Source organism: Phalacrocorax carbo, chromosome 2 (genome assembly GCF_963921805.1).
Source record: "Phalacrocorax carbo chromosome 2, bPhaCar2.1, whole genome shotgun sequence".
NCBI lineage: Eukaryota > Metazoa > Chordata > Aves > Suliformes > Phalacrocoracidae > Phalacrocorax > Phalacrocorax carbo.
Window position 1 is genome coordinate 63,081,609 of NC_087514.1, and position 72,089 is coordinate 63,153,697.

At 36.9% G+C, this 72,089-nt stretch overlaps 1 long non-coding RNA gene across 1 annotated transcript; it reads right to left on the minus strand.

The window, feature by feature from the left end:
* Nucleotides 1-22,534: 22,534 nt before the first annotated feature.
* On the minus strand, nucleotides 22,535-24,031 carry LOC135311713 (uncharacterized). The gene is made up of 3 exons (XR_010371298.1): nucleotides 23,684-24,031; nucleotides 23,440-23,555; nucleotides 22,535-22,622 (listed from the first exon to the last, which is right to left on the minus strand). It is a non-coding gene; the product is annotated as an uncharacterized LOC135311713 (long non-coding RNA).
* Between the last annotated feature and the right edge of the window lie 48,058 nt (nucleotides 24,032-72,089).

The window sequence follows — 72,089 nt, forward strand, 5'->3', positions numbered from 1 at the left end:
AAATGACCGTCAGCTTTCATTAGCCTACCTGATATCAAAAATACCTTACACAGAATTCAAAGATCGTTATTACATTTAATGCTGGTGATTGTGAGTGTAGAGTTACAAGTTCATGTTATCTTACTGAACAGAAAAAACCCAGTGTTTTCCATGAGTTACCAAGAATAAACCTGAATGATAACTGGCAGTCATAAGGATTTTACAGACAATGGTATGCCCTGTTGTCTTTTGTGAATTGTTTGGACACATTGCCAATCATTCCTCTCTGCCAATTTTAATTTATCTGTTGACACTTACTGGGTGCTGAAACCTAGAAGCTCAGTTACCCTGTAAGCTGAGATCTTTATTCTATATCTCTGTACTCCTGTTTATTACAAAGAAGTTCCCTCCAGTGTTGGAAGGAAAAAAACAGAAAAAGAAAGCATCCTCTATTATTTTATATTTTTATATTAACAACAAGAAACTAACACCTTAAAATAAAAGGCAAAAAGAAAAACAATTCAATACTTCGTACATTTACCTTTAAACAACATCTAAGAGTATTCCTGTTGTTTCTAACAAAAGAGCTGAAATGGGTAAAGAAAAGGCAAAATAATGTGCCAATACCACCCTATACCCAGTGGAAACCTTGATTAGCTTTGTCCTGAGCAAGAAACAAGTCTGACAAGTGGGGAGTGGGTAGCTGGAGCTGGAAAGCAGAGACATTGAGGTGGTCATTACTGCAGTGGAAGCTCACAAAATCAGCCTTGTTTCAACTAGACTAGTGACAGTGTAGTGCATTTCTAGAGGATTTGTTCAGTTCAGATTTTCACACTTTATAGGCTTCTGAGTGTTTCCTACAATCTCTTACTTATCCCCTGCAGTCTGGACTGAAGTGAGAGGAAGGTGAGAGTAGCACTGTTGCACTTGTTCGTGCTCTCTTAACCTGCCTAACTGTGACTTCATTCAGTGAAGAGAGCTCCTTGACATTTCACCAGTCACCAGGAACATATCTCTCTCTCTCTCTCTCTCTGTGTGTGTGTGTGCATATATATGTATTACACACATACTATCTGAGTAGTTTTTTCTAACAAATTGATTTAGTTCCACATTATGATCATACATCTAATCTGAACTGGAATATAATGAATCCATTTATAATTTCAAGTAAATGGTGACATGCAGTATTTCAAGAAACCTGATCTTTTAATGGTACTAAGCCAAAATAATATAGGAAGTTGATATGGTTTATAGCTAAAATAGATAATGAGACAATAAATCTAATAATAAATATCCATAAATATTAATAAACAAGAGTGAATCAGAAGAAGACAAATTTTTTTTAGTGTTCTAAATATACAATAATTCTATCACACACTATAAATTAAAATAATATGTTACATTATTGCAATATATAGCATATATAGTCTACCAATCCTGTACTATTCATTGATTAGAGACTGTAGTATCATATTCATATTATAATCTTTCAGGATACTTAAGTTGAAAATGTTCTACTACTTTAGTGTTTCCTTCTGAATATCCATAAATGGTTTGGAAATCCAGTCACATTTTCATATACATTGAAACTGTTTCTCTACACACATTTAAAAAGAATACTTGAAATACAATCCACCAGCTATTCAATATCACTGCTGTAGCTGTTCGTGCTTGGTTACCATCTCTTTACCTCATTGTAAAAGATAGATGCTGCTCTGAATCACCATCATTATAGCACATAATGGTCCTGACCCGAAACCTCCATCAGCTGGAGTCATACCCAGGTCATACTCACACAACATACCTAAATGAAACTGTAGGCAAAGAGAATCCAAGTTAATCTTCTTTATTTTCTCTGTCAACATGCAAATTTTTATTTTAAAAATGTTCCATTTCTCATTTTGGTACACTTCGTTTTTAAAAATTTGGGGGGCTTGGTAAGGGGCTGAGAAATGTTATGTTCAGTAAATGATCTCTTCAAGATGCTGAATTTTATTCATAACCACATTGGCCATTTACTATAATTTTATAGTAATGTTCTTAGTTTAATGACAATTTTACTAGTAATTTTTCAATTTGGACTCTGCTAGATATGCTTATCCCTTTAGATTAACTACTAATTATTTCACTGATAGAATTCCAGTTGTACTGTCTATGGACACACCATATAAATTAAACTACTCATCGCTTTTGAAAGAAAAATAAAACACCTTAAGTTGTTAATGTGTTCATTTCTGAGTCTTTGTTTATTTCACTTCATTATAAATGATTTATGTGATTCATTAGATTGTGGTAATTATCATTTTAGACTCATAACTTTGTTATTTATGCAAGCTTTGCTGGTGTTGATGAAAAACACTGCTGTTTACAAGTCAGGTTTGATAAGTAGTAAATGCAGGATAATGAAGCCAGTCAAATTATTTTTAAAGGACAGTAAAATGTATTGTACTTTATTCCTAGATACACCTTAGCTTGATAGTACAAAACGATTGCATTGTCTCTTAAGAGGAAAGAAAAGCTCTTGAATCCATTAATGTATGATTTCTAGATGCAAAATAGCCCTAAAAAAAAGTGAACAGCTGTACCAACACCACATTATCATTAGTATAAAGAAGAGATTGCCCAGTTAAGCATATCAGTATGGAAATATATTGCATGGTGCAATACTGAACTAACCAGTGATCCAATCAGCTCTCCACTTTTACCCCAACTCACCCAGCCCCTTTTCCCTCTCCTGCTTTCTGCTTGGTTCTGTAGTTCTAGCCAAGGCTACCAGCCCACCTCTGAGCCTGTGGTCCAAACTGTTTAGCCCACTTCTTTTAGCTGACCTCCCTCCTCAATTTCCAAAGATTTCAGCATGCCAATCAAACAGTCGTTTCTGTACATCTGTGCCTCTACCACCTATTTTGAATGACTAAGTTGAATAATTTTTTCCTCATCACACCATCTACCTCTGCCCAGTATTCCGTTATCAGGGGTTATGGTTTGAATTTTCTCCACTGTCCTGCCTCTGTTTGTTCCAGCTATTCAAAGCACTGATTATTAGTTTTACACAAAGATGCACACAAAACATTATTCCATTGCCTGTTTGAATTTGCTAATGACTAATTTCAAACATCAGATGGAAGAAATGACCAGCCAAGAGACAAGGTTTTTTTATTCTCCTATGGTCAGAAAGGGTACCAATATAGTCTTAAAATGAAATAGAAAATGTAGTTCAGATTTGGAATCACTGAAGTGGAACATTTGCTTCCTTTGTAAGCACGTTTTGTAGCTAAAACAGGTTTAGGGGAGGAAAAAAATCTTCCTCTTAAAAACTACCTTAAGATCGCAGAGGGAGATTTTGATGAGAAGATTATCAAGTAGAAACATTATTTCTGTTGGGATTTCAGAATTATTTATTTATTTGTTTTTAAAAGCTTTAGACTAAAATAAAATAACAACCACAATGGCTTCATGCTAGGAAAAGGGATATTTTTATAGCCTAGTAAGTTGTAGTGAAGATATTTTTTAAATTAATGTGAGTCAAACTAATCAGTAGGGAAGTTAAATTCTTATAAAGGCAATTTGGCAAAGAGTTTACAGCTCTGGCAGCAGGGGAAAGAAAAAGCAATTTTTTGTCTTCCAGTTAATTGTCTTGAGTTACAGTCTGAGTGCAGCTGACATTTATTGTTTTGCAGACTGGAAATGTGCAATATTTATTATTATTGTTTGGATTTAAACCTACAGCTGACACCGAGTACACTACCTGAGACTCCACGGAAGCAGATAGCATCATAAAACATTCAAAGAATGTATTAATGTTAGAACATGTTAGACATAATTATGAAAAGATTTTTTAAGATGTCAGTATAGGACAATCTCAAATGTAGCAGATTTAGGGCTTTGTACTGTGCAGATATTCTCTTGTGTCTTACTTCTTAAGTTGCTCCCTAATTTTGCCTTGTCTTTATAGAGGGCCTGAGATATTAGAGGTAAGATGTGCACGGCAGCTCCCACAGTTTCACAAGTCATGCTGTGTCAGGCAAACAACAGCATTTCAGCCTCATTCACAGGGGATGAGACCTAAGCAAAATCAAACCACCTTGCATCCTTGGTGCATCAGTGAAGTTGGTTGCAATCTGCTTATATATATATATGTCTTAATACATGTATCAGCATTACTTTGGCTCACGGGGTACATGGGTACAGCAAAATCTGGGGTATGAAGAAAGGCAGTGACGCCTCTGAGGCTATGTGGAGTCCCACACACAGAAAGACAAGCCTTGTCCAGAATGGACAAATGGCTGTGAGCTGCTCATCTGTAGGCCTGTTATTCGGCACAATATTCCTGTGCTTTTCGTTACCAGTGCCCTGGCTGTGTACAGGGCAGGTGAACACATGGCTCTCAGTTTACAGCACAGATATTAGTAGTGATTAACAAATGGTTCAGAAAACTTCAGCAGATACCATCCCCACCTATGGGTGGTGGGGTCTAAACAGCGAGAAGAGACACCATTCCGTTTGAGGTCGGGCGTGCATGGATTGCTTTTATTTTATACTGAACAAGGGACACGAAGCTGCAGTAGGAGAATGATAACACGCTTTGATTATTGGATCAATATACTCTGGAAATTAAACAGTTACATTTCCCATTCTAGTTTCAGTACCTTTTGAACAGTAGAGAGGTAAATAACAGTTGCAGCAGGGGACATTTCACAGACTGGTATAGCTGGATTTTATTTCCGTTCTCAAGAAGAGTCTGTATATATTCCCCCAAATCTCTGTATAAGTAACAACATGAATTTATGCTTCAAAGCACAGGCAACAGGTTTCATTTTCCACAGCTGTGTAATCAGAGTGCAGAACCATTTTGTACTGGTACAGAGTTAATTTTCTTCTTCATAGCAGTCTGCACAGTGCTTTCTTTTAGACTGGTGACAAAAACACTGTTGATAACACACCAGTGTTTTAGCTACTGCTGAGCAGTGCTTGCTCAGCATCACAGCCTTTTCTGTTACTCACTCTGCCCCACCAGTGAGGAGGCTGGGAGCAGGCAAGAGGCTGGGAGGGGGCACAGCTGGAACAGCAGACCCCAACTGACCAAGGGGATATTCCATACCATATGACCTCATGCTCAGTAATAAAAGCTAGGAAAAGAAGGAAGAAGGGAGATGTTTGTAGCTATGGCATGTCTCTCCCCAAGTAACTGTTAGGATGATGAAGCCCTGCTTTTCTGGAAATGGCTAAACATTTGCCAGACGATGGAAAGTTGTGAATAACCTCCTTATTTTAACCCACGCTACCTATGAATATTAGTGTAAGCATAACTAAATGTATATTGATTAATTGAATATTAATCATTTTGATGGTGGCCCATGGATCACTTCTTAAGTGTCCTTTGGTGACATGTGGGGGGAAAGGAACAACAACAGCAAGACTTGTAAAATATGATTTGCATAATACAGATCTTTGCTTTTTAAGCCTGAAACTAATCTTCCTGAGGTGAATAAGCAACAGATTGCTTGACTTAAAAGAGCAAAAGTTGAGAGGTCAAAATTCCTTTTTATGTTTTATCAGTAATTGTATAAGGTAAGGCTACATGACAGGGATGTTTTAATCTGATTAACTGGGTTGTATTTGTCTATTATGAACTTTATTTTTAATAAAACATACTACAACCCTTTTGAGAAAGTTGAGTGGTAATCACATATGAAAGTCACTGGAATAAAGTTCAGGCTTTCACTCTTCATGAGGTAATACCAAAGTTTTCTTGTATTTGCATATTTTTGCCATTGACCTCCTTGCAAATTACAGCAGAAACACAAGGAAAATCTATTCAGAATGATGCAAATAAGAGAAGTTAAACAATTTCTACTTAAGGAAGACGTTTTAAATTCAACAGGAGTTGTGTTAAAAACTTTGGCATTCTCTGTTGCTCTTATCCAAGGAGATTTTGGGATTCTTGTTAGAAATTAACAAGGATGAACAAGCTTTGTAAATGAGATCATATTTTGGGAGAGAGCAGGCTGAAAGGTAATACATCTACAATGTACTTTCTTCATTTATTTGTCAAATGAAATTTTACTTTAATTTTAAGGTTAGTTCAAAGTTTAGGATGGTACGTGTTACAAAAGGCGTAAAGTCTTAATAACGAGATCTGTTTAAATCACGCTGCTTCATAGTTTTATAAGAGAAGTTAGGATATAATCTTTTTTCTCTGTGAACGTGATGTTTGTGCATCTGCATGTGCACCAAATGTAAATTTATTATTCTTCCATAACTGTAGTAGAGTTTTGCTTATAGCAAAGAGATTATTTGAACAAATAAAATGAGGAAGATGTGGCCCATGTTAACAGCAAAAGAAATGCCCTTTATTGCATATTTCTATATTAAAAGGTTTTGTTCAGTTTTTCACAATGTTTAACCTTTCTAAATGTTAATCATTTGAAACCATGTGAACGATTTATACTTCAGGAAAATTCCATGTATTTCAACAGAAATAATTCAGACATATTAAGAGCAAAGCAAGACTGAAGGAAAATATATGCCTGACATATTTATGAAATATTAATACAGCACGTTTTAAACAGGTTTAGTATGCTTATGCCATGAAACAGAGACTAAAAGAGAAAAGTCTGTTTTGTTAAATTAAAAAACCCACTTGAATTTACAGACCTGTGAATAGCGTCACTTACCACAAATACAACAGAGATTTACTAGGTTTTGGAAATAGTACCTTCAAGGATTTCTGAAATCAGAATACATTTTACACTCCACACTTCTTAACTAGGGACTGGGAAAAATCAGGCACAGATGAAGACTTTAAGTCTTACTAAAATAACACAGAGCTGGAGAAGATGTAACTCAGAGAAGATAGACCTCTGCCTGCATCGGTCATTCTTCAATTAAAGTACAGATATAATGAAAGACAAATTGATAGTGGTAAGGAGTTGGAACAGTGACCAGAAGTATGCTGAGACTGGAAAAGAGTTAGAGAATGACAGTAGGGTTTATACTGGAACAGGGGCAGGAAGCCTGAAGAGCAGGGAATGGGCATGAGAGGACAGCAGTGGTATGTACAGGTAGGCACATATTTTTGCAGACAGGTGCAGCTGAGTCCTGCTCACGCTCTGGGAAGATGTGAAATCCATCTGCCTATACTTTGAAGCACCTGGAAGCCATTTATCTGTACAGCAACATGCCTGACTCAGCAGTAGTGCTGAGGGGAAGGAAGCCCAAGCTCAGATTTACCAGTGTGCACTCTTTCACTTCTATACTTCTGCATGGCTGACCATTGTCCTGGAGCACAGGCAAAATTAACCCGACCCTGGAAAAAGCTTTGTAAACACAGTCCACAAAAATCATTCCAAAAGATACCTCGTCTTTGCCTCTCATTCACAAAATTAGGACATACATTTGTGATAGCTTTGAAAGTGCTACAGAAAGTATTACTGTCCCATGGTCTTTTGTCACTTCCCCATGACCGAACCCTACATACGTCTGTTCTGTGTGGATAAAAGCTACTGCAATTGGCTTCATAGTGTTATGAGTTCATATCACATCATAGAAATGGTACATACAACTCAGCTGCAGACATCCAAACCCTGGTAGATAGAAGGAACCAGCCTGTGGGGCCAGCAGCTTCTTCAATTTCTACAGTTTTATCCACAAAAATGCAGTTATTTATACCATCAGATCAAGTACCTGAGGCCTTAAATGTATCAACACTACCTAAAAATCACATGATCCTAAGTTTGTGGGTTTTTTTTCTAAAATCTGCAACAGAAAGAATGATTTCTGACAAACTACTTTATTCATATTGTAAGGTCAGGAGCTTGAGTGAAAAAAAAATCTTCATATACTGCATAGTCTTTAAACACAGTCACAGGCGAAAGAGGATGAAGGGGCTGCAGTTATAAAACAGTCTTAAAGATGGTATCTAGAGTTGTGAAGAGAAGTGCTAGCAAGTTCTAGCAAGTTCAAGCAAGTTCAAGCAATACTATTTTTTCCTAGAGGAACCGAGACTCATTAAGTGCTCAAAGCAGGAGGATTATTGTATAGCAAGCGTTATTCCTCCCTGCAGAATCTCCAGTTATTTTTTTTTCAAAGGCTGGAAGATAATGCACCTAAGAAAAAATGAGGAATTTTCATAGTTAAAGCCACTGAATTCTGTTCTTGTAAACTGGCCTCTATATATATTGTAGAATTTGTAGATGATGCTGTATATTTTTAATGAGTTTTTCCTTCTTTGAGTGATGGACTAGATAAAGGGGGACAATCTATACACCTTATTTCCCGACAGAAAACTTACTGAAAAATGAAGACTGCTATCCTATTACTCTCCATTCTTGCACTTTCATATCTATAAAAAGGGGAAATTCTCATCCTGTATAAACAACCTCTGAATAAAAGTTATTAACTACAATACACTATTACAGTAACAATATGCTGTGGTAAAACCAAATCAAACCAAACCAAACCAGTTCGGTAAAGATAAAGACTAGGATTTGCTCTTGATCAAGGAAAGAAAAAGGTGATAATGAATATTCTATGATTATGCGAGCATGTTCCCCATTAACTGATACATCAAATAAAGAAGGGCTCAGAAATTAAGTATGACACTACAACCAGAGGCTATACAAGAATACTTTTGTATCTTTTTTTTATGAGAACTCCTACAGATAAGCTATTTTGAAATACTCATGGGGACTAGCAAGAAAAAAAGATGCAAAATGCAGATAATTCATAGCGCATCTATGAACATATAATAGTAGACACATTTCAGGCATACTAATACAGCTCTGAAATACTGCTAATCAGCAGAAATTAAGCATGGAATATTTCACACCTGCTGAGAAATACTGGTAAAGTGGATATCAAAGAATGATCAAGTAACAAGTTACTTTTCCTGGAGCACTGAGGCCTTAACTCTGACCTTAAATGCAATAGATTATGTGTGCCTCCTTGGAAATTCCAGTTGTTTAGACAAACTGAGATGCTGATGGCTAATTTTTTATCATGCTTGATTTTGTGAAGCTTGAAGGATTTCACCCTGTGTATGACATCTAACAGAGAGTTTTGCTCTTTCTTTGTGCTTAATCTTCATTCTTACAAACTCCATATTGTAAGTAGCCTGGAACTAATCCTCAGGCTCCATTCTGAAATTTTAGCCTTCCCATTTAATATGTATCTCACATGACCTATAACTTAAAAGTTTTTCACCTTGATGATGAAGTTCTTAGGAAAATCAGGAACTTCTCTTTGACATGGGAGGCTGAGTAGGCTGCTCTCTTGTTTCTTGATTGCATGGATCCATTCTGTGGGATTTCCTTTCCTTTACCAGAACGAGCTATTTGCACACTTCCCATTCTGAATGTTTAAATAATCATGATAAGCCAGCAAAGTTTATTTTGAGTGAAGTGGTTCTTAGGCATCTATACAACAACCCCACTTGTATGTATTATATTGCTTTTACTTTTTTGCTCACTTTAGCAGTCTCCTGACTCATTTTATGACCCGCAGTCATACAATATAATATTGGTGAGCTGAATTTAGTCTTCGACCTTGTGCTCTATCTTTCTGTACATTGTAGAACTGTTAACTGCATGAAAACCAAGACAGTTTGTTTGTTTCTTTGTTTAATAACTTCAGTTATAAAAACATTGAGAAAATATTTTCTAGGTCAGTTTTTCTCAGGCAAATTTTTCACTTGGTTCTACTCAAGAAAGAAAGAAACAAACAAACAGACCAAACTAAAACCCCCAAAGCCCAAAGAAAAGAGATCTGGATTTCTTGCGTCCTATGTCTGCCAATAAGGCTGATCAATGTTTCAAATTCTAGCATGGAAGTATGAAAAGGCCCTGAATGGGGCTTCAATTCACATCAATAAATCACAAGAATAAGAAAAACTGGAAGCATCAAATTAGACATCAGATTTAGAAAACCAGTCTCATGCTCTGTTGTTCATTAAACCCCTTTGAAAAGTACTCAAGGGAGTGAGATGTTTCAGGAATACATTCTGATATTAGAGACTAGTATTGATAAACTAATCTTAAATTAACGTCCATCATTCAGTGAGAGTTCATAACCCCTACATGGATAAAATAAATGACTCCTAAAAATAATATATTTTTATTAAAAAAAAATTCATGTCAAGAGCGAAGCTTTTCACAGCTCCTCTATCTCATAGTAGTGACTATGATAATTCTGGGGATCTAAACAGTTCCGGATGGAAACAAGCTTGTTGGCAAATATCTGTGGTGTTTATATTGTGTTCAATTATATATGGGTTCTTCTTTTTGAAATACTGCTGGTTTTCAGTATCACTCTTTTCCCCCCTCACTAAAGCAACTGAATTTTAAAAATACCCACCTTCAAAAACACACACAGAGGGAACAACTAGATGTTAGTTTCTCCCATACTACAGCCAGCTTAGTATACTTTAATTCATCCCTATTGAACCTGCCTGTTTAGCAAATGAGATTTTAAGAAAACTCTAACTGTAAGAAATTACTATTTTGTATAAATCTACAGGCACAGACACGCACATGTCTACGTCCGTGCTTCAGAAGACCAGTTCCTTATGATCCTTTTTGGCAACCACATGAAATTACTTTATGTTTTTTCCTGAGCTTTGCTTCACACTCAGATGAACTCTCCATTTTTTCCTTCTTAATCAGGTGCATGACTTTTACCTTGTTGTAAAAATAAAAGACCCTAGGTAAAACCACTTGACAAGCTGTAGCCCTTTTTTGATAACCCAGTATGAAGCCAGAAACACAGATGTTTATTAAATTGGTTTTTTTCCAGTTTTTGCACTGAGTATCTGACTCGAATAGAAGTTCAAAGATAATTTTATAAACTTGAGGAGCAAACCAGACTGCCTAACTCTCACTGAGAGGGGTAAGGTTTAGAAGTGAACTGTCCTGAAGATCATTCTAAAAGTGTATATCCTGATGTTCTGTATCTGAAAGACTTAGGTAATAGCAACAAGCCTGCATCCAAAAGCCAACACACCTCTAGAACATAAGCATCTGCATTAGGCAAAAAAAGCAAACATGCCAACAAATAAACCTTAAGAAGTGTGTCCCCTAAATAGATTGACAAGTGTATTTAAGAAACAGACAACAACAAAACAACACTTGATACTATTTTTTCTCAAAAAGGAAGAAACCTGAATATCAGGCCCCAGCACAGTAAAGCTTTGATCCCATAAAATTTGGCATTTCTGAACCATCAAGCCCCACTTTCCCCTTGTACTTTTAAAACTTTGACATCACATTTCCTGTGGACATGAAATGCTGAAGCTCAAACAGCTGGGCCTCTCCAGAAGTAGTGAGCTCTCTATCAGGATGAATATCCCAGTTAGCGGACACTTCAGCTGTTTCAATGGTTATAGAATAATTCAATGGTTAGAAAGACAACCTTTGGAATATATGTTACCTGAATCCAGATCTTAGGTGAAAGTTGGATATCTTGAGAGACAGCAACGTTTGTAAGCATGGATTGACTATCATGTAACAGGTTTGCAAAATCTATGATTTCTTAATTGATGCTAATAAGCAACTATGTCATTGAAAAAAAAACATAAATAATTTTTCAACTAATGTTTCTTTTTAGGAAAAAAAGTTCATGTAGAAGTGAACATCCCAAACGCTGCAATTCAGGGAATTATTTTTCAACCAGTTCTTAAAGAGTGAAGAAAACAATTAAAGACAATGTCAGAATTGTGGCTTCTACATGATGTATAACTATATAATGTGTGTTATTTGATTAAATCTCAAAGGGATTAGACTTTCAGTAATATTCTTTATTAAAGTGTATTTCTGGTAAAATCATGATCATTTTAAACTTTGCTTTATGCATGACATTAAAGAAATCAAAGGTCTAACTCTTTATAAATATGCTTACTGAAACATGGCTCAAAAAGCAGAGATTTATACCATCCCTCCCAAAAACTTTAAATTAAAACGTCACATGATCTGCATGAATTTGGTACTGACTATGGCAAATATGCTGCACAAATGGTCAAAAAAGTCACTACTTAATAGTGAAGAGAAAACACAAATTATCCTAGTGCTAATGATACTTTTTCTCTCGCCTAAACAGCCTATAAACAAGAATCATGTATTGCCTACCAGTACTAAACATGCAAAGGTGTCTGCTATTATGGACTGTTACAGGTGTAATGTTCATGTCCTTCTGGATATCCAGTAGCAGGAATAGATAATAGATTTAACAACATCAAAATATATAATCAGTTCTTAATGTAACCTAGCAAGAAAAATCTTCACACAGAGAGTATTTCTCATTATTAATAGTTCTGTCAAGTGCTGGTGCTACATATACTGGATGGTAGATACGGATGCTCTACCAGTAGAGTCTCTAGGAAACACTGAAAAATTTCATTCACAAAAGAGCAGAACTAACAGAGAAGAAGGTATTCTGAGCAAATATACCTGTATATACAAAGGAAGCACTGAATCAAATAGACATGTCACTTTTCTTTTTAAGTATGTATTAAATTTATCTGCATATCTTTGAGACCAAGATTATGTGGAAAATATCTGCATAAAGGGTCTTGTAGAGTGCAGGGCACTAGACAACAGGAAGCAGCCTAGAAAACTTGAGTCCTCTGCTTCAGGGCAGCTTGGTAACTGATGCACAAAGTCCTGATTAGTACAACAGAAACTCCTCTCATTCGTGCAGTTGTAAGATAAAAGAGTGACCAGGGAGACTATAACACAGGGAATTACTGTCTACTTTTACTTTAAAAAAAAGTATTTATAAAATTTGGATTAGGATATCACATTATCTTAGATGTAAAGTAAAACATTTCATAAAAAAAGGACATGTAAGAACAATCATATGTGTTTTCAAAAGGTATGGTGTACCTAGGTTTTATACAAAATGTGATACATGATAAAGAAGTGTACTTTCTGCAGTCTTAAAAAAACTGCCATGATTTGAACTGATCTTCATATTGTGTAAGGTAGATGATAAGAAAGATAGAAAGGTGTGACTTGAAAAGGCACTTAGGAGTAACAATATGATTGCTGGAGTGCATTAAAGTAATACTTTGGAACCAGAGAAGGATTGTGTGAGTGTGAAGTAAATACGTTGTCTCTTATCTCATATCGAAGTGACAGTGATTAATAGTTACCATAAAGAAACACAATGATGCACTGCATCTTTCCCATGTAACTTCGTACAGCAAATGTACATGTGTTAATGAGTTTTCTTAAAGAGTAAGATCCAGCCTGCCCAAACCTTGCCTGTACTAATGTGCCTGACACTCTCTATATCCCAGATGGTTAATCCAGACTGCTCATTTCCCAGGTTTTCCAAGCTGTGTACTCAGATTTAGTACAAGAAGTGATGCAAGACAGAAATACAATACATTTCATGACCGTATCAAAGTGTGTGCCATGAATTGAATTGATCTTACAATTGTATTGGGCAGATGAAAGGGTGGAGGGGAGAGGATACAGAAAAAGAGAGAGATGTGAAAAAGAACTTAGCAGCTACTGCATGATTTCTACAGTGCATTCCTGAAATGGTTTAGAAAAAGTTGTTTTATATTCCTCCCTATACAGCACTCATCCTAGAGAAGGAGGGGTGAGAAGTGGCAACATGGCCAGAGAATTCTTCTGAAATGTGTTTAAAATTGTAGCGCAGCTGGAAACAGAGGAGCTAACATTTCTTGCATCCTTAATGGAAAAGAAAGACACTCATTTTAAGATAGGTTGAAATAACTCCCTACCAGTCTTCTGTGGCTCTTGCTTGTCTCTGTGGAGAAGAAAGAGAATGCAAGTAGCCAGGTGACTAAATTTCAGTAAGACAAAACCAGTATTATATATCAGTGTTAGGCAATCAGGATTCCATCAGTAACTTATTACAGCATAAAGCTTAGATGGATTTATTTTCATGATAAGGTGGTGGGGTTTTTTTACCTTAACAAAGTATTCAATTGACATTACTGCAGTGCACATAGGGAAGTAATATATACTCATGTAATATGAATTATTCAAAAATTTAGAAGGACCATAGCTGTTCAGTTTAACCAGTTCAGAATAAGCCCTAGGAAATATCTTGGTGAGAAGTCACTGTAACAGAAACTGGCCTTCCTAAATCTAAAAGCTGGACTCCAACACTATAGTCAGGCCATGGCTCAAGTCTTTAAAAATCAATGAGTAATCTGTGTTACTCTCTTACAAAGATAATTGCCGATTACTCTAGTCAGAATAGATCCTGGATTAGAACAATAATATAATGCCTAAGTTTTCACAGGCAGAGACCCCAGTGAGCAGAACAGGCATGGCAGAAGGAAATAATATTATTGATTAATTTTGTTAGTCAGTATTGGTAGTTTTGTTGGGAATAAAGCTCATGGAAAATATGTTTTCATTGAGAGTGATTTGCAAAATGCAATTAGCCAATTAGAAGAAATCTGTAATTGAAGAAGAATGATGTATAAAAAAAGAGAAAGGAAAAGACTAAAAATCCATTCCGCATTTTTATTTACAAGTAGTTAAAATATATTCAGAGATATGCTAACAGTATCAGGGTTTTTTTTAACTATACAAGTTTCAGTAGCACTAAAAGGCATGATTATTAGGGTTAATGAGCTGCATGAAATAGCAACATGTTGCAAAATGAATTATTTTTACAAGCCAGATTTACCTGCCTGAATAATTAATCACAAATAATAATGCTGTAAGCTCATACTAGTTTTTAATGAAATAACTACTTACGAAAAAAGTTATCACTGTGATGAATGTAGTGATTACTATAATTTCAAGAACTTCTTTTTTCTGAAGATCCTCAATATTATTTTTTCAGCTATTTTTAAAATATTTCTCATCTTCTGTATGTCAGGAAAATTGCAGGTAAAAAACTAAGTATCTTATTGCAAGCAATGTTAAGTTTTGGAAAAAAACTATTTTCAAAGATACAATTATGACTTACCAAATGATACCTGGGGAAGGTGTAAATTGACAGCTGACGTAATTTCATTACAGTGTTAATGGTAACACCTTTGTACTCTAGCCTTTCTATTCCCATCTCCAAAAAGGAGGTCATTGTTTGGAGGAAAATATTAATTAATTACAAACATATATTTCAATTTATAAATTTAAATATTTTATTAACATATTCTGTCTCTCTTTTGGCATTTTGGCTGGAGGGCACAGCTTAGTAGTCTCCATATAGCATTTGGAATAGCTAGGCTCCCAAATATTGGTACACTGAGGTTCTAGCAATACTGAATCAACACTGCTTATCAGAGCAGATAGATAACATTGAAAAATGAACCACTTACAAACCATATGATATCGATGTTCTTCTTGACACAGATTTTAGATGTATTCCCTTGCAAGTCATTTTTTGAAAAAGAGTGCAATATGGTCTTCAGCAATTGTTATAACATGGGCTGAAGAAGGATTACACTATATAACACTCAAATTTCAACTCCCCTTCCACCTTGCTTGTAAAAAGATTTCAGGGTATTATACGTTGAAGTCCAGTCTTTCTACTTGTATTGACCTAATAGGAGCACAGGACTGAAAGTATCTCGTGTCACTGTGTCTAAGGGAAGCATGACAACTTACTTGCCTCTGCCTTTACATACACACACACAAAAAAAATAAAAACAAACAAAAAACAAACAAAACTTGCCATCAAGTTGAGGCCATCACCCATCTTTGTGTTATCGCTGTAAGAACTGTTGGAACTAATCACTCTATTAATTTCTTACAGGGATGCCCGAAGTTCCTTTAGTTTAGCTTGGCTTTGTTTATTATTGTCTCTCATTCTTATCTGAGCTTATGGATAATGAATTTATTAGTGATACATTCATTTTAAATTATCTTTCTAAAGAGATGAGCATGACAGTGAATTCAATTTGATAGTGAACAGCTAACCAATCCATAAAACAGACAAGTCTATTTTATAGATTGTGAGGACAGGCCAGAAATACTGATAAGCCCTTTTGTACACTTGTAATTGACTCTTTCTGAAATGTGCCATCTGTTCTTTTTTAGGTGAATGATTGATTAACTGAGCAATATATGATTAGTGGCTTGCCTTGCTACTGTACTGTACAAGTTGTTCTGGAGTGTGCTCTCGACAGCCACCATCTGTGTGCCTAACAAATCAAGCAGGGCGACATTCTGCTCCGTGACATCCATGTAACCCTTAGGGCTTCAGTCAGGTTACTGACCTTTTTGGTCTGTGGGACTGTGGTTGAACAAATCTGAGTGAAAGGGTTTTTTGTTTTGTCTGATTTCATACTATTATTGTGTCCTTCCTCACTCCTTCCCTCCTTCTCTCCCTCCTTCTCTTCCTTCCTCCCTTCCTCCTTTTTGGCCTCACTCCCTCTCTCCTTCTCTCTCTCCTTGCAAACCAATACATTTTCCTTTATCCTTGTTCACTAAGACTCTGAGCTCTGTCCTTTTTTTTAATTATAATTTATTTTTTATTTTAATCATAATGTAATTACTGAGAGTAAGATACCCCAACAGGGATTTCACTTGATGCTTGAAATAAAATTTAAATTATAATGACAGATATTAGCAAACTTCAGAAATTCAAAATCACAGAATAGTTGAAGAAGGACCTCCAGAGGAAGGGAATTCTGCAGTTCATCTTGTCCAACACCCCTGCTAAGAGTCATCTAGATCCAGGTGCCCAGGAGCTTGTCCAGACAGCTTTTGAATATCTCCAAGGATGAAGACTCCACAACTTCCCTGGGTAACCTGTGCCAGTCCTCAGTCACTGTCACAGTAAGGCAGTGTTTCCTGATGTTCAGAGGGAACTTCCTGTATTTCGGTTTATGCCCATTGTCTCTTGTCTTGTCACTGGACACCACTGAAAAGAGCCTGGATCAGTCCTCTTCACATCCTCCCTTTCAGGTATTTGCAAACATTCATGAGATCCAGCACCCCTCCAACCCACCCCCCCTTCAGCCTTCTCTTCTCCAGACTCAACAGTCCCAGCAATCTCAGCCTTTTCTCATGGGGGAGATGCCCTTTATCATCTTTGTGGCCCTTTGCTGGACTCCCTCCATTAGATCCATGCCTCTCTTGCACCGAGGAGCCCAGAACTGGACACAGCACTCCTGGTGTAGCCTCACCTATGCTGAATAAAGAATCTGAGAACACAGCACATCCACATAAACAATCCTAGAGCTATGATGCAAAAATGTGCAACACTTCTCTCACTGTTGCGTTCCTTGTCTTCAATAAATCAGGGTTATAGACATGTTCATAAAATATGGATTCTCATGTTGGCTAAACAAAGTATGATTAAATGTTTAACAGATATAAATAATAAAGTGAAATTTTTAGGAGATTAGATTTGTTAATGATTCACAAAAGAGCCTCTCATTAAAGCTTTGCTATTTAGTTATTAAATATGTGAAAACTAATACCATCACCATTCATTCTTAAAATTTGCTATTTCCAGTGATGAAAACTTCAGGATATTACCCCAGTCAGTATTTTTGTTAGAAGTGTAGAAAGCTGCAGTTGCTAACTTATAAGAGAAAAATATATCTGTTCAGGAGGTTGGTTTTTTTTTTTCACTTCTATAACTACACTGCTTTTTAAAATATAATTTGAGAAAAAATGAAAAGTTTCAAATTCATTAAAATGTAAGCTTCTCCACTTCTCATTCTCTCATTAGGTGTTTTGCTGTACAATTAGAAGCCTGTGCTTAATGTAAGGCCTACGGACTGGTCAAAGCTGAAACGTGTCTTTTATTGGGAGAAGACTGGAGTATATTTAATTAGGTGTACTTGTATTGAGACAGAAGGGAAGTTATATTATTGGGTCAGATAGTTCCCAAATGTTGTTTGATTACAGCTATAAAACATTATATTTTTTTATGTTGGCAATGGACCAATTAAAATATGGCCAGTAAAAAGCTATGAGCTAGAAAAGAAACTCTAAAAATAACATCTTGTTAGTGCATATATCTGTTTTCTGTCTAGGTTCTGCTTCAGGGTTTTACTGCTGTCAATACTGCTGACAAAAAGCTGTAAAACCACAAGCTGTGCTCCATTCTGCCTTGTGCATCATCAACAAAATTGACAGTTAATACTGATTTTAAAATCTGCATTGCTGATGGGTAAAAATGTATATCAATGGACATTCAACTGCAAGACAGCCTGCAGTCCTGTGATGAAAGCAAAAGGGATGGGAAGAAATAAAAAAAAGACAATCAGAGAATGGAAACCACTGTTGCATAATGTTTTGAAAATAGAATTAAGCTTTTGCCACTATAACTTTCTTAAACCTCTTCTCTGTCTGATAGCTTTCAGTTCTGTCTTCCTTTAAGCCAGACTGATTAATATAATGAGTTGGGAAAACAATGACCCTGCTTTTCCCTTAGCCATGTTTTTTTTCTTAGTACGCTGATACACTACATACCACTGATACTGCTAAAAGGAGAGCTCAAAGACAAGCAGTATGGCATTAAGTTTACATATTAATTCCCCCCAAAGACAGCTGCTAGTTCATGTACTTTCTTTTGCAACTATTTCAAAATGTCTGTCAGAGATAGGCAGCTTGTATTCTCTCACAGGCAATTTCATGGATAAATGTCAGAAGGTGGGAGCCAAACTGAGTTCATGTAAGACAAATGTTTATGTCCGTTGTTCATTGTCCTTCAGCTTTCCTTCTCAATCAGACTCTGTTGAGGCCACACCTGAAGTGTTGTGTCCACGTCTGGACTCTCCAGTACAAGAAAAGACATGGACATACTGGACTAAGTCCAGTGAAGGGCTATAAAGATGATGAGGGTGCTGGAGCATCTCTCCATTGAGGAAAGGCTGAGAGAGCTGGAACTGATCATCCTGGAGCAGAGAAGACTCATGGATATGAAATCTGTGCATATAAATACCTGATGGGGACATTAAAGACAAGGGAGCCGGACTCTTCTCAGGAATATCCAGCACAAATCATATATGTCCATCTGAATGTATGAAAACACTTTTCCCATTGGTTCACCACTGGACCATGTTACCCAGAGAGGTTGTGAAGTCTCTGGCCTTGGAGATATTAAAAACCTGACTGAACATGACACTTCAACCTGCTGTAGCTGACCCTCCTTGAACACAAGGGGTTGGACAAGATGATCTCCAGGTACGCCTTCAAACTTCAGCTGTTCTGTGATTGTTGCTTAGCAGTTTGAATTTTTTTTTTTTAAAAAGGGGAGGGGATAAGTATGTAGAACACTGTATCACAGAATCATAGAATATCGTGAGTTGGAATGGACCCACGATGGTCATCAAGTCCAACGCCTGACTCCACACAGGACAACTTGAAAGGTAAACCATATATCTAAGACAGTTGTCCAAACAATTCTTGAACACTGGCAGGCCTGGGGCCATGACCCTGGAGAGCTTGTTCCAGTTACTGACCACTCTCTCAGTGAAGAAGTCTTTCTTAATATACAATCTGAACTTCCCCGATGCAGCTTTAGGCAATTCCCTTGAATCCTACCACTGGAATCCAGAAAGAAGAGATCAGCACCTCCCTCTCCATTCCCTGTCATAAGGAAATTGTAGACAGCAATGAGGTTACCCCTCAGTGTCCTCTCCTCTAATCTGAACAAACCTAGTTATCTTCAGCTGCTTCTCATAACTCATTCTTTCCAGTCCATTCACCATCTCTGTTGCCCTCCTTTGGACACATTTTAATATTTTTGCATCCTTTTTGGAGCCCAACACTGCACCTAGAACTTGAGGTGAGACAGCAGCAATGCTGAGGTATAGTGCGACAATCACTTTTTTCAAATGGTCAGCTATATTGAGCTTAATGCACCCCTGGATAGGGTTGGCCCTTTTGGCTGGCAGGGAGCATCTTTGGCTCATATCAAGCTTACTATCAACAAGAACCTCCAGATCCCTTTCTGCATGGCTGCTTTCCAGCCTTTTGTCCCTGAGCCTATACATATATCCAGGCATCCAGGATTACACTGTCCCAGGTGCAGAATCCAGAATTGTTAAATGTCTTATGATTGGTGATTACCCAGAACTCTAATCTATCAAGATCCTTCTGTAAGGCCTCTCTACTCTCAAGGGAATCAATGGTCTCTGCTAATTTACTATCTTTGGTAAACTTACTTAGTGTGACCTAACTCTTGTATCCAAGTCATTAACAAAAACATTGAAGAGAACTGACTCTCAAATGGAGCTCTAGAGACCACCACTAGTAACTGGCCCCCAGCCACGTGTTACCCCAATTACTACAACCTTTTGAGCCCAACCCTTCAGCCAATTGTTTACCTATTATATTGTGTGCATGTTTAACTATTTGCTGGACATTAATTCCAGAAGGGTACTGTGAGACACAGTGTCAAAGACTTTGCTAAAATCCAAAAAACACATGGCCACTGCCTTCCCTTTGTTCACTAGGCAGGTAACCATGCCATAAAAAGATATCAGTTTAGTAGGGCTTGACTTTCTCTTCATGAACCCATGTTGGCTTTGACCAATCACTCCGTTGTCTTTCAAGTGTCTTTCAATAACTCCCAGAATAATCTGCTCCATAATTTTACCAAGCACCAAAGTGAGATTGTCAGACCTATAATTAAAATTGACTTCTTTCCTGTCCTTCTTAAAAATTGGAATAACATTTGCCAGCTTCCAGCTGACTCTCTAGATTCCCAAGACCGTTGATAAATAACTAAGGTAGGTCTTGCAATAACATCCCTGAACTCTTTCACTACCCTAGGATGTATCCCATCAGGCCCTATAGACTTATGTGCATTCAGTGGCAGCAGCAAATACTGTACCAATTCAAAGTCACCTAGGAACTTCTCACTCTCCCAGTCATGGTCTTCAAACCCAGGGCTCTAGGAGTCTGAGGGCTCATCACTAGTGTTAAAGACAGAAGTGAGGAAGGCATTAGATGTTCCTGCTTTAACTTCATCCATATTTGTGAGGTGATCAACCTCATTAAACAACACACCAATGTTTCTTTAGTTCTCCTTTTGCTGTCCACATACTTAAACCCTCCCTTTTTTGTTATCCTCCAACATGCTGGCCAGTTTCAACACCAGCTGAGCTTTGGCTGTGTGAATTCTCTCCCTACAGAGAACAGCAACTCTGTAGTCCTCCTGTGTAGCCTGACCTTGCTTCCACAGTCCATAGGCTTTCTTTTTCCAAGTTCCAGAGGAGATCCCTGTTGAGCCAAGCCAGCTTTCTGCCCCGTTTCCTTGACATCTGAACACATTGGAATTGCCTACTCCTGTGCTCTTAAAATATGGCTTTTAAAAAGTGACCAGCATTTGTGAACCCCATTACACTCAAAAAGTAGATTCCTAGGAAACCTTATTAACTAGTTCCTTGGGCAGCCTTAAGTCTGCTTTCCCAAAATCCAGGGTGGTAGATCTTTAGGTATAATTTTTTTTTTTTTAGTCTTGCTAAGACAGTACCTACCAAAGCCTAAAGGGATGCAACCCATTGATTCTAAAAATACTGCAACAAGTTCAGGATGAACAACCTTTGACAATGTAATATGGATATATTATCCCATCCTTGGATGGTGAATATATGAGTATAAAGACATCAGCATGCTTTTTCTTTAATGTTTTCACAAACACTACCTTGCTTTTCTGTAGCACAGGTGTTCACACATTAAGCCAACTGGGGATTGATGTAGTATTTCATAAATACATCTGCGAAATTAGTTTATGGTGTTTCTCATCCTAGTCAGTTGTTGACTTCACAGCATGTCTTGCATAGCTCCCAAAAGCAGACCTGTGTTTTATTAATTTTCCAGTTGTGATTAGAAGTGTACATTTTCTAAAGCTAGGAATGAACTATTTTCTCAATTCTACATAGTCATAGGGAAAGTACAGATAATTGTATTTTCTCCTACTGTTTACATTGCACATTAGAAAAGATCTATCTGTAGACTAACTTGACTGCAGAAATAGTAAGGACACAGCAAAGCTAGGGGTATGCTTCAGAAACTGTCTGGATTTCCACTTAAGATCTTCTCATTTGAAAAAGAGAGATAACAATAATATAAATTTATAACATTTCTGTAGTTCAAAGCCAAGTTTTAGACCCTAAAAGAGTGACTAAAAGAAAGATAATAGTTGTGGAAAATTAAGAGGAATACCACGTTAAAAAAGAAAGATTTTCTGTTGCATATACATCAACCTGGCTGATAAGCAGCATTTTTAATCACTGCAGGAATCAACAGTGAATGTCCATGACAGTTGGTGAGAGGAAATTAAACAGTGATTGATCCTTTATTTTGTTAATATGTTAAACACTGCTACTGAACGAAGTATATTGTCTTCCCAAGAAGAAAGGAAATTATTCAGCAGGGATATAGAGGATATAAGTTCATCACTATTAAAAACATCCATGTGATACCTTTTTAAATACTTCTGGCTAATCATGCCCCAGAAAAGGGGTGGGGAGAGGGGACAACCTAAATTATTTGCTTAGTAGTAAGTGGCTTTTTAAAACTGTGAAAAGAACTCTAAACCCTGACCAAATTTAGCTATCATAGGTCAAAAAGGCTGTCAAATAATTATTTTTTAAAAAATTTTAATGGTACAGTAAGTCATTAAAAGTTTGTCACTGTCATAGTCATTACTTATTCAGCTGTAGCTTCCAATCTACCATCAACACAGCATAAAACCTTGAAATGGAAAAAAGAGATAGAAATTATTCAGTTACTATGAACAAGGACCCTTTCTGAAGTAACTATTTCAATTTCTTATGTAAATTCAAGAACTAAGTTAATTTTAAGTTAATTTTGAAGTAACAGAATAAATAAAGATCATGTAAACTAAACTTGAGCAGTTAGCTAAAATTAAAGACTGACTTAAGTTTGTTCTGTCTACATATTTTATGATTCAGGTCTTGCCAACATTTGCATAATCCACATTTTAATTGTATATTGCTGTATGGAGGCATGATCAAAGGCACAAGTGTATATTTCACTTACAGCAGAAGTTGCAATGCAGAAGTAATATGGTTACCACATAGTACAAAACCCTAGAAGGTAATTGGAGAATAATATGTTCTGATATAGGAAACTGATGCCACAAGAAACTTACAGATGTTCCATGTTACAGTAATTATTTACACAGGTTTTTATGCAATAAAGTGAGACTAACTGTGAAAGCCACAATCTAACTGTTACCACTGATTGTGAAAAAGCCACTTGGTGTCAAGCTAAGAGGAAAATAACCTTTTAAAGGTATTCAGCAATACATTATGCCATTAAGGACCTAACTCTTCCTACTTATAGATAATTTACAGATAAATAATTATAGATTACAGATAATGTAGATACTTCAATAAAGACTTTAGACAAGTGTTTGTTTTATCTGGAAATAGGTTTTTAAAACTTCAGTCATTCTTAGATTATCCTTGAAGAGATTATTCCCAACAGTTTACAATTATAAGATATTTTTAAACTCAGTAATTAGAATTTTAAAAGTTAAGCCTACCATATAGTAAGATCAGTTTCTTGGTAGCCCTCATATTGGGTACTTTGCTCTAAAGCAGACATATCCAGTTCAGAACTGCCACAGATAAGAAATTCAAACTCTTCTGGATGAAGTAGCTGCCAGAAATTAAGGATAAAATGTTTATTATTTTAAAGATGGGAAATGATGCTACTAGATTTGGATTCAATTTTTCTTTTAGTATTCTAGAAAAATTAAGAGAATATAATTCAATATAAACTTATACCTTAGATACATACTGTTTCATAGAGAGACTAATTCCTCAGTACTTTGAAGAATCTCTTGCTACTCTGTATAGTAAAAAGCAAATTACTGGATAATTTCACATTTTAGAGTATTTCTTTTGTTCCTCACTTCTTTTGCATTCTTACGTTTATTGCACTGAGTTGCTTATCATCTGATTAGATTATAAATGGGTCAGGAAGGAAAATTAAGTTTGTATGTATGATATGTATGGAATTCAGAGGGAGAGTCTTGATGTCCATTTTGGTTACACCTGTTGGAGCCAGTCCAGAGGAGGGCCATGAAGATGATCAGGGGGCTGGAGCACCTCTCCTATGAAAACAGTCTGGGAGAGTTGGGTTTGTTCAGCCTGGAGAAGAGAAGGCTCTGAGGACACCTTTTAGCAGCCTTCCAATACCTGAAGGGGGCCTACAAGAACACTGGAGAGGGACTTTTTGCAAGGACATGTAGTGATAGGACAAAGGGTAATGGCTTTGAACGGAAAGACGGTAGATTTAGATTAGATATTAGGGAGAAATTCTTCACCATGAGGGTGGTGAGGCACTGGAATGAATTGCCCAGAGAAGTTGTGGATGCTCCATCCCCAACAGTGGTCAAGGCTAGGTTGGATGGGGCTTTGAGCCACCTGCTCTAGTGGAAGGTGCCCCTGCCTGTGGCAGAGGGGTTGGAACTACATGGTCTTTAAGGTCCCTTCCAGCCCAAACCATTCTATGATTCTGATTCTTTCTTCAATGGACTGTGGATGAAAGCCTAATCAAGTCAGGTACACCCCTGTCAGCTATATTATTCATAGATGATACAGATGGTAAAAACTGTTATTTTCCTGTATTTGTCAGAGCACACACAAAGGGTCAGTAAACAAGAAGAGATCAATTTCCTATAATGTGCTTAGCAGATCTCTCTATTCTTATGAACCTGAAGTCTGAGCCTTCGATTTTCTGCGTTTAGGTCGCTGTGTCTAAAATTTGAGAAATATTTGAACTATCGAAAATTGTTGAGCATTAATTGTGAAAAATATCACTAGTTTACTTGACAACAAAAGACTTCCTTATCTTCAATCAAGAAAAAATAGGCATCTTTCTTAGTAGGTATGGATTGCACAAGATATCATCATTACAATGAATGTAAAAGTCTCTTCCTACCTTATTTCACTTACAGGATTATTTCACTGTTTCTTATTACATATGGTGTAATGCTGCAAAGACTACAGAAATCACCACTAAAGTCAGCAGGGCTTCAGAAGATATGTAGAGGGTTTTGTGGTACTAATAAGTGCAACATAAGCCATTATTTCTGAATCCCACTTCCTTTTCCTCTTATCCTTGGGTTTGGACACTCCTTTTAAGTTTTACTTCTCAGAATTAATAATGAAAAATATCCACAGAGCTAAACATGAAGAAAAATGATAAGTTTTTTAATCTTTAAAAAACATCGTAGATATTGTCACTATACTTTTTGAAGGAAACCAATCTCCTGCCATGCTTTCCCCTAATTGTTCCTATTTCTATAGGTTTCTGCACATTTATTTCTATAGATCTACTGTGTTTTGCAAATTGAGACTTGCACAGCACCTGCAACATTGGATCCCCAAACACAACAATGCTTTGACTCTGTTGATTTGAGTAAGTTTCTAGTTTTAACAGAATAATAGAATTCAGACTATGAAGGCTTTAAATTCTTGCACTGTTGCTGGTCTGCTGTCATCTTTGACAAACCATTGCACAGTCTATGCCTTAATTTTCCCATTTGAAGAAGGGAAATAATGTTGCTTGCATCACAAGTGTGTCACAGAATGCTTTTTCCATGTGAATAAAACCAATAAGCTCCCTAGATGGTATTAATTTTAACACAGTCTAAGAGGAGTTCATTAACATGTTCTGGCAGGCACTAGTTGAATTAATTATTGGGTAATTCTTAGGAGAGATTTATTTAGATAGAAAGGGGTTTAATAATGGGTAAATGTTTATGTCTTTGTATGATGCAAAGCTGTGTGAATATTTCATTTTCCATGGTAAAGTGAAAGAAAATTCTTTCAACTCATCTGTAAGTGCTTTAGGTCAAATACTCCAAATAGGATATTTGAGGAAGATAACAATATCTAATGAACAAATATCAACTCTGACAGCATCTTTTAAGCAAAGTGATTGTATCTGTGGAGATAACAAAATGGCAGAGAAAATAATCTCTGTAGCATAACATGGGTTATAGTATCAGTCACTAAGAACCAGGAAAGGAGCAGATACAGCATGGCTATATTTCAAAAGATGGGAGGGGCAGAGAATGACAAGGAATTGTCAAGCAGTTACTGTTATTCTGTGATGAGACTGAGAATGGGAACCAAACATCAAATATTAATTTCAAAGTACAGAGGGAATAATAAGGAAAACTTAAAAACAAAATGCAGAAAAAAAAAACAGTCCAAAACCCCTAGCAAAATCCAATTTACTCCTTTCATAGTGTAGATAGAGTAGAGTTATAATACAACAGGGAGCAGCGGTGAAAATGCTATATAAAGCTTCTGATACTCCATCCTTCCACAGAAACATTAAAACAATCCCCTATTCACATTCAGTCACTAAAACATAGATGTATAATAGGTTAAAACATTTCTACAGAAGTAGCTGCTATAATTTATATTCCAAGAGGGCCTTCAGCTCAATCCTTTGAAACATTTTTGTTAGCAACCTGAATGATGAACTAAAGGCAGCACTTAGACCATTCACAGGTAGAGTTGCAAACACTCTTCAGAACAGGATGAAAATCATTTTGATAGAGTGGAGAAAGGTCTGAGATCAATAAGATAATATCCAATAAAAACAAGTGTAAAGTACTACACTTTAGAAGTGAACAAATACAAAAATTAAGAATATCCAGCAGACTCCAAAGGAAATGGATGTCATGGCCTAAAGTAGACTGCAGGCTTGCTAAGAGTCAACAACCTGATGTTCTACAAATGAGACAAATATTCTGGGCTGTGCTAGTAAGACTGCCAGATGGAACACAAAGGATATAGTAGTCCTACTAACTGTGATTATAGCTCAAGAAAGATTTAATAAACTTGGGTTCCAGGAGAAGGGACAGCAGTTTTAAAACATGTCAAAAGTAATATTATTTGGGCAAGACGGTTTATCTAGAACAGAAGAGAGTGGGATAGAAAAGTAACTGTATGATATGTCAAAAGGATTGTTATAAAAGTACCAGTGATACATTATTTTCCTGAGTCCACCAAGTTCAAGACAAATAGTAATCAGTAGTCTTCATTAAAGCAAAAGTTATGCTCAAGACTGAGAAAAGCTTTCTAACAATGAGAATGGGAAACATTGCAGGAGCATGCCTGAGGAGAGGTAATCTTTACTAGATTTCAAAGGCTAGGGATAGCCAAGGTGTATATATAGCCTCAACCTTTAGCAAAAAGTTAGAGTAGCTGAGGTGTATTTCAAGTTCTGTTTTATTAAATATTTCTCTATTACTATAGACAACATTAAAAGAAAGTATAAATATTACTTTACTTGTATGATTTCCTAGAATCAAAATATATACCTTTATGTTAAATATGCAGAAGACTGAATTAATAGTATATTATTTGGGCTTACACTGAGTTATACAACCCCCACACATGCAGAAACAGATGTTTAAGCAAAAGGTTACAAAGGAACTGATGTATTTTTTTGCAAGTTATTGTTTTATACAGTTTTACATGGTACCCAGTTGGAACAGTATTGTAATAATTAAACAGAGATTGTAATGATTTGCACATAGATTTAAATTTACACTTCCTTTTCCCCAATTTTAAAATACTGAATTATTTACTCAACACGTTTTCTTAAGGAACCAGTATTAAATAGATGATTAATACTTTGAAACTCATTTAATGTTCACTGTCATTTACTTTTATGTGTAGTAAGACACAGAGATGAAAAATTCATGATAACATATCATACTAGAAAACTGAATTTTAAATTGAGACAAATGGTATGCAAATAAGCTATCAAAATTCAAACAAAAAGAGCAATTATGAATTTAGTAAGATTAAGAAAAAGAGAAAGAGAAGGGGGGGAAGAGATAATAAACAGAACAACTGTACTTTGATGGATGGTAAAAATTGATTAGTCCTTAAAGTGCCAAGCCTCTTGCACAAACAACATTATTAGTTCTACCTTTTAATATTAATAAGTCAGGCTATAATATCTACAGCTATGATTTTTAGAAACAAGTTAATTTGCAATCAACACTGACTGCAATTAGAACTAATAACTGCTATAACATACCAAAGGCATAATTTGATACTAAGAATGTCACAGAATCACAGAATGGTAAGGGCTGCTAGGGAACTCTGGACATCACCTTGTCCAACCCCCCTGCATGAGCAGGGGCACCTAGAGCAGGGGGGGCACAGGACTGTGTCCAGGAAAGTTTTGAATGTCTCCAGGGAAGGAGACTCCACAGCCTCCCTGGGCAGCCTGTTCCACTGCTCTGTCACCCTCACAGGAAAGAAATTTTTCCTCATATTCAGGTGGAACTTCTTGTGTTCCAACTTGTGCCCATTGCCCCTTGTCCTGTCATTGGGCACCCCCCAAAAAAGTCTAGTCTCATCATCCTGACACCTACACTTTATATATTTATAGGTATTGATGAAATCCCCCCTCAGTCTTCTCTTCTCTAGGGTGAACAAACCTAGGTCTCTCAGCCTTTCTTTCTAAGGGAGATGCTCCATTCCACTGATCAACTTGGTAGCTCTCCACTGGACTTGCTTGAGCAGTTCCCCATCCTTTTTAAACTGGGGGACCCAGAACTGGACATAGTACTCCAGATGTGGCCTCACAGCAGACCTTTCTCAGTCTGCTGACCACACTCTTTTTAATACACCCCAGGTTATTGTTGTTCTTCTTGGCCACAAGGGCACATTTCTGGCTCATGGTCAACTTGTTGTCCACCAGCACTCCCCAGTCCTTCTCAGCAGAGCTGCTTTCCAGTAGGTCTACCCCCAGCCTGTACTGGTGCATGGGGTTGTTCCTCCCCATGTGCAGGACCTCGCACTTGCTCTTGTTGAATTTCATCAGGTTCCCCTCGGCCCAGCTCTCCAGCCTGTCCAGGACTTGCTGGATGGCAGCACAGCCTTCTGGTGTATCAGACACTCATCCCAGCTTGGTAGCATCAGTGAACTTGCTGAGGTTACACTCTATCCCTTCATCCAGGTCATTGATGAATATGTTGAACAGGACTGGACCCAGCACGGACCCCTGGGGAACACCACTAGTTACGGGCCTCCAACCAGACTCTGCCCCATTGATCAGGACCCTCTGAGCTCTGCTGTTCAGCCAGATCTCAATCCACCTCACTGTCCACTCATCCAACCCACACTTCCTAAGCTTGTCTGTAAGGATGTTAGACTGTCAAAAGCCTTGCTGAAGTCAAAGTAAACAACATCCACTGCTCTCCCTTTGTCTACCCAGCCAGTCACACCTTCATGGAAGGCTATCAGGTTGGTCAGGCATGATCTCCCCTTGGTGAATCCATGCTGACTACTTCTGATAACCTTCTTTTCCTCTGCATGCCTGGAGATGACCTCCAGGATGAATTGCTCCATTAGCTTTCTGGGGATGGTTGTGAGGCTGACTGGCCTATAGTTTCCCAGGAACCCTTTCTTCCCCTTTCTGAATGTTGGAGTGACATTTGCTTTCCCCCAGTCCTCAGGCACTGCTCCTGTCCTCCACGACCTTTCAAAGATGATGGACAGTGGCTTGGCAAGAACATCTGCCATCTCACTCAACACTTGTGGGTGCATTGCATCGGGGCCCACGGATTTGAGAGGAACCAGTTTGCCTAGGTCTAATTGTCTAATCCAATCCTCTTCAACCAAGAGGAAGTCCTTCTTACTCCAGATTTTCTCTCACCTCTGGGGACTGGGATCCCGGAGTGCCAGTCTTACAGTAATGACTGAGGCAAAGAAGGCATTTATTAACTCCGCCTTCTCTTCATCCTGAGTCACCAGGACACCCACCTCGTTCAACAGAGGCCCACAGTTTCCCCAATCTTCCTTTTACTGGTGATGTATTTGAAGAAGGCCTTCTTGTTATCTTTGACATCCCTTGCCACATTTAGTTCCAAGCGGGTCTTGGCCTTCCTTTTTGCATCTCTGCATACCCTAACAATATTCCTATATTCCTCCGAAGTGACCAGTCCCTTTTTCCACATAATGTATACCTCCCTCTTCCTCCTCCTCCTTGCCTTTTTTGAAGACTGGAGTGACACTGGCTACCCTCCAGTCCTCAGGCACCTCTCCTGTCCTCCAGGACCTTTGAAAGATGATGGAGAGTGGCTCAGCAAGAACATCCACCAGTTCCCTCAACGCTCATGGGTGCATCCCATCAGGGCCGATGGATTTGTGAGGATCCAGTTTGCATAGGTGATCTCTGACCCGATCCTTCTCAACCAATCATAAGTGTTCCTTTTTTTCCAGACTTTTTCACTCTCTTCTGGGGACTGAGATGCCTGAGGGTCAGCCTTAGCAGTGAAGACTGAGGCAAAGAAGGCATTTATTAACTCTGCCTTCTCTGCATCCTGTGTCACCAGGGCCCTTTCCTTGTTCAACAGTGGGCCCACTGTGTCCCCAGTCTTTCTTTTACTGCTGATGTATTTGAAGAAGGCTTTCTTGTTATCTTTGACATCCCTCACCAGGTTTAATTCAAAGTGGGCCTTGGCCTTCCCCGTTGCATCTCTGCATACCCTGAAAACATTTCTATATTCCTCCCAAGTGGCCAGTCCCTTTTTCCACATACTGTGAACTTCAGTCACATGTCAATCATTGCTAGTACTGTGAGGAGGATGGGGAAACCCTAAGAGTACACGTAATTAAATAACAAACACACAAATTAATGTGGAGTGTGTCAGGTAAAACAAGTTCTCTAAGTTCCACAGAATAGCTGTGTACCTGCCTTTTCTTCTTTAGTATTTCTTTTTTATAGTAGGAATTATTAGAATTTTAAAAAAGGAAATGCTTTAAGAGTCACCAGTAAATTTCCCCATTCATAGACTTTTCAGAAAGCCAATGGCTGATCTTTAGTATCCACACATCCCTAGAAGTAGTAACAGAAGCATATCCCAGGTCTACAGAAAATATAAGTATGAAGCCTGTCCTGTATATATTCTTTCATGCATACTTTGTTATTGGGTAGAACCTGTACAAAACAAAACATTCCAGTGGAAGAAAAGGTCGGTACCAAAGCATTTTTTAGAACAGAACTTCCATGAGTTCCCAGAAGTGGGACTATGGAAAGGAACATTGGATCACCCATGTATACAATTACTATGAATGCTTTTTTTTGTTGTTGTTTTAATATAGAATCATAGAATCATTAAGGTTGGAAAAGACCTCTAGGATTATCAAGTCCAACCATCAGTCCAACACTACTGTGTCTCCTAAACCATGCCCTGAAGTGCCACATCTACACGTCTTTTAAATACCTCCAGGGATGATGACTCCACCACCTCTCTGGGCAGCCTGTTCCAATGCCTGACCACTCTTTCAGTAAAGAAGTTTTTCCCTAATATCCAACCTAAACCTCCCCTGATGCAGCTTGAAGCCATTTCTCTCGTTCTATCGCTAGTAACCTGGGACAAGAGACCAACATCCACCTCACTACAACCACCTTTCAGGTAGTTGTAGAGAGCAATAAGGCCTCCCCGCAGCCTCCTCCTGCAGACTAAACAATCCCAGTTCCTTCAACCTGTCCTCATAAAACTTGCTCTCTAAACCCTTCACCAGCTTCGTAGCCCTTCTCTGGACACGCTCCAGCAACTCAATGTCCTGCTTGTACTGAGGGGCCCAAAACTGAACACAGTATTCAAGGTGTGGCCTCACCAGTGCCGAGTACAGGGGCACAATCACTTCCCTGCTCCTGCTGGCCACACTATTCCTTATATAAGCCAGGATGCTGTTGGCCGCTTTGGCCACCTGGGCACACTGCTGGCTCATGTTCAGCTGACCGTTGACCAGCATCCCCAGGTCTGTTTATACTGGACAGCTTTCCAGCCACTCTTCCCCAGGCCTGTAGCATTGCATGGGGTTGTTATGACCAAAGTGCAGGACCCAGCACTTGGCCTTGTTAAAGCTCATAAAATTGGCCTTGGCCCATCGATCCAGCCTGTCCAGATCCCTCTGCAGAGCCTTCCTACCCTCGAGCAGATCAACACTCCTACCCGACTTCGTGTCATCTGCAAACTTACTGAGGGCTTACTCAATCCCCTCATCCAGATCATTGTTCAAGATATAAAAGAAGACTGGCCCCAACACTGAGTCCTGGGGAACCCTGCTTGTGATAGATTCTACTGAACAGTCGAATTGGAAATGCTGCACTTTGGGCATAACATGAAGTACACATATGACTAAAGGGATGTCCGGAAACCTATGGATGGAAGGATATTTCATTTACCTACAAGCTTCCATTAAAGTGGGAAAATCCTTTAGAGAAAAATAGAATCATCTAGTTATGCTGCCTGATACATAAATAATTCACACTGAACATTTAAATTTATTGCAAGAGAACCTCATATTTTAAAAAGAGAAATGGTCCTTTGAGTTTATGCAGAATATTAAAATTAAAGTGGTAGTGATGGTGGGGATAGTTTATTTGATTCAGTGCCTAAAATTCTAATAGATTTTTAGGACAATGCAAAGTAATGTGGAACAATGCTTTTCATATTTTTTTTCTAAGACTTTTTCTTATACTATATGCAGACCCACCTGTACCAGAATATTTACTCAGTTAAACAAGCTACAGTTTATATCTTAAATAAAATAAACATCAGTTAGTGTTCTCAGCAAGTCACAAAGTAGATGGGAACTTTTGATGGTTTTATAGAAAAACACTGAAGAAAAAGGATTCAATGACCTAAGTAAAATATTTCAGTGCTCATACTTTCAATTGCTTTAAAATGTTACAATTTTCATTTTGTTAAGATTATTGTATGAGTTATGGTCATATCTACCAGAGAAAAAATATTTTTTAAAAGGGTAAAGATGTTAAAATAGAATACTTTTGGCTCTGAGAGATTGCAGAGAACAAGAGGTAAGTGATGTTCACTCTGAGTAAGGATCTGATGCAAAAGTTATGAACAAACCTCGTAATGTTAGAAGAAACATAAGTTGTCTAAAATGCTGCAGATGTTCATAGAAGACTTTTGCAGCAGTTTTAGTGTATGTCCTTTAAGTATAATATGGTATGCTGGCAACCAACTTTCAACGCTGAAGTTTAATCTTTTCTTAAAAAGGACTAAATTATTCAAGGTCTATAAGGTATTGCAACTGTTTTGGTAAGTTCTGAATGCATTTTATTCTGTCAGCATTTCTGAAAGGAACAAGTATATTGTTTTAAAGTACATTCCATACAGCTGTATAGCACTTCACGTGATTATTTCCATTTATGAAAGAGTTTGATTTAACGCTTTACATTCACCTAGACTCAGTTTTCTTCTGTTTGATCCAGAGTAGTGCAAAGCAATAAAGCTGACAGGGGTTCATCTGCAATATTCTAGAAATTCTTCAGAAAGCTTACAACTAGACAATACAAAAGATTCACAAGAGAGGAAAATAAAGCTATCAGTGGTTTGCACAGAAATTTGGACCCCTTTTAAAAAGGCAGAGGTATATATATGGCTTTTTTTTTCTTTAAGACTTCTCTATTAAAAACCCCAACATTTGGTACTTCAACATAGACTACCAGCATTTATTGAAATTTATTTAAATCATTTTGATAATTTATATTCAATATTATTGACTGTGTTTTGGAGTAAAAAGTTCTTGGAAAATTATAGATACATCTTATGAAATTACCATCACAAGACAGTAATACAGTATTGTAGTGTAAAGATGGATTAAGAGGACTTAAACAGAATAGAATTGGTGTCATTCAAAAGAACATACTAAAATACTTCTCACAAAAATATCTAAGATTCATGTAGAAGAACTACTAGAAAGTCTATCATGACTAAAATTTCAGATAAGTATTGAGGCTAATTAAGATAGGAAACATGGAATCTATTTGTAGGAAAATTATGGCAAACTTTGCTTTCATGCTTTAATATGTTCTCTTACATGTAAATGAAATATTAAGAACATAAGGACTGAACCGTGGTGCATTGTGCCAGGCGAGGAATTGCAGTGAAGCTGTGTTGTGGTTTAGCCGGCAACTCAGCCCCACCCAGCCGCTCACTCCCCACCAGTGGGGTGGGAGAGAGAATTTGAAGGGTAGAAGCAAGAAAGCTCGTGGGTTGAGATAAGAACAGTTTAATAATTAAAATAAAACAATAATAACAACAGCAACAGTAATGCAATGAAAAGGAGAATAACGAGAGAGAGGAGAAACCCGGGGAGGGGGGGAAGGGGGAACGAACAACCAAAACCAACAGCCCGTGACACAGCCGCTCACCGCCCACTGACCTGATGCCGCCAGTCCCTGAGCCGCAACTGCCCCTCCCCGGCAACTGCCCCTGTTAATGTACTGGTCATGGTGTCACATGGTACGGAACGAACATCCCATTGGCCAGTCGGGGTCAGCTGACTCGGCTGTGGCCCCGCCTCTCCCGGCCTCCTGCCCACCTGGCAGAGCGCGGGAAGCTGGAAAGGCCCCTGACTGCTGCAGGCGCTGCTTGGCGACACCGAGCCGCTACTTAACCGCAACTAACGCATCAGTGTGCCACAGGCGCTTTGCCTGCCACAGTGAAGGGAATTAACCCTGTCCCAGCCAAAACCAGCACAAGCTGTTAAGTCTCAGTCTGTAGCGTGACCTTTGGAAAGGTAACAAGATTCTTACTTGTTTTCTTTCTATGCATTTGGAAAATAAATAAATAAATAACTGCCATCTGTTGTCAATTATGAGATCTACTGATAGAAAACAGTGTTTCATTACCTCTGACAAACTCTTTCATTAGTGGTTGTTACCAAAGTTTAAGTAGTGACGTCGCCAAAGGTGAAGATGGGTCATTGAACAGAAATACCCTGCAGAAAAACTGACAGACAAACAAGACTCGTTAATAAACAGCTGGTTTCTTATAAAGCACAAACTTAACAACAGGTTCATGGTTTTATCCGAACTAGTTTCTTTTATACATAGACATACAGAGAGAGAGAGAGATATATAGTTATAACAAAACCTAGAATGAGTGAGGTCAAGCATCAGCGTAACACCAGACTGGAAGACCAACCATCCTTTTTCCCAGTTTGCAGGGCTTCTTGATGTGAACTGCTTTAAGGTGGATTGGATAATCATAATTTTCTGAAGACAAGGCCCTATTAAGACGAGGGAGGTTAAGAATCCCAAATGAAAATGAAAAGCAAAAGGTAGTAAGAAGCATCACTTTTACCCACCAGTTATTTAATCTTTTCAATTAATTCCTTAAGGTTGTACTGAAAGTAAGAGTCTGGAGTATTCAATAACATACTATTTTTACAGTAATAAAAGAATTTAAAGTAATGTTAGCAGGAGTAAGAAAAATAAAAATATTATAAAATATGTAGTTCTTTAGGGGTTTGTAGTTTTTTTCTTGTTTTGTTGTTTGTTTTGTGTTTTTTTTTTTTCCCCAACCAACATTAACCCTTTTCAAAGTTTGAGTTGCTTCCAAAATTCATGGAAGTCCCTGCATGTGTCCCTGTGGGCACTGGCACTTTTGGGCTGATCTGACAAGAAATTGCCTGTTCTGAGTAGAAAACAATTATGCCAAAATACCTGGTTATAAAATAGTTATTAGAGATAACTACAGGGCAATAATTTTTCTGTTTAATCGAAGATGGTCAGTGTAAAACAGCTATGCAAAATTTAGAGGAAATTGTGTGTGTTAGATCCATAAAATTAATTAATAAATGAAGCCAGAAAACATTAAAATTTTTACTAAAAAATCTGAGCAAAACACCCTACAAAGTAGACTATTAGGACAATTAGAAAATGTATGTTTATTATCAGCATAATTTATTTTACCTGGGTTAGTATAATCATATAGGAAATTTTACTAACAACATTTAACTTACCAAGTAGAGTATGGCATCAGAAATTGCAGCTTTCAATATTTATTTTTTTCATTTTCTACAGGAAACTTGATATTACTTCAAATATCTTCTGGTTTATCAATAGAAAACTGCATACATTTAATGAAGTACAAGAAATGTAAATGTATAAGAAATTTTTTTCTTTTGAAATCAACCATCTTTATGTTAATTTTTAGTCAAATAAATATTAATGAATTTTGGGGGTTTTTTATATAGATATAATGCAAAGGAAGAGGAATTAGTTTAATATGAGAATATTTACATTTATTTTGGTCATCTTAAATATTTTTTTTTAATCTTTTCACAGAAACTGCCTTATGGCTCCCTCAATGATATGTCTGCCTGTGCAGAAAACAGAAAGAGGGAAAAAAGTCTTCAAAACATATTGACTAAAACCAAAACAATTTTGGAATTTTAAAATCCAAATCACCATACTGACCTGGAGTATTTTTCTTAAGATAGCATGTAAGGAGAAAATCACACTTCCTTCAGCAGTTGTTACCAAAAAAGAACAACCATTGATTTTATTGTTAGAGAAAAAGAGAAAAAAAATCTCTACTATTTTATGACATCGTGGAGGTTCAGTAAGAAAGATTTGGAAACCGCTATTTGACCCAAGGACAAATTTGAAAATAAGTGATTTAATGAGCTTCACTGCTACTTTATGGAAACTGAACTTTGGAAACAGAACTTGTGTCTTTTGGAAACCTTCTTAGTATTTAAGATTCCTTCTTAACATTTCCCTAGAGGTCCTTAAATCTTTTGAAAAATACCATCTCCCACATACAATCCGATTTTGAAGCAAAACATTATAAAGCATATGTTATGTTTTAAAAGTTAAACAGATAGGCAGCCCATTGGGACACTAGCAGTCAACATCCTCTGCACACACAATGGCTGCAGATACACTGTCAGTCACAGCTGACTAGTAAATGCGCTGTAACTGTGCTGCCTGGGGAAGAAACAGTGCACTTAGCAAAAGCACCAGAATCTGAGAGCATCCTCCTTCCCTAGCATCACTATAATTTAATAATAGCAGTGTGGCATTGACCCCTAACAAGATCAAGTCAAAAGAGATAAGCAAATTAAAGAAATTCTCACTTAAAACAAATGAAGTCATTGAACAAAAATGAAGCTTCACTTCCATGTCTCCACAAGTTAATGCCACACGAGCTTAAGAATCTGAAAGGTTGTTATAAAAAAAGGTTTAAAAGGGCAGTTAAGGGAATTAAAACCTTACATGCATCATTGAGACTTCTTGGGAAGCAGTATTAGAATCATAGAACAAATATATACTACTCATAAAAGTCTTGAGAAAAGAAGCAAGCATAGTTAAAAGGCAGGGGCAAGGCGAATTATTTGAAAGCAATCTTTAAAAAACTGGGATCATGTCCAAATAAAGAAAATAGAAGAAAAATAATATCTGAAAAGTTAAAAAACTCCATAAAGCTGGGTGAAAGAAGAGCTTGAGACACAACTAACAAAATACATATAAAACTAATAAATATTTCTTCAAACGCATCAGGAGCAAGAAGACTTCAAATCCCACAGATTATCAGGGTATAAAAAGAGCCTTCAGGAAAATAGTCACAGCAGAAAGCTGAGTGGACACTTTGTGGCTGTGTTCACTGTGGAAGAACACATAGAGATTTTCCCACCAGAACACCACCCCACCTTCTTTTTCTTTTATTTTTATTTTTATTTTTATTTTTATTTTTATTTTTATTTTTATTTTTATTTTTATTTTTATTTTTATTTTTATTTTTATTTTTATTTTTATTTTTATTTTCTTCTTTTTTTTCTTCTTCTTTTTTATTTTCCTTTTCCTTTTTCTTTTCCTTTTCCTTTTCTGTTTTTTTAGGGAAAGATTTCAGAAGATGTGTTTCAACTTGAAGCTCCCCTAGGAGAAGTTACAGACAAAATAGTAATGAGAGGCCAGCAGCAGATATTTTTCATCCAAGGCCTTAGAGATTTGATGGCAAAACAGATGAAACAGAAGATGTGATGCACAATCTCTCTCTCAAAACCTATGAGGTACCTGAGAAGTGGAAGTGAAGTGCAGGAAGCTATTTAGCCACAAACGCTGGAAGGCTGGCAAGGTATTCAAGTGAGGTACTATTCATGTCTTCCCTGTTATTATAGTCTTCCTTAGTTACTTGCTTTTGATAATAGGACCATATAAGAAGGACATTTGATTCCATTTCAGTATTGCTTCTCTTCTCTTCTTGAGTTATGATAGGAATGATGGTTTAAGTATTACCAAAATTTGTGAAAAGCACCTAAATGTCATGTCAAGCTAGCCATTACACTATCCACAGCAGCAAATAAAATGTACTTTGGCATTACATGTTAGCAATGGTTTTGTTTAGTAGTTTGCTTTAAACTAAGCAAACACCAGAAGTTTCTGAGGTCCGGGACAATAAACTTCCTACCTTGGCTAAGCTATGTAGAGTTCACATGTAGTAATGATGTTTTTTATCAAGCTACAGACCTCATATGGAAACTAGTCCTCCAAAGAGATACAAATAGGTTGTCTTAGAGAATCTTCAGCTTCTATAGATCAAGTAAAACTAGGAAGGTATCTTTAAGCCCCATGGAGACTTAATCAATAGGGTTACCTTAACCGATAATAATATACTCCCAGAAACAACAGTGGAATACAGGACATGTATCTTTTTAGGCCTGATCCCATACCTACTGAAAGTGAAGAGAAGGCTTTCACTGAGTTTAATATACCTTGTTTAATTCCCTATTTCACTAGCAGCACCACTCTAACTACTACAAATATCACTTAAAAGATATTACTGAAAATGATAATCATTACAAAGCTCTCTTTTGAATGATGCAATTGAAAATGGAAGAAAACCACAGATTTGTGTCAAGAGGGGGGTGGTAAATATTGTTCAGTTCCTGTAAGTTTGGCTGAAACTCTGGGTTTTGGAATCCTCATAATCTTGGTCTAACCACAAGTGTGAACTGGTTTCACTGGAGCTTCTCCATGCTTTTGATTATGCACAAAACAGAGAACTACAGGTGAAGTACTGATGAAAAAGGGAGGCAATGGAAACACCTTATTACTTCCAAATCTGAGGATGTTCTGATATTAATTTTTTCCAGATGTTGAGTTTCTTATTATCTGAGGGACTGACATTGAACTGCTCATTTCAGCCCAGGGCTCTTTATACGCCAGTTGGTGCTTATTTGGGTGGAGGTTGAAATCTCCTCAATTAGCTGCAAAGACTAATGGGCTGATTCCTCATACCAGACAGATTCTACAGGATTATTGTCTCAAACTATTTTCAAAATAACATTTCCAAGGAATTGCTCTCTTAAAAAAAGAGGACTTTCTGTACCTGAATAAAAGGGATTGCATATTTTAATTTTATAGCAGCTTCTTTAGCATTACAGTAAGTAAATTGTCATTAACAAATACAGGTAGAATAGTTGTCATTCAACTCTGAAACATTAATACTTAAGATACCAGATTAAAAGGGATGGAGTAACCTCACAGCTTCTTAAATCCAAGATCTGACTCTCTGAGTTTCCTTTTAACATTTTTCTTATCCTGAAGGAATTAGAAGCCTGTAAGCACTTGAATCACCCAGGTCTCAGAACCTAGATGCAAGCTCCAAATTGTACCAAATTTTAAAATTAAGAATGTGAATCTTTAAGTTTAGCGTCATCTACAACCTAGGTCATTCCCTAGGCCCTTATGTCCCAGAAGCACTTGGTATGGTGGGAACGTTCAAAGTGTAAACTTACCACCAATCACTTTTATTCATGAATATATAAAGCTAGCATGCAAAATTATGTAAGCAGCATGGGGCAAAGATCAGAACAAGACCTACAGAACTGCATTTTTAGTGTAATAACTCCTCATGTACACCGTATAAATAGCCTGCATCTTAGTTAAAACAACTCTTAAAAGGCAGATTGTGAGGTTTTGAACACCTTAAGCAGAAGAGAACTGAAACAAGGACTCTCAAATCTTCAGTGCATGCAATAAGATCCAAAAGATTGTACAAAAGAACAGTTTTGGTAACTCAGAGTTAAGTGGAAGGGAGCTTAAAAAGCATCCTCTCTTCACCATTTTGTTTAGCTGAACTTTGGTAACTCTCTGCCTGATAATTCTGAGGTATCCACATTCCTGCTAATCTGCAGAGTTTTCCCAGACAAAAGCAACTCTCAAACAATATAAGAATCACATATATATACATATATGCATAAGTATATATGTTTCCACTGGGCAGGCTGGAAAGAAGTCTAACAGAATCTTCTGAGGGCCTGGAACCTGAAAAGAGAAAAATATATATTAAAAAATTAAGCAGTATAATCGAAGTATCTCACACAGTTCTTTCATTTCCTTTTAGAATATTTCTATTTTGTGTATTTTGTAAACACTCCTCCTGTAACACAGCATAAAGTCCAGCATAAACTGAAAACTGACTGTGGATTTTTGGGATTTTTATGACACTAATAACAAAAAAGTAACTACAGTTTGGCAGTATATATAATAAAATCAAGACTAGGCTAAATTATATAGATCTATATATACACAGAAAGTTATTCCCAATTTCAGTCTATTGCAACTACAGCAGCTCAATTTCTTTTCAGGACATAGTATTATCATTGCCACTTTCTTTTTCCTTTATTTGTCTCTCTGCTCATTTGCTGTAGAAATATTTTGGCAGTCATTTAGATCGTTCAGTAACTAAAATTATTCCTCACAGTGATAAACACTATTATTACTTGATCAGTCACTCTGCTCTAAAAATAACTGATGCTTTAAGACTTTCTTAATCTCTTAAGAAAATAAATGCAAATCATTGTCTGTCATCTGATAATAAGTCCTTTCCAAGTAACCCAGAGAAATAGAGTATATAGGCTTCAACAGCAGCCTTGGTAGATAATACAGTGTTTATTTTCCCAGTTCATTGAGAGGCATATTTTAACATAATCCAGATTTCTAGAGATCTTAAAATCTGAGCACCTGATACAGACGGAATGAGGCAATGAGGTATACAGAGTCTGTATACGTCCTTATAAATTTCATAATTACAGTGGGATTATTATTTTTGTACTGGGAAAGAAAATACCTACATAGTATACCATGATAGATATTATGTCCGTTCTTTGAGTGTCTGATAGGATGCATGCCAACCTTGATCTGAGAGCTATGTGACCATGTTAATGCACATCAAACCTGAGCTAAAACAACCTGCTTCTTGGTGTGGTTTATCTTCATAGACTTTATGTCCAAGACTCTCTAGATACAAATGCAGCCATGGTTTTCTTTTTCAGCCCTACATGTGGTTAGAACGAGGTCACAAATGCCTGTGGAATATTGTGCAGATAAAGCCATGTGAGTTTCTTTACAAACTTTCTGAAATGTATTATTGTAGTGGGGAATACACTGGGACATGGATCGGCCCAGCCAGCTAATTAGCAACTACAGCCAGTCAATTATTTATTTTCATAGAGATATTTATTTATTTATTTTTATGTCTGTGTCTCTCTCTTTTTTAATTTTTTTTTTTTTTATTTTTCCCCCCACTCACAGAGATTTTAGTAGAATAAAACAGAAGACTGTGTAGGAAAGATTTGGGGAAATAAAGACCAAAGCATCAATACCTAGGTAAAATATTCTCTGTGTGTTACCCTGTTGGTGGAAGGCATTATGTCAAAAGGCAGCCTTAAATCTGCAAACCCAGATTGTTAGTGTTCCTTGAGAGCAGTTCTGAGTATCAGCTTTAGCCACGTGATTGTTTCAATACACTCTCGAGAATCTTGCTTCTAGGATGAGAGTTGGGTCTAATGCATCTATGAGGTGACACAGAGAGGTTGTGAAATCTCCATCTTTGGAGACATTCAAAAGCCGTCTGGAAACAGTCCTGGGCTGTTGGCCTTAGGTGGCGCTGTTTAAGCAGGGAGGTTGGATCAGATGACCTGGAGAGGTTCCCTCCAGCCTCAGCCATCCTGCAATTCTGTGATTGTTAGCCTTGCCAAAAGTCTTATATTCTGATTCTGACATACTCAATGCCTTTTAAGAAGAGCTGAGGGCATTTAAACTGTAGCAGTATTTATTTTTTATTTTGCACTGCCCTATGTGGTAAGAGCTTAGGTAGCAGCAGAAAATAAATGCATCCAAGTATTTAATAAATTAGTGGTATTTGGATTTACTTGTCTCAGACAGTCTGTTATTTCACCTGTGATGCTGTTTTGTAACTGTTTTTTCTGCTCCTAACTTATCACTACTTACTAATACATTGCATTGCAATACCCTTTCACATGTTTGTAAGGCTACGCTATAGTGTCAGAACCTTCCTCTCTTCCCCCCTACACTGTTACTGATAGAAATTAAAGTTGGTATGAACCACACGCACAAGGCTAAGAGTAGGTACCCTATATAATAATAGAAATTGTCTTTGAGAATCTTTTTAGTCTGGTTCATTTATATATCAAACTTAGTGCTGCAGAGAGATTCCAGTCAGACTACATTGGTAATTGTATTAGAAATTGTAATGTGTCATGCTTCATGATTACTCTTCATTTTCATCATTAGAAAGAAACAGATAATCATAATGAAGTTTTTATTCAGTTAGAGTGTAGGCCAGTGTCAGAGCTACACAGAGAGAAAGGAAGGACAGGACCTCATTACAAGTCCCACTGCGGTTGGAATATGCCCTCAACTCCGGATCATGAGTGGGTCAGTATTAATCCATCTGACCTGTATCTTGGACAAATTACAAGAGTTGCAGGCACTAGGAGCAGAGCAGGGTGTAGCACTGCACATTAACCTCCCCTTGATGGAATCCCTCTCCAGGAATAATAAACAGCTTAAAGACAGAAAGTGGCTTTGTTCACTAAGTGGAGAATTTGGGAGTTAATGTGGCATGATAGGTTCATATCTCCATTGTGGAAATGTAAAAGAAGGAATTCAAAAGGAATATCATAATCAGATAAACTCTCAGAGCAAAGGCTTGGGGTAGTAAAAATAGGCCTCCTTGCTGCAATACACAGCTCTTTATTATTTAAGCCTCTTCTGAGCATTCTCCACTTCTCCAATTCCCTGATGAATACAACAGTGAGAGCATCAGATGAAAGTCATTTCTCTGACAGAGACAGCTTGTATCTAAAAATATTTTGCTTGTTGAGTATGATTAAGTGACAGAATGAACAAAGGAATGACTTGAAAATTGTTTATCAATATTTCTCTAACAGAGACAGCTTGTATTTATAAATATTTAGCATCTTAGTTGAAATACAAGCATGAATGGAAAACAAGTTAAGAGTTGGACACACAGTATCTGGCAATAAACTGATTACCATTATAATCAACTATATGACTGAAATACTCCCTGTTTTCAATGAAACATTAGCTAAATGAGTTTTGAGAAGGGATTTTGCTGAATTTTTTAATGGAAACCATTTTCTTTATTTTTTTCATCTGGACAAATATAACAGCAGCTTTTTTCTACTATGATGCCCTCAAATATTGAAATGTTTCTGTTTCTTTCAAAATGCAAACAAATGCATATTTAGATGAAAGAAATATTAAGAAAGTTAACTGAGAATTTACAGGATTAATGTAAGGTAAACTAGAGACAAGTTTTCTAGAACTGTCAGCTCCAGGTGCAGAAACCTACACAATCTTTGCAGTCATTTTGTCCATTTGAACTTTAACATGCACCTACTTAGACTGCCATCCCAATCAGGAAAATTGGCCATGCTTCCAGTCATGATGGTTCCAGGAGGAAGATACTTGGCTGACAAAAAAGCAGCAAATTCTGAAACAGAGGCTTCTGGAGGGCAGGTTCATGCAGGTGAAGGGAAGCATCACACGCTTTGGAACTGCTGGGGGCCCACCTCTCAGAGACAACTGTTGTACACAACGTGCTATTAAACAGGTCAATGTGTAGCACAGATTCCATAGCATAAAACATCTGGTCTCCTCAGAAAAGGAATATTTGTGACATTCTGATATTTTTTTTTTTTATTTTTTTTAAAGGATAAGACGTTCTGGTTTTGTATACAAACAGAAAATTGAAGTACACTAGATGTCTGGGAATCTTGGTTAACATCTGTGACTGAGTTTATGGTGAGTGGTCTTTTCTCATTTTAGATAAATCATTCAATGATCAGAGCAGCAGCAACATTCTACAAATGCACATAAAATGTTCGTTTGTGCTCTGCATGATGCATGGATGGAGAGCTGACAAAAGTCTCTGAGTGAGCTTATATGCCACAACTCCATGCAGACCCATGAGCTAAGACCAAGATGCACTACAAACACTGAGCAGGGCTTTTTGTCACTAGACCCTTAATACGGCTTTCAAACCTACACTGACTTCTCACCTTGAATAATTGGTTGGCTTTTAGAGGGTTCAGGATAGTTCACAGGTACTATGGGGATGTTACTTGGATATCAAACCATTCAGGATACAGACTTTCATAAACCATGACTGAGACACTACAGGTGTTGCCACAGTTAGCCCATCATCTCCATGGATTTCAGAATAATCTAAGAAGGGCTCTGTGTGTAGTAATACAAGACACAACTTCAAATTAGAATTTACAAAACCAGATTAGGTGTCCAAATTCCCTCACAAGATGGATGAAGAGAGTTAAGTGCCCACCATTACAATTTAGTTCCCTGATTAGATAAATTATAGCAGATGGGATTTTTATGGCTTGGTTGCACCTAGAGTACTTGCTGAAGCCTAAAGAAAAATGCTTGTATGAGTGTGAAAAACAGAGTACAAAAAATACAAACCTGCATCTTTTCCTCTTAGCACAGATGGGTGCTCTTTTTCAGTGCAATTCAAAGAATCTCTTTTGTATGAAATCATTCAGCTCCAACTATAAGGAAAGAGAATCCGTTGCCACTGCACAGCACAGAGCCAGGTATTCAGAGTACTCTTGGAGATGAATGTTGGGCTGTAGGTGGGTGGTAGGGGGAGTGAATTCATACAGGAATCCTACAGAAGTTCTTAGGTGAATGAAACGCCTCTTCCTTTTCTCATCTGAATTTCAGTGAAGCTTGTTTTCAAGATGGAAAAGAATGAAAAGGAAACATAAGGCTTGCTCAAAATGTTTGTCAAAGTAGCAGAAAACTGGATTCAACTCTCACCTTTTCTTCTATCACAGGACATACCATGCCTGAATCAACAGGGAAATCTGCAGAGAAAAGGTAGTCTCAAAATTCCTGTTCTGTTCTCTCCGACTTTGAGAGAGTCCTGTTCTTTTAAACGATCAGCTATTTAAAGTATTGATTAGTTAATTATGAATTATTCCTAAAAGAGAGAAAATCCTGTAGTACAGCCCACAACTGAAAGTCAGTACTCCTAGGATTCAAAGCCTATGTCAATAAATAGTTAATTTATAACAGCAATGTATGTAGTACAAGGCCTGGAGTCTATTTCATCCATCTGTGAAGCATGCAGTTTCTTAAATACTCTTTTCTTATTACATTTCACACAGAATGGGACAGCTTCCAGGGAGGGATTGAGAAAGATTTACCGAGCTGGCATCTGGACCATTCAGCTGGAACACAGGAGATACATATTCTATCCTATGCTATCCTATTTGATTAGACCAGACTAAAATATTTGAGTAAACCAACTACATTTCCATCCCCTTTTTCTGTTTACCTCCAAATCTTTTGCTGTGGCTGATCTAGTGCCTAAGCTCCTAGACCATGATCAAGGAATATGAACAATAGTTACCCTAAGAAGTCAGATGAGATCAATGCCTAGCTGCGCAGGTCTTACAGAATTTAAGAATTTCTTGTGTTCAGGAAGAGTCCTTCAGGCAGCAAGAAAAAAAATCAGTGATTAAAATGGATAGATTTGAAACAAATTCTGATGGGAACCGAATCCAAGAAGTAAATATCTGAAGTTTAGGTCAAAGTAGTTATGAGACATCACAACCCCCATATCATTCTGTGGATCTAGATCCCAGGCAAAAACTTTCAATGAAACCCATTATGTCTTCAACAAAATTCATTTTGAAGTAATGTGAATCTGAATGGAAGCTGGGTTTCTGTCATCTAATTAACAACTTGACAAACAAACACATCAGCTAATTTCCCAAATAAGACTTAAATGCCATCTCCAGGTGTACAGCATAATATTCTGAGAGTAAGGATGCAGTGATTCAGCCACACTATAGCATGAGACATATTTAATGGGGCTGAAGTAGTTCTTTGCATGCCTCAGTGTCAGGATTTTTTACAGAGTGCTACAAGAAAGTTTGAATATAGTTACAATTTTAAGGTATTTCTTATTTATATTACATATGAAGCAGTCAACTCTGAACTATCAAGAGTTTGATCCTACGTAGTATGGCTGTATCAAATTAGGTATTTACATATATATTATTTAAATGAAGGCAGGGACAGGAGGGAGAAAATCAGAACCTGAATATTCTCTATGGCATGTCATTATAATAAAAACCTTCCAACAGCTTAACACAACACTGTTGAATTTATTTAAGACAACATAATTCTATTCACATCAATGAAATTAATTCAGTACAACAGAATGGAGAAAAAAAACCAACCAGGCACCAAATTTTTAAGAGCATAATAACCATCATGATTTTAATTTGTGGTGTAAATGGGGTGGGGAGGGAAATCAAGACAATCACAGAAGTTACTACTCTAAAAATATAAACTAAAGGAATATTATTGACACTTGGTATTTGCATCTCCTTCATATGAAATTTTCTGGAAGTCTTACACAGATACCTCCTTTACAAAGGCTCTGGTTTGTATTATTTGGTATTATTTGGTATTATACGTATTAGTCAAGTGTTGAATTGGAGAAGCAATGACATGTCCATCGCCGTACACAGAGACAGCTGAGGAGGATCTTTCTGGCCTTGAACGATACCGGAATTTTAAAAATCATATAATAATGCAGACTTTGGCCAATTTTGTTTTCCCAGTTGAAACAAGCCTTAGGTCATTGTAAGAATTTGGTGAAGAATCCAGCAATTCTTTTCTTCCATAATCACATAACGTGCTTAAAATGAACTTAGAAAGTAATTCAATATCAACATATTGCATTGAAGTGTATAATAGAATTTAGCCTAAAATATCTGGTAGTGTAGAACTCTATAGAGTAGCTAAATACTGGTTTAGGATTTTTTTTTCCCTTCTCTACTTATTGACTGCAGAAATTCTGACCCTACCCTTTGTACGCCTCTGTGCTCCTATTTTAAACATATAGTTCAGAACTGCATCTCTAAGAAATGCAAATACACAGGAAGGCCTGAAGACCAAAAAGTAAGAGAAAAATGTAGACTACAAGCTCAACAGTTAGTGATAATTATAAAACCAATGATTACTGTCAGGTAGCCTCTATAAGGTCAGAAGTTTCATGTTGAAACATTTGGCCCAGCAATTCCTTCCTTCCCAGCACTCGGACATATAAAGCTATGCACATAATTTACTCTTTTCACTGCAGTCTTGGATGTGCCAGCTGGAAATGTATAAAACAGGAGGATAACTGGGTTTTCCTTAGCTCAGTAAATGCACAGAAGATGTGATCACAAACAAAAATCTTGTAAACGTTATGACCTGCATTGACAAAAGCCAGGTGTATCTCACATCAAGGTTGTCACAATAAAAGCAGTAAGCATTCTTCCACTCTCTTCACATTCAATTTTCTCTTTCCTTGTCAGAGAAATAGTTGCAGATGCAGTGTGCCCTGCCACATTACTGCCACACCTACGCAAAGGTCTTCTACCTCAACAGTCAAGATTTGGTCTGGCAGAAAAAAACCGGACTGTATCACAGTGAGAATTATAATTAAAAACTTTCTGGTATACAGGGTAAAAATGGAACCTACATGGCAGATACAACAGCTAGCACAACAGAGTGAGTGAATTCTAGCAAACTGTTTCTAATCACGTTTGTAAGCTGGTATAGTGCTACTGCATTAAAGGAATTTGCTTTCTATTTGCAATTGTGTTTGAACAGAATCTGGTCTAGAACATCCATCAGAGTACATTTTAGAAAGGCAATAGACATAAATGCCTCTTTAAAAGTAAAATGTGATAGGGTTTACATTTTTATTTTCCATTTTTTCAGCTGATACAAACTGATGCAGCACCGCTTACTCCAGTGGGGACACACTGACTTTCATCATTAAAGCCGCATTAGGAATTTTTGTTTTATTACTTTCCCCTCCCAATAAATAACAGTAGAAGATCACTTGTTATGACAGATGATTGCAAAAAAATCTGTCTGAGAAAAGGAAAAGGGAGGGGGATTGGTGAATTTTTTTTCTAGAATATCTACAGACCTCCTTAGACCATTAATTTTTGATCCTTCTTGCACTGTATATTTGTCCCACAGTGCAGCTTTACTTAGCATTATCTACTTTATCAGTCATTTTGCTGTGTTGAAACTCTGAATATAAAAGTTTTACATCCTTTTGAAAGAGTATAATTGTGACTTCAAACAACAAAGGGGTTACTGCAGAGCCAGCCCTAGTATAATCTTTTTTCTTCTGGCCAAGAATCTTCCCATTTATTAAATGCCTGGAAATAGCACTGTTCTCTTATTTAAACGAAGCCAAAATACTTTTTTATTTCAACTGAAGAAAACTAAAATTAAGGTCAAGATCCAATCTATTCATTTCAGACTACAATAAGGAAGTGCTGCAGTCCTTTTCTTCATGAGCAGAGGGCACAGGAGTTTCATTTTCCCCTTTATTCTGTCACAATTCTCTTCTGTAATTCCAGGGGCTACCTGCCCTTCACACAGCTCATTACACGGCTGCTGGGTCCCTGCCAGCCATTAGCAGGCCAAGAAAGGCTGTCGCAGAAGGCTGCTTTGGAGGTGGTGGGCATGAATGCTTTGCCTGTCTCTACTGCCTTTCATCTAAAGATCTTAGAATACTTTGGGAACATAAAAAGAAAGCCCTCCAAATTGCCCAAAACTGTGTGAGAGAGAAAATGCTCTGCCACCTTCCAAAATGTGGCAAAGAACTGTTTAATTGTCATTACCCTGCAGATGGTCATATACATGCATGCACCCAGTGAAATAATTCATTTCAGCTGGATTACTAATAAGAGTAAAATTGCACATTCACAGGTCTGAAAAGGCTGCCATTGCCAGTCTTGTGGTACACTTGTCCAACCTCTGGATGACATAGAAATGTGTAAAACAGGAGCTCAATGAAAACACATAAAAAAGCCCAAATAAAAAAAAAAAAAAAAAACAAACAAAACCAAACAAAAACCTCACAAACAAACAAAAAGCCCCTACCATCAAACCAAGCAAAAAATAAACCCTAAAAATAAAGACCTGTATAAAATCAGCATAGCTTTGTGAGCTATGACATTTCTCTCCAGTACTCTATTACAGCTATGAATACCTAAAATGTACCCCAGCTGGTAATATATTGCAGAAAAGATTAATTTATTTAACAGGATTTAATTAAACAAAATACAATTAAAGCTGAAATTGCTGATTCAGAGAGCCTAAAATGTTTAATTTAATGTACTTTGAGATCAATGAACTGCTGATAGTCCTGGCCAGGACTTGGTGCAGACAGAGCAGATCTTGACAACACTGAGTTTCTGCCTTGCAGGGAAACACCTCAACTAGTCACCTTCAGAGCAACCAGCCACCTATTTACCTCTGAGTGCCCAGGAGGCCTTTGCCTGACAAGTCCAATTTGGAGCCTGAGCTCAGCCAGACTGTCACAGCTCTTCTCCTTAAAGCTGCAGCCCCAAAAATTGGGACACAAAGTGCTGTTTAGCTCCACAGATGGGAACACCAAATCCTCTGGCTGAAGTCTGGACTGCAGTAACTTCTGACTTTGCAGTTATCAGTGAGTCTGTGTCTACACTACTTAGTAAGCCAGAGAAGCTCCATCACAGCGCTGCCGTCTGTCTGTCCCACTCCATTGCTAGCATGCTGCCTTGCACGGTTTTGCACCAAAACAACACCTGACCACTGGAATAGCACATACCGCAGAGTGCTTCCAGCACACAGGGGACAAAACTCCGTGATGATGTGTGCGCGCATGTGTGTACCTATGCATAAGAGAAAAGGAGCTTGTATGTATTTTTATAGGACTAATAGTTCCAAACAGCCTAATAAAGACCCAGGGCCAAGTGCCATGTATTTTGAAAGTTCCAGATCATGCCGTGTGGTGCTAGGACCAAAGAACAGACCTTGCTCCTGCTTTATTCAAAAGTAGAGGTGCAACCTCAAAGACTGCTCTGCAGTTCAGAAACACCTCTCACAGCAGGACTACATGTGCTCTGCTGGAACTGGTAAAATTCATAATCCATATAGATTTCGCTGATGGTATCTATTGGCTGTTGTGAAACAGATACAGAACCCAAAATCATCAACAGATACTTTGTATGGGAGCTATTTTTTTTCAGAAAAACACCAGTTAGCCCCAAGGTGACATTCACCTAGAAGGGGAGCTGCAGGCTGGTCCTGAGTGAGTCTGTGCCTATGAGAAAAGTACTCCCAGAATTTTCTCATAAAAGGAGTTTGCTGTTCTGAAATTTGTTTGCTCTGTTTGTTCTGTTCTTATGAAAACTGTTCTGAATTTGTTCTGAAGAAACACACTGGACACTAAACTAGGCACAGGTACAGACAGTACCTATCAAGTTTCCAGATGGGAGTAACATTTTTCCCCTACAAAACTTCTAAGACAAACCATTTAAAACAGATGAAAGGAGAGGACAAAACCTGCAGTGGGAGATGTGAGTCACAGAGAGAAAACATTTACATTTAAAAGAAGCAGGCAGTGTAGTCTCTCACAATTACTGGCTAAAACAGGTAGACGTCAGCCAGTCCTGAGTTTCAGTTATGATCCCGAGTTCAGTGATGGGGTAACACAAAAACTGAGTCATCATCTCTGCAAGGTTATCTAGGTCCTCAGGAACTCCATTCTGACAGAGGCACACTAGAGCAGCCAAAAAATCAGTTTAAGAGTAGTGCTCGTACAATTTACATTTTAGTTTCTGCAGAAAGCTTTCTGTTCCAAGTCATCCAGCTAGTACCTATATTTGGGACCTTCAGTTTTCAGAACTTTACTGTTTGCTTTATTCAGTTGTTTAGCCTGTTCAGGATGACTGAGTCAGCATGAAACTAGCAAACAAATGGTCTACTGGGTCCATCAGGATCTCAGACTAAAGTAAGACAAGGCTCCCAAGCAGCTCAGCAGGTCTTGCCTTCTGAGACAGTCTTAGGGAACTCAGTATCAGGGAGTGAGTCTTGGCAGTCTGCAACGGGTCAGCAGGAAATTAAAATAAATTATGTCCAGCAAAAACCCTTTATCTCCCAAAGAAGAGATCTTATTTCCCATTTTCAAACCAATAATAATATTCCACCAGAAACAATTTTCCTGAATATTTCAGCTCAGTGAGACGCTGAAAACTGCTGGATTTGGTTCAATTCAAACACAAATCAAATTTCTACTAAATAAAAAAAATCCTGACAAATCAGAATCCCCACTTTTAGTTAGCTAAAACTGAAACAACAGCACAGAAACACAGAAATGTAGGAAAAGAGAAACAGCATTGTACTGTAACAGTTTCTGGATATCTGAATAACAGCATGTAACTAAGAACTCTTCAGAAAATATTTTCCATATATATACATGATTGTATTTATTCAACATTTGTTCTAATGTGAATAGCATTACTTTGTTCATCCAGTCAAATTTATGGTGGTAGAGGAGACTGCATCATGTAATTACTATATGCCTCCAGAACAACTTTTCTCACCATGTTTTTGTCTTTTCTCTAAATGATTGTTTCCCTAGTCATTGATAAATAAACATATAATTAAGCCTTGCTTAAAAGTTCATTTTCATGTAAGGAAAAGGGCATGCACACCTCATTATTATCAATGCAGAAAGCTCGTAAGCAGAACATGAAACCCAATGTTAAAAAAAATTGGAAAGCTTCAGTTCTTGACAGAAAAAAAAAAAAATCCACCGAAAACTCAAAAAAACTCACACCAAGATATCTACAAGAGATGGAGTACTGCGATTAACTCTATTTGTTTCAATAAATGAAGATTATACAGTGACCTTTACTTCAGCTGCCTTGGTTTCTCCATTTTTAATCATTATGCAAGGTTTGGTAGGATTTGTTGCTGACACTCTACTCCTCAGGGGGCAATTAACAGAGAAGTGAATTCACTAGAAAGTCAGCAGATCTTTTCACTTTACTACCTAAAATGACAGGAAAGAGACCAACTTTTTTGGACTGTCATAATAATCATCTATGGCTGGATCTGACAGAATTCAGACAATCCAATGCACCACACAATTACATAAATCTGTCTGAATTAAACATTGGAGATGAGGAATGCTAATGATATAAATTGTGTTCTGCGGTGCTGCAATTAAAAGTTTCTCTGCACAATAAAGTAATAACTTTACTGTTTTCATTCTGAAGGATTAATCCAGCAGTGAGCTCTCTTCACTTTGCCCTGAAACTTAGCATCTTCTTCTTTACTTGAAGTACTACTAATATTGAGAGTTTTCACAGAGGGATATGTTTAGGGTTTTTGTGGTTTTGAGCTTTATATTTAATTCCTGCCATCTTATCTCATGCAGGGAAACACACTCACCTTCATGTCTATTGCAAAGACCTCTGACTGACACATGCCTTGTATATTGTGTTAGCTTTGGATATGTTGTTTTGCACCTTGTTAGAAGTGCAACTCTAAATTCCTGGTGCATGAAAACCTAATAATGCTCTTATGATATACAGTCACCATTTCAGTTCCATTAATATTACTGTATTTCTATAACCCTCTATTACTTAATATGTACTTGGTGTTTTCTATGGCTAAGGTGTAGTGAACTTAAAAATTCAGGTAGTTTAGTATCTCCAAAGGAAATAAAAGAAGTATCAGTGATATGCTATTCAGTAGAAAAAGTCAGAAAAGAAATCTGCTGTAAAACTTATTCCTCTCAGGGCTTTAAACACTTTCCTGTCCTCGAGATTCACAATCCCAGGAACCGTTTGGGAAGAAGGTAACTGAATGTTCCTTCCATGATTACCCACTCCTGCCAAGAACCAAGGGTGTGTCTGGGGTTCTGTTAGAACTACGAGTATTAGAACATTTGATCAGGAAAAAGAGAGAGATTGCACAGGATGATCCAAAGAGTTACAAATATGAATGTGGTGTCCAAAAAAAAACCCCACAGGGAAATGAAAGTATGTGCTTAATTTAGCACATGCTGCCATGGAGAAGTTTATAAAACAAGTCCCCCAAAAATTTGACAGTATTTAATTGCTGCAGTGATTCAGACACAATTATTATTTGCAGTAAAAGGAGAGGAAAAGAAAAATAAGCCTGTAACCTTTCCAGTTTCTTCTCAAAAGGGAAAAGAAGGTCTGGGAATTAAAGCTTCTTATGTATTTTTGGGCAAAAAATTCACGTGGTAAAAACTTGACGTAACTATAAGGCCGCATAGAAATAGATGAACCATAATGACAAAAATATTAAAAAGATACTAAATAAATGCATTTTAAGGTAAAGTGAAAGGGAAAAAATATAATGAAGGCTATGTAACCATAGGTCAGTACAGCTGTAAGAAAGAGAAAATCCTTTTAAAAAGTAAAAAATTGCATGCACTCGAGTAAGAAAATATTTTCACTCTTTCTGTCTTTAAAATGCACAAATACTTCATCAAGAAAACATAAAAAGTCTATCTTTTAGAACAATCTATTTTCTTTTTTCCTTTTTTAATATGAGATTTATTTTTGCTTCTGTTGTTGACAAAAAGAAGAAGATCTGAGGGGAGGAAAATTTGCTTTCAGTTTTTTCTTCTGGATATCTGGTAGCTTTCTATGGTGCTAAATAACAGGCATACTAGAACTGAAAATAAAATATTTTTAAACAATTAAGGTTTCAGTCAAAGTAGGACGTCATGGAACAGTTCTGTTGTGTATTCTTTTTTTCTTTAAAAACTCTATTACTATCAAAATAACCATGCTTTGTCATGTTTTATGTCATTACTTGATTACTTAAAGTTTCTGTTATGAAGCTGTGTGCACAAGGGTTTAAATGATGCAGTATAAGTATTAATCCTGAGTCTGACCTAAGGGAATAATAATAATTTCTTAAAAAATTGGAAACTGGGAAATGCTTATCTACATCTATATCTCTTACTAGCTCTGTGTGTTTACACCCAGAGAGATGTGAGACTTTTGTTTCTACTATGAATAGGATTTTACCTGTGAGAGCATATATTTACTTCAGCTATTTTTGACATGAAAGTTAACATGAAAATTTTCAAATTATTAGGATGTGTTGCTGTTGTAAAACAATATACTTTCTTTGCAATTACAATATATGTTAAAAAGCACTGCCGTGTAATGAGATACTGTGAACAGTAGTTGCAAAGACAATACATGTTTTCATATCTCCTAATTATACAAATCAAGAAATGTCTTAAAATACTCTTCGAGATTTAGTCCTGTGTTTTAGGACTACAGGAACCTGGTTATAAATTAGCTGAAGAAAGAACAAAGCATCATGAAATAAATGGTATTTGGATTAGTAAATCTGATCTGCCAAAATACATTCCTCAGCATGCATCTTATACCTGCACACGTTACCTGAACACTATGCAGACTTTCAACACCTGTCTAATATGCATTCTAATGTAACTAAAGGTTAACTTATGTTCTGTGACATGAAAAGTTTTTATATTAATACTAGCATACACAAGAATATTCACCAGTGAGGACCCAATATTTTTACTAATAATCAAACTAGAAGAACGACATACGGCTGCTAAATGTTGCAGCATAATGTGTTCCTAATTAAACAGTTGCAAAACCAGAACAGTCACAAATATCTCAGTCTTACTGTAATATAAGTAAAATAAATACTATTGCTAAGGAGTTGCCAGTCATGTAGTAAAAAATTCTTGTTCTGACCAATGCCACCTTAAACTCAAATCTATCTTACATCGTAACATAAATTAGGTGAACACACAAAACACAGCGGCAATGATGTCCGACAACAGCTAGAGTCTCTATGGTGAAACGAGTGGATATCTAACACTAACTCCTCCTGATGGCGTTGTTCTTACTGGAATGTATCTGTTGTAAAGTCCAATTCAGGAAAGGTGCATACTGATCCTTATTTATAGCAGCAGAAGTTTTGGTCAAAAAAACCCCTCTTTTTAATTTGTTGACAGGAGTTTTAAAGAAAGGAATAAGACAGCTCTAGTAAAGATAATATTCACTGCATTGTGTTGTCAAGAAATACATTATCCTGACAATTAAAATTATATAAAAATGTAACATCCGGAGACCTGGTTTTCCCCATTGGTCCTCTTTGGGCCCACTGATGAAAGATCAGTGCTATCACCTGGAGATTAGAGTAGGATGAAAGGCAGTTTGAGCCCTGAAGAGCCTCTGAGCAGAGAAGTATTAAAGGAGGGAAAGGAGAGGATTATAGCTATTAACTCTGAGCATGAACATTTTGGGGAAGAATGACTCATCATTTGCCTCCCTGCACCATATAATTGAGATCCCTGTACAGTTAAGCACAGGTCTTTAGTATCTCATCAGCAATTAGTTATTGTTTTCCCAGCACAGTTCCAGAGCCCCAAAATGCATTCTTCTTCTACTGCCCACTGCTGTCAAATTTCAAAGGTCTGATTTGTTTATTGTTTTAATTACGCATTAAAATGGTAATCACGCTTTCCATCCTCAGCATGGCTGCATGTATCGCTCTATAAATTTGTCAGAAGAAATCAGCCAAATGCTAGCACTTTATTTCAATAACACCACTGATCTCTTCCACAGCCTATTTATCTGGCCAAGTTCAGGTCAAAGAAAAGTAAATCACGCATAGTGAAAACAACAACCAATTGTTTCAATAATGACAAAAAAGTGTCTGTGATTGAGAATTAACTCAATGGATTAATCAAGGTCTTAATGTAACATGATTGTATGCAAAGTGAATGTCCAATGTTGTATTAATAAGAAACAGTTTTCAAAATACTCTGTCTAAACATCAAACTGCAAAGCTTTCCATCAACCTGCCAGCTTGAGGCAATCGACATTTATAACTAAATAGAGTTCTGCACTGATTAATTTAATTTAAACCCCACATTTTTTATTTCCAGACTAATTCATCATTTTGGTGATAACAATTGGGTGGGTTTTTTTTGTAAATCCCAATAAATTAAAACAGTTTTTGCTTGTTCTCATATGGCTGAAAACATATCATTATAAAGAAGCTTTAGATCAGCAAAGATACTCCGACATGAAGAGTAATCTCTAGAAAAAATACTGTGTACTGTTTCTTAAAGGCCACCATTCCTATCCTACAATTTGTATGAATCAACTCAGTCATTCAAATCTAATCTGGCTGAGCACAATAACATTTTCCACACATGTATTTTAGTAAATATTTCACACTGGACCTTGTTAATACAAGAAATTTATAATCCATTGAGAGTGTGCTAACTTTCAGTAAGTTTACATAGAAATACATTAAATGCTTTGCATATGAAATTAGCAGTAGGTGTCCTATGATGCAGATGCAACTGTTTAACAGAACATATCTGCATTTAAACAATGGCACTATTTGTTTTTATTTTACTGCATAATAATTTGTTTCATAACAAATGTCAGTAACATGAGACATGAAAGTATTATGTCCAGACAGATGTGTGCAAGAGTAGGGGAGGACTCTTTGCTTTCTATGTATGCAACATTATTCTCCCTTTTAAAAATACGGTGACTCAAATGTTTTTAAGGAAAATTAGAATGTTTGTTGACATAATATATGCTGATGACTACTTTGAAGACTCATTTACAATATTAAAAGTAATTGTTTATTAAATATGTTTTGAAGATGTTGCAAGTCATTATCTTGAAAAAGAAATAAATAATATTATGAAATCCTGAAACAGCTAGAGAAATAAACTGAACATTCTAGCTATTAAAGCTGGGTAAATCGTAATGCATATATGTGATCAAATTAATCTCTGCCTACATTGTTTTGATAGTTTGCCTTGAAATATTATTGCTTTATTGAAGGCAGGCATTATCTAAAGCTGTTCAGAGTTCTGTGATTACTTCTGGCTACAGCATAGCCATGGCAATCTGTCACAAATATATGACAGCTGAAATCCAAGAGTCAGTGAAGTCTGAGCAGGACAAACAAGCAACATAGTTCTTTGATAAGAGGAATCTATTGCTTAGAATCCATTGTTTGGTCTCAATATTTCCATTTTTACTCTAGCTCAAATATTTATTTCATGTTGTTGGAATTGCCATTCAGTGGGAAATTCCAGATTCTGAACAACTCTGGGATATGTTTGTGAAATTCCTCTGCCTTCCTCTGCCTTTTTGCTATTTCATTTTTCTGAATCCCTTCCAAAATTTCAGCAAACTGAGGATGTGGCCTATCACTCAGCACTGTTCCAATTTCTTTTCTATCCTGGAAGGAAAGAATGGCTTACAGTACATAACTTGTACTTGAAAAAATAGAGAGGAACTAGCCATTATTAACATTATTGTACACCTCAAAATATTAAAATGCTTATTAAAATGTAAGTTTAAAATAATTTTGAAGTGTTTGAGCCAAAGTATCTGACCCACCCATCATCGATCCCACACAGTTTCTTTTCCAATACCTGTTCCATCTCTGTTTCTCTGCAGAAACAGGTCATCTCTGGTTCCCCAAATTTTCCTGTCAAAGACTCGATTATGACACAACTCAATTTCAGTGACCTCTTTTGTTCACACCTTATGCCAGACATCTAAATGCAAGGGATAAAATGGGGCAGAGGTGTCACAGTGCAGGTACCAAAGAGAGTAGGGCCTCCCGATGCAACAATCTGTCTTTCCCTGCCTGCAGCCCAAACTCAGTCCAGGGGAAGAGCCCCTGCTCACCCAAGACAGAACTTTAATTCCTGAAAACACAGCCCCACACTAATCTTCTTTATGATTGCTGGCTGATGATCTATTTGCCCTCCTTCCCTTTTCTTGTCAACACTAACCAGGGCTTGTCTAACTCCCTATTCCCTCTCCTAACACTGATTAAATAAAATCCACCAACACAGCCATTACCTCCTTTATCTTCTCACTCACACAACTATGACTTCTCTTTCATCCCACTCTCTCTTTCATGCCAGACAATTTTAGTGTGCAGGTTCAAGTTATATATCATTATCGTGGTTAAATTAAATCAGGAATGAAGCTGTTAATAATGAGATGAATCTTTCTGCATTGCATGTATCCTTCAGCTAAACATATTTACTTGGAATCAGCACAGTAGGAAAGACTAGGGCAAACTATACCGAGGCATCTATAGTATGCAATCGATCTCAGTAATTGTCTTACACAGCTGTGAATTATGCTTCAAATTATTTTCCTTGAGCAGGAAAGCATCGTAACTTATTTTCAACTGATGTTTGAAATTTCTGAGGAAGTGCGACATGTCTGGAAAACTGTCACTCTAAAATAAACAAATGTGCCCCTTTTTTTTATTATTATGATCTTTCTTTTTCTCTCTCTTTTTTTTTTTGGGGGGGTGGGGGTTGTAGTGTATATTTTTGTTTTTCTGGCTCCTGGCAGCCAGCATCCTGGGCAGGGAACTGATTCCAACCTTTCTGCAGCTAGAGGCATTTCACCTAACAGTAGGCATTCACAGTATAAATATCTACTTCTAAGCTGTTCATCTAGATTTCTCTATAGTTAGTGCAGTGAATCAGGCATCTCTAGAATACTATTAGATTTAGTTAGCCATCTTAGGAAGAGAGGAACTTTGCTCTATGGGGACCTGTCTCTTTCCACTGACTATAGAGCTTCAGCTGACATAAACACCTATCCTTGGTCCATTCCTGCTCCTTTTATACATTTATAGCCAATGAAACATATACAGTATTCAGGAAAAAAGAAAACTCACAGGAAAAAGGAAACTCAAGTCTTTCCACCCAGATACCCTCTTCAAAGAGTATAATTGTAGCTATTAGGGATCACACTTCTTTTCCTTTCTTCCCCCACCCCACCCCCCCCCCCCCCCAAGTATAGGCCCTTTTATTCAGCAATCTGCAGTGGGGTCAAGATACTGCACACAAGGAACAGCTAGAGCACTCTTTTTGGAGAGGATGCACTGCCCTAGCCACAGATGTGACTTCCTTGAGTGAACTCTGCTCTTGTTAAAGGAAGAGGTGTTCCAGGTTTGTTGGACTGGAGAGAAATCATGAGAAGAAACTCATTACGAATGAAAAATCCTGGATTCTAGTCCCTGATTAAAATATTATTTGCATATTAGTTACAGTTTAGGCTGTTTAATGAGAAGGAACTTTAATATAAAAAATAACAAGCTGTGTCTATGGCCCTCAGATGACTATTGTCAGCATCTGAAAGGGATCAAACAATTTGAATCTAAAAGCTTAATTTCTATATTTTTTAATTGTATCTTCTGAATTAGATACATAAACTACATTTTCTGTAGAACTTCACACTCAAAGATTAGAAGTGAAACAGATTCCTCTTACTGACAGAAAGCAAAATATGCACAGAGGAAAGAGTGGCCCAGCCCGGTACTGGACTCCATTCCACAAAAAGGATTACGTGTATGAAAAACAAAAATGATTTTTCTCATTTTTTGGCTGAAACCTTTCAACAGAAACAGCCTTTACTCTTGGAAGCAGAAGAAAATATCAAAACCAAAATGAATGTTTCCTCAGTTTTCCTCTTATCTGCTACAGCCTGTCCTTACTTAATCAGACTCCAATCTGAAATCCCACTCTACTCTGAACTGATCGGGTGCTGCAGCAGAACTCAATCATCCATCACAGCTTCAGTCCCAAAGCCATTCCTACTTGTCCCCAGTAACCCTTCAGTCATCTGCAAAAAAGTATGGACTACTTCACAGGAGCAAAGAGACTCCTTCTGACACAATGGTCTGTGTAAGTCAGTCATCCAAGGCAGATCAGATCTGAAATCATTACTGCCCAATGAAAGACAGTTAGAGACAACTGAAAGAAATTGAGGTTTGTAGACACTGTAAAGCCTTTTGGCTGAGAACTTAATCTTGACACTGCTTCTCTACATTAGCTCTTAAAGTCAGTGCTTCTGCCCCATGGGTGCTCACTACAACATGAGAAAACCGTCAGCCTGCTCAGGGCCTTTTTGGCTATATACAAGGTGAAGAGCTAGTTGCATTTGTTTGAAAGTTGACCTCCTCACCCTGCAACCTATTTTCTAGAGGTTAACGTTTGCTCACATTCAGAAGTTGCCACATTTGGAAATCTATTCTAGGTCAATGGAATCTTTTTTTCACCTTAAACAGATTAAAATTAACTCAAATTACAAGTGTTTACATACCAGATTTGGTTACAGTTTGTTGTTGATCAATTCCTTATTGAAGGTCCAATATATGTATCAGAATAAATAATGCCTCCTTTATCCTGTTGATTATCTGACATTTTAGCTTTATAATGAATTACAGTTTTAATTTCTAGTTCTGGTAGCTCTTAAAATCTTAGATCTTAAAATCATGACATGAAAATTTATCAGAAAGTAATTTTAGCTCATTTTTAATGGATTTACAAATGCTATGCACACTCAAATGGGTACAAATTAATTTGCTCCATAAATTCATAAAAAATAATGTTTGTTAAATATTTACAGTTAAGTCAGTGTTGTATTTCCTTTTGAAATATAAAAAGCTCTGGTACATAACTGGAGCAGGAAGAAAAAATGTAATCAGCCCTTTATAGTTCACCATATGAAATGTACTCATAATGAAGATATCAGGACTAGGAATTATTTAGTAATGGTAATATTAAAATATATGTGAAATTTTAAAAGGTAAACCTCTTTTCTCATAGATTCTTCAAATGTGTAAAAGAATATCTAATGTAGTTGCCAAAGTATGTAGCCTGAAACACTGACTGAAAGAAATACGTGTATACACACTCAGACTAAGCTAATTGAATCTTAGACGACCCACAATAGGCAAAGTAGCTCATTATGGTCATTTCAATAGCTTGAGTTTGTTGGAGGGGTTAAGAATAAGTAATAAAAAACAGCTCAGAGAAAGAAATGCAGGAGAATTGTGCAAAGATCAGAAAGAAAAACATGGAAAAGGGATGACGGAGGAGGAAAAGCAAGACTAAGAAAACCTGTATATTCAAAAAGAGCAAGAGTGAAAAATAATTCATAGAGCAAGTAATAATTACCTATATATTTAGTTGCAGTATAAAGGTTGCATCTTCTTTTTTGATTTCTCTGCAAGTCTACCAACATAACTAACATTCCACTACAGACAGTGGAATATCCTATTGTATGCACTGCAACTGCACATAAAATATGGTCTTCTCTGCACTGGTTCTAGCTGGGGTGGAGTTAATTTTCGTCATAGCATCCCATATGGTGCTATGCTTTGAATTTGTGACTAAAACTGTTGATAATGTACCAGTTTTTTTACTATTGCTTAGCAGTACTTACAGAGCATCAAGGTTTTCTCTTTTTCTCACTCTGCCCCTGAGTTGAGGATACTTTGAGGATGTGTAAGCTGGGAGGGGACACAACCAGGACAACTGACCCAAACTGACCAAAGGGATATTCCATGTGACTGTACGGTCATGCTCAAGAATAAACCTGAGGGATGGAGGCAATTTGGGTAGGTAGTCATCGCTTGGAAGCTGGCTGGGCATTGGTCTGTTTGTGGGAGGTGATAAGGATTGACTTTGCCTCACTTGTTTTGTTTTCTTTCTTCTTTTTCCTTTTTATTTTGTGTTTTAAACTATCCTTAGCTCATGAGTCTTCTTGGGTTTTGTCTTTGTATTCTCTACTCCCATCCCGCTGGGTAGGGGGCAGAGTAACTGCCTGGCTGTGTGGTGCTCAGTTGCCAACTGGGGTTAACCCACAACATCCTCTGCATGCCTGCTCTTTAAGACTTCTTTGCCATTCAGCCATCATCATCATCATCATCATGATCGCAGAATAACTTGACTGAAGTCATTGTAATCAGCCTATTTCAGAAAAATACTTGCAATGTAACTTATCCAGTCAGGCTGACAAAATCAGGCCCATTGAGCTAGTAGTAATAAAGACCCATCTATGATGGGCTAAATATACATCATAAATATATACAATGCAGAACAATACATCATAAATATACATCAGTAGGGTGTCATGAAATGCTCATTTTGCTCATTTAGCAAAAGAGACTATAGAAAAGAGAAAAATGTAACAAAAAAAAGAAGGGAAGAAAGAATTAGAAAAAATGTAGCAAAGTTAATCCTGGAATACCCCACAGACACACTGAACTAAATGCTACTTGCCCTCCTTACTACATCTTACAATTCTGTTAAGATATCTGATGCACAGAGGTATCCATGGAGTGAGAGGTGAGTAAAAGAACAGAATTAGGTAGAAGAAGCTGACAAGGCAACTTACAATAGACCATCTTACTTATTACATAGAATTATGTTTATGTGAAAACTGTACTTTGATAGTTTGAAGGTCTGTAAAATCAGTTACCTGCTTCAAGTTTGGCAAAACAGCAACTACAAAGTTAAGTGTAATATTAAATACAAGGAATAATAAGGCAAACAAATAAACATCCAAGAAAAAGGCAACTGTGCCAGACTTTAATTGCTCTTATACAACAGAAACCACACAGAGCTGCTGTAATGTGAAAACACAGGATTTGTATATCCTTGCTTATTGTTTGAAAAACCCCCACTTCCAAGTGAAGGCAGATGTACTGCTTGTGTGAAGAAGCACCTTTCAGTTGGATAACACTGCCTACACAGACTGTATTAAGAATGTGATAAAGATGGCTCTAGCCTAGATTGTTGCATATGTTCTCACAGAGACTGAGAGATGTGTCCCATCACCTTCCTAGGTAATGCTGTCTCATGATCTCTCTAAATGACATAAATAGAACAAAATAGATAGTTTTTTCTACCATTGAAACTAATGACCTTTTAATGGATAATGGTTCATTAATTTTCACATACGGAAAATATCCTGAGAGACGTTGGGTTCCTGTATTTCCTTTCACTTTACTGAAATTGCCTGGTTTTGCTACCATTCATAGTGGAGTTTATCAACACCAAATCTGTGTTGAATTCCTATAGCACATAAACAGAGTGACCATGCAAAAAACTTTCATTTTTTCTTTTATTCTTCTTAATAATAGCTACGAATCAATTCCTTTGAAACTTCAGCAGCTCTAGAGATATGCCCTGGTCCCAAGACCAATTATTCACTATCTGCTTCCTTTTGAAAGTAGCAGGAAAAATTGCCTATTTGTGAGCATCCAGTGTTCATCATTAGCCAGAATCAGGAAGAAAAACAACATATTCAAATCTGTTTGTTATAGGTAGCAGGCATCCTTTTGCATTTATATATCTTTAAAGGGGTATTACATCTTTTGACAACTGCCTGGCTTAAGGTGATTAATTACGTTGTGCAGTGTCACATTAAATCACATCAATAAACCAAGGCATTAAAGGATATCAAGTCAGAATAGAGCTTCTAGTACTTTTTCATTATTTTGCATGTAAATAAAGCTAACATGTTAGTTAATTCATTAATCCTTCCTCACATACATACACTACACATCTTTCTACACCCCAAAAAATCTTCCTAATTTGCCAGCCAAAGTTCAGTTAATTTCTTAGGATTATTTTATTCCTTTTAGCAATTAAATGGATATTTCTGAAGGCAAAAAGAAGTAGAAAAAAACATCACTATTCATACTTGTTGACAATAGGTTCTCTACAAATTTATCTGTGAAACTGTTTATATGAGAGAAATAAATGCCTGTCACTTTAGACATAATGTGAGCAGAAGCTGATGGAGTAAGCAACAGTTGTTAAAAATAAAATTGCTCTCCTCATAGTGGCCTACAAATACTAGATAGAAAGCAGATGGACCTGAAGATAGCAGTGTGTAGCAAAACTGCCTTTATTCCTACTTGTGCCAAAGACCCATGCTTTCAAGAATAAATTTTGTGAATTGCCATACCTGATAAAACACATGTTGATTTTTGTATAAACTGAACATTTCTCTCCAGATGTTTATAAAAGACCTACTGACTTCAATGGACTCTTGCAGGATATATTGCAGACCCCTGTGGCATTTTCTATTTACATGTTTTTCTTTCTCACCAACTTAATGTGATGGATTTGGCTCAAGGTGGAAAATTCTGGTGGGGATTAGATTCGACGCATTAGCCTAGAATGAACAGTATTCTGGATAGAGAATAAGTTTACCTGTTTTTTGGTGTTGTTTTTTTTTTTTTAAAGTTATTCATTACATTAGCTTGAATAAATGGCTTAATGCTTTTTTCCTTTAAAGTCCTATGTCTAAAACAGAGTCAATATTACCTCAGAAAGGGTGTTTTTTAGGCCATTTTAGAAAACATTTTAGAAAAATGTTACATTAATAAAACATACATAATAAAACTAGAAACAAAATTTGAGGACAAAATGTGAAAAAGACACTCATGAAGTTCCCACAAATGGTATGAAATATTTAAGTTACTGTTGTTACTATTTTCTGTTGTCATGAAAGTCATAACAATGAAAATATTTTTTAAAAAATATATAATCTTATAAATATAGGCAAGCTGAATCATGCCTAGACATTGCATTTGCTTTATGTGATCCTCAACGCAGGAGATATTTTATGTTTCTATTCCTGTTAAAGTATTTGTTTTGAGGACATTGCCATTCAGCTACCACTGTCCTTTTTCCTTAGTCTGATTCACACACTCTCTGAGTCCTTTCTTTCTTAAAGGACCATACATTGCTATAGCAAGTTAAAGTTATAAGCCATACTGAAATACTCTACTGTCATGGGCTCAATGAGCCAACTAAAAGGCTTACAATTTTAAAATCTATTGATGTCCTAAAGAAGTAAAATAGCAATGTTAAAAGGAATATTTATTTGAAGTACAGACAAGGAATTGCAGGGAGAAAGACAGAGCTTTTAAATTTCAGCACTGTCTCACCCGAAGATGTTTATTTAGTCTTAATTAATTTTTCTCAGAAAAGCTACAACTTGCTTATGTACCTGTGAAGTGTACCAACAACGGCATGGCAAAACTGCAGATCATATTCCATTCAAACCGTTACAGTAAGGACCACACAGCATGCCAGAGAGGTTACCTGACATCAATTTAGGAAGTTGACACAAAGACTAAAGGGTCCGCAGCAACTGCTTTCTGTCCCATGATCAGCCATGCATCACTGGCAGGCTAAGAAACTGCATTACAGATGCTCTGCCTTCTAGAAAGCAAGGATGAGAAATGTTCAATAATGCAACATACTATGGCTATATAGGCAGTATTTGCCTTACACTAGCATGTTTTTCCTTCAATAAAACCATGTGTGGCATAACAAGACTACTGAGCTGCAACCGTGTGTGCTGTCTTGCCATAATAAACACAACATTTCAACAATGAGCAATACAGAGTAGGGGGAAGGATGAGCCAGAGAGAGTCATTTGGTGAACTAGAGAGAGAGGCACTAAAAAATACCTTCATTACAACAACAAAGATGAATGTAAGGATCATCGGTAAGATCAATAAGACCAAAGCAGTCAGTTCTTCAGACTACAGCTGTACAGGATTAGACCTAGTCCAAATGGTTTCAGAACACGTAACTGAGCATATCCTTTTCTCTCACATTGTCATAGCACCAGAACAAATGGCAATTAGTATTGAAAAAAATACCCTGAGATGGTGAAACATAGGTCAAATTACAGACTATCAGAAATGTGGTTATTTTAACAATTACTTACGAATTACTCGTATTTTCCATGATGAAGAAGATCACCTAACACCAGTGTCACAGCTTCCTAAGAACAGGGCACATATCATACAGTTTAATCTACAAACTAAGCTGTCTTATCTGCCACATTTGAATATTCATCTAGAAATTACTTTCTCAGCATTAATGACAATATAGCTTCAGAATGGTAGACAGTCGTCTTTTGATTATTACAGAAAACTTCCAACTTAATTAAAAAGATCCTTGACTCAGCACAGGGAGAAAACTTCATTAAGTGTCAATATTTTGACACTTAGACAACTAGCTCAGACCTCTTTACATGAGCATTTCTATTTTCATTCTTCATTTACTTTATTAGAGAAGAGGAAATCCTTCCAGCAGTAGTAAGTTTAAATAAATGCTATTAATAAAAAACATTATATGATTAAACCTATTGAGTGTAAATTGAATGAAATTAGCAGTAGAATAAATGTTTTGAATATACATTTGCTTACACTATTTGACAACTTATTTAAAATCTTTGATGAGTTGCTTTCTGTTCAGGAAGTACTGCTTGCAAACTTTACTGTCCTTCAGACAGTATCAACAAAGCAATTGAAAATATTTTTAAGTGGAACACAGTTATGATTGTTTTCCTTTTACTAAAAGTATTCACAAAGACTGAAAACATAATGTTGAGCTTTCTGGAAATTGAGCCATTTTCTGACTGATGAGTTATTAATTTCTCAAAAGTGAGAGTAAGCCCCTAGCTTGCTTAGATGCAATTTTCATGGATTTTTCTTTCTGTCTTGAAGAAAGATGCGAGCCTCAGATATGAAACACAACTTCCCGTCATTATGCAGGTGGCTTGTGTGACCATTTTACATTACACCATAAACTGTTATTCCACTAGTAGTGATTTTGTCTTAATTGTGTTAAGATATCCTTTGAAGAGGATGCAGTGCTGAGATCGTGACAGCACTTCCTATCAATCAGTCACAGCTGCCTGAAGTGACATCACCTGTAAGCTTTTCAGAACCTATACTTTGCACTACAGAGATCACAGTAAACAGAATAGTTGTCCCTTCTTCAGTTTAAATTTTTCAAGTTAACTTTCAGGTTAAAATTTTCAGATCTATTATAGTCTGAACAGTAGGGACATAATGTTCAGGGCTGAGTGTTTCAGCAGAACACAGGGCATGAGTCCTGCTATGAATAAGGGTCGAAAGAGAAATGTAAAAAACTGAAACACCTCCCCCAGATTAAAAGGGGGAAAAAACCCCATACTGCAAGATGCTGTGTCAGCACCTCTAGACCAGACCTAACTTAGGCTGGTCAAAGACAGAAGAGTGCCATTGATGTGTGATAACTGAAAGAGAACAAAACTAAAACGCATGCATTTCAGAAGAGAGGAATACAATAACAAATGAGGAATTAAATATAATTGGAAAATGCCAGTAAAAACTTGTGGTTTAGCCCCAGTTAGCCACTAAGCACCACATAGCCGCTCACTCAGTCCTCCCACCCCAGTGGGACGGGGGAGAGAATCAGCAGGGCCAAAGTAAGAAAACTTGTGCACTGACATAAGAACAGTTTAATAATTAAAATAAAACAGTAACAACAACAGCAACAATAATATTATAATGAAAAGGTAAACAGCGAGAGAGAGAAGATAGAGAGGAAAAATCTTGGGAGTGGGGTAAAAAACCAAACAACAGTTGATGCAACTGCTCACTATCCACTGACTGATGCTGCCGGTCCCCAATCCCCGATCGTTGCTTCCCCCAGCCAACTCCCCCCAGGTAACATACTGGGCATGACGTCGTACGATATGGAATATCCCTTTGGCCAGTTTGGATCAGCTCTCTTGGCTGTGCCCCCACCCCTCCTGGCTTCTTGTGCACTTGGCAGAGCATGGGAGTCTGGAAAAGTCCTTGACTAGTGTACTTAGCAACAACTAAAAACATCAGTGTGTTATCAATATTATTCTCATACTAAATCCAAACCACAGCATTGTATCAGCTACAGTGAGGAAAATTAACTCTATCTCAACTAAAACCATGACAAAAGTCAGTGATGGAATGCATCCATTAAAATTACTCTGAACTATCATGTGGCTAAACAAAATATTTCTGCTCTCCTGAGTTTTGAACATACGAGGAGGTAGTTAAAAAAATGGAATTTGAATAATATTTTACAATCTTTATGTGAATTGCAATGTTTGACCACATTTAACCTTAACATCACCTGGATTCTGAGGTCTCCAGCAGCAATAGTTTTTGAGAAGCCAGAAAAATAGGGAAATTGGTCTTAAGGGATCATCCTTAGTACAGGAAATTTCCATTATTATATGATGTAGTATCTTACATTTTACAGGACATTTTACAGTTCTCACGATCTCCTCCAGTCCTAGGCAGAGCTGGGCAGGTGAGGATTTCTTGGCTCACCAGAAATTCTGGTAAAATCAAATATAGATGTACATATGCACACACACAGAGTGAAAAGAAGCTACTAGGAAAAAAGGAAAACAGAGAAGAAAAAAAAGTTGCAAGGAACTGACTGTAGATTGTAATTAGTTGAAATGTTAATTGTAAAATCTGAAGATGTTTAAGACAATTTTTTACTGAAGAAAAATTATATGTTCAGTAGAAAACAATACATAGAAATTATAAAAATTCAAAGCATTATTTTCTGAATTGTTTTCTGAAATGAATGAATGTTGTGTTGTGGTTTTTTCCCTTGAGAAAAGCATTTTGAGGTCTCCAAATCAGTATTTTTCTCACAAAAAAAAAAAAAATTCTAAGAGGAAAGTGGACCCTGAATTCTTAGAGAATTCTGGAGAAGCTCAGTCTTAGATTAAAACAAGTTACAAGTTAAAAAAATACACAACGGAAATGGATAATACATTTCTGTGAGATTCCAAAATAAAGAAGATAAATATAGACACTTTTTACCAACAACCCAGAATGCAGGACTAACAAGGAGTTCAGCACAAGGAGCCCACCTGGTGCATTGCAGGTGCAGTTACAGAACTGTATTATCATAGGAAGTACTTACATGATCAAAGCCTAAGTGAAGAAAGAAATGGAATGGTACTGAAGTAAACACTTCCCATCAGAAATAAAAGGAAGTGTTGGAGAGCACAAAACCAGAACAAAATAACCCAAGGGAAGGTAGAAATAAGGATTGTCTCTTGGAAGAGAGGGGAAACATTTTGAGTATTTGGAAGAATACAGATCCCAGTGTCAAATCTCAGCTGCACTTTCATTTTGCTTAGGTCAGCCTAAACCTACAACAGGTTTAAGTGAAGAATAGCCCATGGGTTGTTTAGGTAAAGCAGAATGGGTGTAGCCAGGTTAGCAGGGCAAAATACACTGGTACAAGTAAGGCAGGAAACCTGGGCTTAAGTGAAGCAATGAAAATCCAATAAGGACTGAAAATAAGGTAATGTGGGCTGAGGTCCAAAAGCCCTTAAAAAGCCCTGTTCCAAAAGTCTTTCATGGTTTAATAAGGATCAAGTTCCTGCAAATATAAGAGGAGAGGAAAGAATGAGGACACCAACAAATTCCAGCTTCAGCATGTTTTTCCTACAGAGAGAACAGGATGGGTAAGAGAAGCAGCTTGAGACAAGTAATCCGCATGTGAAGACTTGCTCATGGTGCTGCAAGTGATTTTGCTTCAGTAGGACATTTTCCAGTTGTCTGTTAATTTTTCATTTTCATAGGCTGTTGGATAGGGCAAGTTGTACAGCTTTCCTAACATGAAGCAACAATAAACTAAGTTCTGAAAAGTAAAAGCATTTTTTTTTCCTCTATTCAAGAGAACTGGTTTTCCTCTACCATCAGGAAAATGAAAGAGATAAAATACAAAATACCTCTTTATATAGGTAATTAAACTGACTATAACTAATTTACTTATCCTAGTTTCATAAAAGCTAAAGCCTATCTAGACTAAGAAACCTAAAACTCAGCCAAAGAATAATGTTCAAGTTCGGTTTTCTTAGCTCATAAGACTGGTAGCTGAAATAAAATTTCCCTTCTCAAAATCCAAAATGGCCTCACATATTCATGAGCAAAGAAAGGAGAAATTTTTTTCAAAATGCCAACTCCAGTATATTCTTACTGTCTTGTAAAGGAAAAGGAACCAAGCTCATACTGCAGTGCTGGGTGGTCTGATCAGCACCTATTTTCCATTACAATGTTATCTATTGTAAGTAGGAGCCTCACCATCCTCTTCCTCTGACAGGTGCTAACTGGAAATGTTTAAGATCAAACTGCTCTTCTCTTGCTGCCAGGTCCAATAAAACAAGATTTAGTGAATTCCTAGACCCGTTAGACAATAAGTTCTCAACTGATAATGAACATGGTCAGTTAAAAGAAAACCAACCAACCAAGTACAAACAACAACAACAACAAAAAAACCCCCACACATACGAGCCATAGAGCAAATCCTATTCATGTATCTCATTCAAGACAACAGGAGAACAATTTTGTAAAAAAGGCCGAAAAGCTTTTTTCCGTATAGGTTTGCTTTGTTGACTTATAATAGCGATCTGGACAGAATTCATTAAAAATATCCTCCAATTTCCTGCTGCGAATACACATTTATCTGTAGTTCCTTGGACAGTTTAAACTAGAACATTCACTTTTCCCACTGATTTCAGAACTTCATTTAAAAAAAAAATAAAAATATGAAGACAAAAAAGAAATCAATATTCTTCTATAGTGTGAAATTCAATATACCAACCCAAAAAAAGGATCCACAGTGGGAAAAGAAGCAGTTTCTTATATCTACTATGTGGTGATCCTGCATAACAGGTGATAAACTGCACATCATTTCCAACAAATATAGCTGAAAATCCTGAAATCACCAGAGAAAAAGGCAGTTCACTGAAGTGTCTTGATGTGTGAATGCTGAGAATATCTTGAATAAATATTATGAGAAACTGATTTCTATGTTTACAGGAAATACATAAACATAGGCTCATTACAAACACAATTGCCTGGATAAATGAATCATGATGAATCAAGTTAGCTTGCTGAAAATTATTATGAAGTTCATAGGACCATAGAAAACACTTGTAAAATTTAAAAATAAGAACTAAAAGCCTTTATCTGCTCATGTGAAACTTAAAGACGCCTATTACTTACTATGCAACAATTTATTTATCTTAGCAGTGAAAATGAGAGGTTCTACAAACCATATGGCAGGTGTCTGAATTCAATTCAGAAAACATCTTGCATTTGTCCACTTGACTCACCCCCAGCAAAAAAAAAAGATCAACAGCATCAAATGGTTTAAGCATATATTTATTTCAAGTTCTACTTCCTTGCCAAGGACCCAGCATTGTTTGAGGGTACATCAGCAGGGAAGAGGGAAAAAAGAAAAGGTGTTTAAGCTGTGAAGTCTGTTCTTCTCCATTTTCTTCAGCGTCTGTAGCTATGGCTTTTTGTAGCTGTCTTAGTAAGACAAAGAAGTTGCCAGGGAATGTACATAGGGGGTTGGATATAAAAAGAAATCAGTAATATTTCTTAAAGATGTAAAGAACAGGGGGTGTTGGTGTTTTCTTTCTTCCCCCCCCCCCCCCCCCCCCAAGAAAGATTTCCACTAAAACTGACATTATAAATAGTATATTTTGGGAGCTCATCATTTTGTGCCATTACATGCATACAGCAGAGTAAGAATGTATTGGAGTGTTAGTGCAGTGACTTGGACACAAGGCTGGCCTTAAGCTATAAATATTTTTTTAAAAACAAAACCTAACCAAAACAAAAACACACCCATAAGCTCATTCATTCATTCAAAACAGAAAGATTTTTTGTGTTCCTCAGGCATTAGAATGTCACAAAGGCTGTCTGAAAGTGAAGTGTAATACAAATTTTCCTTAAATACTTTGATTTTAAGTGGAAGAAACATGACCACATAACCTACTTTCCCTAGTGACTGTGCTCAGTAGGTTCCTACTTGCACAGTCCTACACACATGGTAGATTATTACAGTCTTATGGCCTGCAGGTTTTGACCCGGGTTTGGAAAAATGCTTGAGGAATAAATGTCCACTAAAGTTACCATCATCTTTATAGCCAGATTAAATTGATTAAGTCAGGAAAAAGAGTCATGATAACTACTATGTGCATTCTAGCATGAAGGAAGAGTTTTAACTCTGTTCCTGTCGGGAGCAAGTGTTTGCATTGACTAAGAAAGAGATAAATTCTGTTGGAGGTTTTATATTTCCATTCCATACATTGCTACAAAAAAATGCATCAGTTAGAGCTGTATTTGGAACAGGTTTAATATGCAAAGAGAAAAGAGATATTGGGTATAACAAAAAAAAAAAGTTTCACATTCACCTGAATTTTGTCAGAACTTCACTGACCTTTAAACTGCTCTGCCCTCTGAACACAGATCAGAAGAACATTAACTGAAAAAAACCAGGCAGAACATACAGGCAGCTGCAGTAGTACAAATAGCACACAAGGACCTACATAAGGATTCTTTTCTTTTTAAAATCTGTTACATTTTCTAAAAAAAATTGTAAAGTTCAAGGAAAGTAGACTTTCAGCACACAAAAACATTGTGTTTTACTTC